Here is a 72,089-nt window from a genome sequence, read left to right on the forward strand (position 1 = left end):
ATTTAAACCCGCAAACCGCCAACCAGAGCGTTGTTTCACCATGTATCAGCATTATCCTTAATTTGTGAACATGAGTTTATGTTAGCTTACTGATTTCCGTATCCTCAAAATTAGCAATTATTCCGATTGCAAAAGTTGCTGAACCTAGTCGCTTTTGGAGATCCAAAATATGATTTTTCCAGCCGGCCGCTGTGACCAAGCGATTCTAGGCGCTTCAGTCCGGAACCGCGCTGCTGCTACAGTCGCAGGTTCGAATCCTGCCTCGGGCATAGATGTATGTGATGTCCTTATGTTAGTTAGGTTTAAGTAGTTCTAAGTCTAGGGGACTGATGACCTCGTATGTTAAGTCCCATAGTGCTTAGAGCCATTTGAACCATTTTAATTTTCCAGTTAAGATTCTCACCTATATGTACACCAAAAAAATTAGTTTGCGTTACCCTGGTTACTGACTTCTGTTGATATGTTATATTTTTTGGATGAGCTATACTCGTTGCAGTAGAAAATTGGATGTACTGTGTATTTTCAAAGTTCAGAGCAAGCCCTTTCGCAGGAAACCAATCAATAACTTTTCCAAAGACATTGTTTGTATCATTTTCTCTTGGAGTTTCTTTTACTGGATTAATAATGATGCTTGTATCATCAGCAAACATTGTCAGTTTAGCTTCTTGTTTCAGATAGAAAGGGAGATCATTCGCATATATCAAGAACAGAAGGGGACCCATGATCGGACCCTGTGGAACACCTAAAGTAATTTCACCCCAGTTAGATGAAGTGGGAAACTTTCTTAAATCGCTTAAACCATATAAAGAAACATTTTTCTTCCTGTTCTGTAGATATGACTTAACCACTCATATACTGTTTCATATATATTGTAGAATTGTAATTTCTGTAACATAATGTCATGGTCCACACAATCAGATGCTTTCGATAACACACAGAAAATTCCTATTAGCGACATTTTACTATTTACAGACTCTATTGTGAGGGCAGTGAAATTGTATATTGCTGTTTCAGTAGAACAGCATTTTTGAAATCCAAACTATGATTTACTAAGCATTCCATTACTGTTGAGAGGATAACCACTCTTGAGTACATTACTTTCTCGACGATTTTTGAAAATGCTGTGAGGAAGGATAGTGGGCGGTGATTATTGACATCTGTGCTGTCCCCTTCCTTATAGAGAGGCTTGACAATGGCATACCTTGAGTTAGTGATGCATTACAGATGTGACTCAGGACATCAGCTGTAACTGCCCCACATTGTTTAAATACCTTATTAGAGATGTCATCTACTCCAACAGAACATTTATTTTTCAATGGTTTTGATGATTTTCCTTATTTCACAGTAGGTTGTTAGATGAAAATTAATCTGACAAGGATTTCTCAAAACTGAGTCTTCCATGTACTGCTTGGCCTTTTTTAAATCTAACTTCTAACATAAGTCATGAGGTAAGTATCGCTTCGTGTGTTCCTAAATTTCTCCGATCCAAAGTGACCTTCCCTGAGGCCCGCTTCTATCAGTTTTTCCATTCTTGTGTAAACAGTTCTTGTTAATGTTTTGCAACCATGACTGATAGTTCGATAATTTTCACAACTGTCAGCAACTATTTTCTTTGGAATAAGGAAGAAAAAATTCCCGTTACTTTTTGACCACATATAACGTTTATTTCAGTGTATCACGAGCGATGCAAATACGACTGGAAAATGTGACCACATCCACTAAAAGATATTTACATGTATACTACTGTATGTCTATGTAGTCAAAACGTTGACATAACATTGAACTTATTTTTGGTCTTCTGCTGCCAGACAGTGCTACAGGCTATCGAAAAGACGTATGAGGCTTGCCCAGAAAGTAATGCACCACATTTTTTTCTTCGGAAATTCTTTATTGAACATAATGAGAATCACACACACGAGAGAATGGTGTTTTATCCACACATCCTATTTTTCCACGTAATCTCCGTCCCTTTCTATGACCTTCCTCCAGCGTGTATGCCCTGTCGGTACCAATCCTTGTCCTGGTGGTGGAGCCAGTGATTCACTTAGTGAATCACCTCCTCATCATCTTCAAAACGTCTTCCACGAGTCTGTCTGTCCTCGCGAATGACGGCGCGAATGACGGTGTGCGGACTTTTGCCACGCTGGACATTTTCCACGATTTTACCTGCTCCGAAGGTTGGGTTCCTTGTCTCCCCCTCCCCCTCCTCCTCCTCCTCACCCGCCACCCGACCGCAGTCAAGGTACTTACTGAGCCTTTCCGCTGGTTTACTTAACATAGGACCAGAATCTCTATGGATTTTCCGTCATATTTCTAGAGAGAATTTCGTTGTGGAAACTATTAAATGCCTCTCGCATTGAAATCCGTACCAAATTTCGAGCCTGACTAAAACTTCGCCAATCTTGAGATTTTGGGTTCGTCGAAATTATACGTGCCTTTTTCGGTGCTCCTGCAGCAGCTTTCTGTCGTGTTTTGTGTACCATTGGGGATCAGTTCCGTCTGTTATAAATTAATTTGGTATGAATCTCTCGAGTGCCTTACATAGTTTGTAAGGATTGGAGACTGTCTCTTAGAAAGACGTCAACCGAATTTTTAGTTGCTTTTATAAATAGATATATTTCGCGTTTAGTTTTAGTGAATTTCTTTGTTACGGAATTGAGCCTCGCTACGACTGTGTGTTCACTAATTCCTGTATCCGTCGTGATGCTCAGGATTATTTGTGGCTAAGAGGTCAAGTGTGTTTTCGTAACCATTTACAATTTGAATGGCCTCCTGAACTAATTGTTCAAAATAATTTTAAATAAAGCATTTAGAACAATTCCGGAAGTTGTTTTCTATCTACAATAGGGTCTGAAAATGTATTTTTGTCAACATACGAAAGGAAGATTTGAAGTCACTGCCAACTGTAATTGTATGAGTAGGGTAGCTATTTGCGATGAGACTAGAGTTTTCTTTGAAATGTTGAGCAACTGTTTCATCTGAGACCAGGTGTCGGTAAAATGAACCAGTTATTAATTTATTCCGGTTGTCGAATATAACCTCCGTCCATACTAAGTCACAGGAACTACCGGCTTCAATGTCGCTTGTGAGCTGGAACACACATTACATTATTTTTCCCAGATCATAACAATTATGGCTTTTCCCTTCAAAACCTAGGATGCTTTCTCTGTAACCCTGCAAATACCAGAGCTAAACAATGTAGAACAACGTACGTTACAAGCATAGCATTCTGCATTACTTCATTTCCTTATTTCTAACATTTTAAAATTGTACGTCGACTTTAGATGACATGTCAACCATAGACGTTCTTATCTCTGTTTATAAAAGTACTTCCCCTCATGTTTTGAACATTGTTCCGTTACACTTTATTAACTAATGTTTCGCCGCAAGGGATATCGGATTTTAGAGAGTAAATTAATATAGAGTATGTCGTTCTTCTTTTCAATCATTCACATACCCACTTATTCTTTCCTTATTGTCTTTTGGGCATGCAGTTGTAGTAATTGAAGTAGGCACAAATGCAGTGATCAAAAAGAAATGATTAGCGTACATTCGCATTCTCTTTACATCGTTCCTTTCTTGTTGCTCCCATGGCGATGGACTGTTTCTATCGCAATCAGTAAGCGTGATAGGAAGCTACCGTACAGATAGAGGGATCTATATTTATACTTGGCAGAACTAATTACATACTGACATAGTCGTCGGAAGTGCTTTCGTTTCCCAACAGTTATAAATATTTCGATTTCAGAAAAGAAGCTCTATATTTCGCCAAGATGTCGAAGAAGAAGGTCCCTTACGTACTGGTTGTATCGAGTAAGATGCGGAGACGGTGGTTTGAAAGCGGACAGAAGAAGTACGAGGAAGGGCGTCCTTTACCTGAGGGATCGCTACTCAAGCTACCTGGCGAAGGGGCAAGTGTGGCAAATGTCCGGCGTGGCAAACGTCCGGCGTGGCAAATGTCCGGCATTCCGAATGACAGCTCGCTGTAACAAGTGAGGTGTGACCGTGGGGCTTCGCCGGACAGCCTTCTGATGACCTCACCCTGCGTGCCCAGCGACTAACTGTACTTCTGTCCACAGCAAATGCTCCATAGACTTTGCACAAGCGTTCGTGGATATTCTCCACAGTTTATCTCTCTGCAGTGAGAAATTCAATGACGGCAAGTTGCTTGTAACGTACGTCACCTACAGACACTATTTTGTAAGTAACTGTCCTGCAGCTAAGTTATCTGTCGGAAGTGACAGAAACTTAGCGCACTCATTCAGAACGCTTCAGATAATACATACGCAACGTTTCACGTTCGTAGCATTGTTTTGGGGTGAGAAAAAGTATGCGGTGCATTACTTTCCGGTTAAACCTCGTATATACGAGACGTGTTTTTGAAGTATGTACCGTTTTGAAATTAAAGAAGGACGTGCTAAGATATCTCAATAATTTTATTTTTACATGAAATCCTGTACCTTAATCTACTTTTCTACATAATTTCCGTCAATATTGAGGCACTTGTCATAACGTTGTACCAGTTTTTTAATACCCTCCTCATAGACGTCTGCCGCCTGACTTGTTAACCACTGCATCACCACTGTATTGACTTCGTCATCGTCTTGAAGACGCTGACCGCCCAGGTGTTTCTTCAAGTGCAGGAACAAATGGTGGTCACTAGGCGCAAGACCGAGGCTGTACGAAAAGATGTGATGAGATCCTTGGTCTGATTCGCCACATGCGGACGGGCATTGTCTTGCAGCAAAACGATGCCCTTGCTCAACTTCCATGGACTGTTGCTTTGATTTTGGTGTGACGTAGGCCACCCATATTTCATCGCCCGTAACAATTTGGCTTAAGAAATCATCACCGTCGTTGTGGTACCGCTCAAGGAAAGTCAATGCACTGTATAAACGTTTGGTTTTGTGCACATCCGTCAACATTTTCGGTACCCAACGTGCGCACAATTTTCGGTAATTCAAGTGCTCGGTCAAAATGACATACAAAACACTACGAGAAACGTTAGGAAAGTCATCCCGCAAGGAGGAAATCATAAAGCGTCTGTTTTCTCTCACCTTGTTGTCCGCTTCCTGCACCAAACTTTCATTAACGACCGAAGGACGCCCACTCCGTTGTTCATGATGCACATTTGTGCGGCCATCTTTAAATGCCCTCATCCACTTACCATTCCATCACTCATAATGTTCTCTCCGTAAACTGCACAGATCTCACGATGAATATCGATCGCTTTTAGGCCTTTAGCACTAAGAAATCTTGTAACAGCCCGTACTTCACAGTCGGCGGGACTCACTATTATCTCAGGCATCTTAAACACTCAGTACACAACGTAAACAAGAAAGAATCAGACTGTAATGGCGTCAGTGCGAAGATTAAAGTACATGCTTTCATGTGAAACTAAAATTATTGAGATATCTTAGCACGTCTTTATTAATTTCAAAACGGTACTTACTTAAAAAACACGCCTCGTACAATACATCGTACCTAGTTGTTGTTGTTGTGTTCTTCAGTCCTGAAGCTGGTATGCTGCAGCTCTCCATGCTATTCTATCCTGTGCAAGCTTCTTTATCTACCAGTACCTACTGCAACCTACATCCTTCTGAATCTGCTTAGTGTATTCATCTCTTGGTCTCCCTCTTCGATTTTTACGCTCCACGCTGCCCTCCAATACTAAATTGGTGATCCCTCGATGTCTCAGAACATGTCCTACCAACCGATCCCTTCTTCTAGTCAAGTTGTGCCACAAGCTCCTCTTCTCCCCAATTCTATTCAATACCTCCTCATTAGTTATGTGATCTACCCATCTAATCTTCAGCATTCTCCTGTAGCACCACATTTAGAAAGCTTCTATTCTCTTCTTGTCTGAACTATTTATCGTCCACGTTTCACTTCCATACATGGCTACACTCCTTACAATTACTTTGGGAAACGAATTCCTGACATTTAAACTTATACTCGATGTTAACAAATTTCTCTTCTTCAGAAACGCTTTCCTTGCCATCGCCAGTCTACATTTTATATCCTCTCTACTTCGACCATCATCAGTTATTTTGCTCACCAAATAGCAAAATTCATTTACTACTTTAAGTGTCTCATTTCCTAATCTAATTCCCTCAGCATCGCCTGACTTCATTCGACTGCATTCCATTATCCTCGTTTGCCTTTTGTTGATGTTCATCTTATATCCTCCCTTCAAGACACTGTCCATTCCGTTCAACTGCTCTTCCAAGTCCTTTGCTGTCTCTGACAGAATTACAATGTAACCGGCGCACCTTAAAGTTTTTATTTCTTCTCCATGGATTTTAATACCTACGCCAAATTTTTCTTTTGCTTCCTTTACTGCTTGCTCAATATACAGGTTGAATAACATCGGGGATAGGCTACAAACCTGTCTCACTCACTTCCCAACCACTGCTTCCCTTTCATGTCCCTCGACTCTTATAACTGCCATCTGTTTTCTGTACAAATTGTAAATAGCCTTTCGCTCCCTGTATTTTACCCCTGCCACCTTCAGAATTTGAACGAGAGTATTCCAGTCAACATTGTCAAAAGCTTTCTCCAAGTCTACAAATGCTAGAAACGTAGGTTTGCCTTTTCTTAATCTAGCTTCTAAGATAAGTCGTAGGGTCAGTATTGCCTCACGTGTTCCCATATTTCTACGGAATCCAAACTGATCTTCCCCAAGGTCGGCTTCTACCAGTTTTTCCATTCGTCTGTAAAGAATTCGTGTTAGTATTTTGCAACTGTGACTTATTAAACTGATAGTTCGGTAATTTTCACATTTGTCAACGCCTGCTTTCTTTGGGATTGGAATTATTATATTCTTCTTGAAGTCTGAGGGTATTTCGCCTGTCACATACATTTTGCTCCCCAGATGGTTGAGTTTTGTCATGACTGGCTCTCCCAAGGCTGTCAGTAGTTCTAACGGAATGTTGTCTACTCCCAGGGCCTTGTTTCGACTTAGGTCTTTCAGTGCTCTATCAAATTCTTCACGCAGTATCATATCTCCCATTTCATCTTCATCCACATCCTCTTCCATTTCCATAATATTGTCCTCAAGAACATCGCCCTTGTATAGTCCCTCTATATACTTCTTCCACCTTTCTGCTTTCCCTTCTTTGCTTATAACTGGGTTTCCATCTGAGCTCTTGATATTCATACAAGTGGTTCTCTTTCCTCCAAAGGTTTCTTTAATTTTCCTGTAGGCAGTATCTATTTTACCCCTAGTGAGATAAGCCTCTACATCCATACATTTGTCCTCTAGCCATGCCTGCTTAGCCATTTTGCACTTCCTGTCGATCTCATTTAGGCAGAACCAGCACTTCTGAAAGAAAGGATATTGCGGAGACATGGCTTAGCCACAGGCTGGGGGATGTTGGTAGAGCACTTGCCCGCGAAAGGCAAAGGTATCGAGTTCGAGTCTCGGTCCGGCACGCAGTTTTAACCTGCCAGGAAGTTTCATATCAGTGCACACTCCACTGCAGAGTGAAAATCTCATTCTGGAAACATTCCCCAGGCTGTGGCTAAGCCATGTCTCCGCAATAACCTTTCTTTCAGGAGTGCTAGTTCTGCAAGGTTAGCAGGAGAGCTTCTGTAAAGTTTGGAAGGTAGGAGACGAGATACTGGCAGAAGCAAAGCTGTCAGGACGGGGCGTGAGTGGTGCTTCGGTAGCTCAGTTGGTAGAGCACTTGCACGCGAAAGGCAAAGGTCCCGAGTTCGAGTTTCAGTCCGGGACACAGTTTTAATCTGCCAGGAAGTTTAAGAAAGAAGTAGACTGTAATGGCGTGAGTGCGCAGATTAAGGTACAGGCATCCGTGTAAAACTAAAATTATTGAGGTATGTTAGCACGTCTTTTTTTAATTTCAAAACGGTACTTACTTAAATAACACGCCTCGTACAATACATCGAACCTAGTTAATTAACGTAAATCCGCATGAGTCCACCGAAACTCATAGTTTAAAGTGTAATAGAATGAATGTGATTGGTTACAGCGTTTTGTATCTTCATTTATTTTGGGATACCAATGTACCTGTCAGAGACAGCAAAGGACTTGGAAGAGCAGTTGAAGGGAATGGACAGTGTCTTGAAAGGAGGGTATAAGATGAACATCAACAAAAGCAAAACGAGGATAATGGAATGTCGTCGAATTAAGTCGGGTGATGCTGAGGGAATTAGATTAGGAAATGAGACACTTAAAGTAGTAAAGGAGTTTTGCTATATGGGGAGCAAAATAACTGATGATGGGCGATGTAGAGAAGATATAAAATGTCGACTGGCAATGGCAAAGAAAGCGTTCCTGAAGAAGAGAAATTTGTTAACATCGAGTATAGATTTAAGTGTCAGGAAGTCGTTTCTCAAAGTATTTGTATGGAGTGTAGCCATGTATGGAAGTGAAACATGGACGATAAATAGTTTAAACAAGAAAAGAATAGAAGCTTTCGAAATGTGGTGCTACAGAAAAATGCTGAAGATTAGATGGGTAGATCACGTAACTAATGAGGAGGTATTGAATAGAATTGGGGAGAAGAGGAGCTTGTGGCACAACTTGACCAGAAGGAGGGATCGGTTGGTAGGACATGTTCTGAGGCATCAAGAGATCACCAATTTAGTACTGGAGGGCAGCGTGGAGGGTAAAAATCGTAGAGGGAGACCAAGAGATGAATACTCTAAGCAGATTAAGAAGGATGTAGGCTGCAGTAGGTACTGGGAGATGAAGAAGCTTGCAGAGGATAGAGTAGCATGGAGAGCTGCTCAAACCAATTTCAGGACTGAAGACCACAATAACAGCATCAATGTACCTCATATCTTCATTCTCGCACAGACTCCAGTTTTTACTGCGGTCAGGAATAACCCCCTTACGAAACGTTTTCGAAGTGATAAAGCACTAAACGAGCGGAAAAAATTTAGATACAGCTGTGTTTCGTGACCTGGAACCGCAGGAGACTTCCGTGGCGTGCTGTATCCGGAGCCTTAGCCGCAGTTCCGGCCATGGCGCTGACCAGGTTGCTGGTCCTGCTGGTGGCTATGGCCGCCACAGCCGACGGCCTCGTGTCCGCGCCGGCGTGGGGCGACCAGCAGAGTGGGCTGCTGGGGCACAGAGAAGAGCAGCAACAGGGGCCGACGCGGCTCTCCCTCCCCATCCCGTCGGCGCACCGTCGAGAGGAGTCATCGCTGGCGGACTACGTCGTCGTCTTACGGAAGGACCGAGGTCGCGAGGCCGCGACTGCCCTGAGTGAGCCGAGGCCTTGGTGGATGGCACCGCAGTTTGTGACTAGTGAGGACTTTCAAAGGCTCGCGCCACAGCGAACTGCCGATCTGAGCTCTCAGTTTCTACAGCTACTGATGCAGGAAGTCAAGCGAATGCAGGGCAAAGCCGAAAATGGTAGGCTGGCTGGAGAGGACCCAGGGCTGACGCGCGGAGTCGTTCGACCGGCAGAGCAGAAGAGTGGCGACCCGCAGTTGGTGGCTTTGCCGGCAGTTCCCATCGCCTTCCGTTCGTTCATCAACTCGCCGGACATCCCTACACTGTGCCCAGACGGCACCAAGGTGGCACACGACAAGTCATGCCGCTCCGTATGGAAGAGAGCCTCCAGGTAACACACACACACACACACATCTACATCTACACCTACATCCATACTCCGCAAGCCACCTGACGGTGTGTGGCGGAGGGTACCTTGAGTAACCCTATCAGTTCTCCCTTCTTTTCCACTCTCGTATAGTTCGGGGAAAGAAAGATTGTCGGTATGCCTCTGTGTGGGCTCTAATCTCTCTGATTTTATCCTCATGGTCTCTTCGCGAGATATACGTAGCAGGGAGCAATATACTGCTTGACTCCTCGGTGAAGGTTTGTTCTCGAAACTTCAACAAAAGCCCGTACCGAGCTACTGAGCGTCTCTCCTGCAGAGTCTTCCACTGGAGTTTATCATTTCCGTAACGCTTTCGCGATTACTAAATGATCCTGTAACCAAGCGCGCTGCTCTCCGTTGGATCTTCTCTATCTCTTCTATCAACCCTATCTGGTACGGACCCCACACTGGTGAGCAGTATTCGAGCAGTGGGCGAACAAGTGAACTGTAACCTACTTCCTTTGTTTTCGGATTGCATTTCCTTAGGATTCTTCCAATGAATCTCAGTCTGGCATCTGCTTTACCGACGATTAATTTTATATGGTCATTCCATTTTAAATTACTCCTAATGCCTACTACCAGATAATTTATGAAATTAACTGCTTCCAGTTGCTCACCTGCTATATTGTCGCTAAATGATAAAGGATCTTTCTTTCTATGTATTCGCATCACATTACACTTGTCTACATTGAGGCCGGCCGCGGTGGCCATGCGGTTCTAGGCGCTGCAGTCCGGAACCGCGGGACTGCTACGGTCGCAGGTTCGAATCCTGCCTCGGGCATGGATGTGTGTGATGTCCTAAGGTTAGTTCGGTTTAAGTAGTTCTAAGTTCTAGGGGACTGATAACCTAAGATGTTAAGTCCCATAGTGCTCAGAGCCATTTGAACCATCTACATTGAGGTTCAAATGCCATTCCCTGCACCATGCGTCAATTCGTTGCAGATCCTCCTGCATTTTAGTACGATACACTATAGTACAGTCACATACACACACCTCACTCCTCCTCTAGAGGAAAATAGTGCGCCCAGGCACAGGTGCTTTATTTCTTCGCTGTATCGTCCCCTCAGACTATGCGTAGGCTGGCAACAGCTTGGTGGCTACTCTTCACGAACACAGATTTTATAAATTAGAGTTTTTAAAAACATTAAATTATTTTAAGGAAAGCAGCAACCAGCTAATTTTTATGTTTTTTTCGGATTCCATAGATAATCGGTAAAAAAAGTTACCCTTATTCGATCACTTTGTTGTGAGTCTGTCTGTTAAAATACACTACTGGCCATTAAAATTGCTACACCACGAAGATGACGTGCTACAGACGCGAAATTTAACCGACAGGCAGAACATGCTGTGATATGCAAATGATTAGTTTTTCAGAGCATTCACACAAGTTTGGCACCGGTGGCGACACCTACAACGTGCTGACGTGAGTAAAGTTTCCAACCTGTTTCTCATTTTTTGCCTGGCGAAACGTTGTTGTGATGCCTCGTGTAAGGAGAAGAAATGCATACCATCACGTTTCCGACTTTGATAAAGGTCGGATTGTAGCCTATCGCGATTGCTCTTTATCCTATCGCGACACTGCTGCTCTCGTTGGTCGAGAACTAATGACTGTTAGCAGAATATGGAATCGATGGGTTCAGGAGGGTAATACGGAATGCCGTGCTGGATCCCAACGGCCTCGTGTCACTAGCAGTCCCGATGACAGGCATCTTATCCGTATGGCTGTAACGGATAGTGCAGCCACGTCTCGATCCATGAGTCAACATATGGGGACGTTTCCAAGACAACAACCATCTGCACGAACAGTTCGACGACGTTTGCAGCAGCATGGACTATCAGCTCGGATACCATGGCTGCGGTTACCCTTGACGCTGCATCACAGACAGGAGCGCCTGCGATGGTGTACCGAACGCCGAACCTGGGTGCACGAATGGCAAAACGTCATTTTTTCGGATGAATCCTGGTTCTGTTTACAGCATCATGATGGTCGCATCCGTGTTTGGCGACATCGCGGTGAACGCACATTGGAAGCGTGTATTCGTCATCGCCATACTGGCGTATCACCCGGCGTGATGGTATGGGGTGCCATTGGTTACACGTCTCGGTCACCTCTGGTTCGCATTGACGGCACTTTGAACAGTGGAGGTTACATTTCAGATGAGTTACGACCCGTGGCTCTACCCTTCATTCGATCCCTGCGAAACCCTACATTTCAGCAGGATAATGCACGACCGCATGTTGCAGGTCCTGTACGGGCCTTTCTGGATACAGAAAATGTTCTATTGCTGCCCCGGCCAGCAGATTCTCCAGATCTCTCACCAATTGAAAACGTCTGGTCAATGGTGGCTGAGCAACTGGCTCGTCACAATACGCCAGTCACTACTCTTCATGAACTGTGGTATCGTGTTGAAGCTGCATGGGCAACTGTACCTGTACACGCCATCCAAGCTCTGTTTGACTCAATGCCCAGGCGTATGAAGGCCGTTATTACGGCCAGAGGTGGTTGTTGTAGGTTCTGATTTCTCAGGATCTATGCACCCAAATTGCGTGAAAATGTAATCACATGTCATTTCTAGTGTAATATATTTGTCCAATCAATACCTGTGTATCATCTGCATTTCTTCTTGGTGTAGCAATTTTAATGGCCAGTAGTGTACTATCTTCCTAAGAAAAGGGTAGACGCATCAAGTAGAAATGAATAGAGCAAGTGGTATAAATACGGAATACCATTTCCTTTTTTGTTCATAAATTTCTCAGTTTTTCACATTAAGCAAACAAAACATGTGCAATACATACAGTGGGATATATTTTAATGCTTCCTATGTTTTCAATACATACTACATTAGGAACATCGTTAAATTCGGCTTAACATAAAGTTTGACATTTTTGGCACTCCAAATTATGGGGTGCAAATATGCAATACTCCATTCGTTTCAAATTGGTTAAAGTTAAAACAAATAATGGAAAATCTAACGATTCATTGTCAATGAAAACACTAGAAAACGTAATAACACAATAGAACAATACATGAAATATACCATTTTCACCTATTAAATTCCTTACTCTAAATAATTTCGCTTGTAGAAGTCACACACGTATCGTCCTTTAACATAACGTACATATTAAGTGTGCTCCCACAATTCGCACATTAGACAGTTTACCCACTCTTCCTCTGCCTTGTGCTGCGAAAATTTACCTGAGCAAAGGAGACAATTGCCATCTTCATTAGTGGGTACACTGTTATCCAGGGTGCACGAATCAACTCACACTAAAAACATCACCCTCAGAAACAGATGATTCCTTGTTCCTAGGCTTTGGTGGTCCCTGCTTCTTTGTCTCCGGTTTATTTGTAGCTGTCGTCGATATTTCAAGAGATCTCTTGTATGGAGACGAGGTTATGACTGCTGAAGGACCTGCTTTTCTTCCGCTAGCGCCTGGCCCCTTCTGTAATTTGTTGAATGGGTGAGATTTGTCAAGGTATAATTTCAGAAGAGGCAGAAAATTTTCCTTTGTCGATTTCAATATTAGCCTTTCCACCTTTAGAAGCCACGGCTCCTGCAGATGGTACATTGACTGGATCATTAGGTAAATCTTTAATTATCCATTCATTCCTGGCAATGAAAACTGCATCCGTGAAAATGTTAGGGTTTAACAGGTGTATTCCTGTCACCCTAAACCCACTGTTTGGCACTTGGGGTAGACCTTCCCATTCAGTTCGGCGATGTCCATGTTTGTTACTGGACGTGCATTTTCCTTCATCCATACGCATATCAGCTGAGAATAATAGGCTTTCAAAGGACTCATGTAAATTCTATCCGGCTGTTGCATCTTGTGGGAGGTATGTGGAGGTAGGCACAAGGTTTTGACATGGTTTCACGTACGAGATTTATAACATCCAGATTTCTGAAGTGACTATTTTATTTTCTGTGACTTTTTAATTGCTATTTGCGTAGCAGACTCATCCCACTGATTTCGAGCTCGTGATGTCATTTCTGAGCCACTTCCTATAAGTGAAACAGCTTGTGAAAGTACGGTACAAATATGGAATATTAGTATTCCATATTAGTGAGACAGCCATCTTGAAATTCAGAAACTCAAATAAAATCGAAAATTAAATTTAAATAGCCAACAAACATGCCATTTTACAGCTTAATGTATTAGCTAAACGTCTGTTTACAAAATACATTAATAATTTATGTATTATGACAAGAATGAAACTGAAAACCAGTAACCTGCAACAATTATGCGTCCTAGTGAATTCGTTAAAACGGCTTCACTCACTCGCAGTGGCTACCAGCTGTAATACGAATGCATCCCAAAGCAGTTTACAGTTGCTGACCGCAGTTTTTAAGCAGATATTAGAAGTACAGCACTTATAAGGCGAGAAATCATAGTATTCCATATTACTACCCCTATTCGGAGTGGCCGCGCGGTTTGAGGCGTCCTGTCACGGACTGCGCGGCCCTTCCCGCCGGAGGTTCGAATCCTCCCTCGGGCATGGGTGTGTGTGTTGTTCTTAGCATAACTTAGTTTAAGTAGTGTGTAAGTCTATGGACCGATGACCTAAGCAATTTGGTCCCTTAGGAATTCACATTACTAGCCCTATTCCATTTTGTATCTCTTCCTGTATCACACACTAAGGTCTACGGTTGCTTGGCAGTGTTAAAAACTGAAGTTTCTAAGTCAATACAATCAATAGATGCGGCCATTTATGTCACATATTTTCGTACTCGTAAACTAACTCATCAAAACGTGTAGTGTACTTTACGTTGACCGAGAATCATGAAATTTGCCACGAAGCAAGGTTTCACAGTACAACAAAATGAGAAAATCGAAATTTGTTAATGTGTAATTACATTACACGAAGAAGTTTCTTGTCATTTGTTACCCGATTTTTCGTCTGTACATCACAGTCATTTATGTCACTCGTCAGAACCTATAGGATATTTCCCGTTGGCCTACAGTAGTGACATCAAGAAGAAAGGCTTCACAGTGCAAATAAATGGAAAATTGCTAGTTTGAAATAATATTACAAAAAAGATTTCCTTTGTTATCGGACTTGAAAATTAAAGTTAAAACATTCTCGAAAGTCTTGGACTTCACAGGACCGGTATCTTTCCAGTATCAATGTCGCTGACAGACAAAAATCAGCGATATTATCGATTCTCGGGATGGATGAACTGTCTACTCGCAGCTCGCCAATTTTTTATTTATGTCAGTCCACATTTATGGCTTTCGCCCATCTTAAATTTGCATAATATGTATTTAAATCTTCAGTTAGCACACCGTTAAAAACATAGATTGCAGTTTGGATGCTGCAGCTGCTCTGCGCAAAATAACAGTTTCGTTCAGCTACTACATTTCACGAGTTGTATGTTTGCAATATGTCACTCGTTAGAAGTACTTATTATCTATTCTGCTTGTTATTTCTCCAAATCGGCATTTATAATCGTGGCACACATACTTTTACATACAGCGCAGTATCCAACGTGTTGTCGACTGACATGATTGCTTGGATCGGAAAATTATATTTATGGTCACAGTTTTGCTTTGTTTGCGGTTACCCGCTAAGGTAACCGCGCGTGGTAACGCCACCGTTCCCGCGACGGAGAGGTATGTCGGCCCCAGATCGAATCAAAAAATGGTTCAAATGGCTCTGAGCACTATGGGACTTAACATCTGAGCTCATCAGTCCACTAGAACTTAGAACTACTTAAACCTAACTAAATAAGGACATCACACACATCCATGCCCGAAGCAGGATTAGAACCTGCGACCGTAGCAGTCGCGCGGTTCCGGACTGAAGGACCTAGAACCGCTCGGTCACACAGGCCGGCACATCGAATCCGCTCGACGTATTAAGGAGCAGGCGTCGGTTTGCCCGCCTTCCTACATGTGGTTTTTAGGCGATTTCCCACATCCCATTAGGTGAATACTGGGTCGGTTTCCCCGTTCCTCCTCAGACATTTAGTTCACTTCCCCACACCTTAGGCCGGCCGGAGTGGCCAAGAGGTTCTTGGCGCTACAGTCTGGATCCACGCGATCGCTACGGTCGCAGGTTCGAATCCTGCCTCGGGCATGGATGCTTGTGACGTCCTTAGGTCAGTTAGGTTTAAGTAGTTCTAAGTTGTAGGGGACTGATGACCTCAGCAGTTAAGTCCCATAGTGCTCAGAGCCATTTGAACCATTTTGAACCACACCTTAGCTGCTGGGTCTCCACAAACACTTACTCAGCTTCAGCAGTTTGCGCTATCTGTAACTACTGCTGAAGGCAGTTGTGAGTATACATTAACTATTTTAAATATAATTTAAGCTTTTTATGACTGAACTTGAAACTGCCTATCAGGAATATACTGATTGCTAAGCAATTTCAGCTCTTCAGTTTCTCTGATATACAATTCAGTTTCTTACTCAGTTTCTTAGACATATATGAGTTAAATTAAATTGAAAATATTTAATCCTATGATGCATGATTTGCTCTGCAGTGGACAGCTTTTTATGGTCACTTCTCTGACATTTACAATCAGTCTTGAAGCTGCAAATGCTTGCAGGACACAACACCGTTAGGCAGTTGTCAGTGAAGTGGGCTGGGTTCATTTTCAGCCTCAGAGCTGATTGAAAACGCCAAAGAAACGAACGTTAACAGTTGTCCACTGTAGTGGACGCTAGGCGCCACAGGATTGAGGTATACACCCATCTGACTTCTGTAGTAGTTACAGAAACTGTAAACAAAAATTACTTTGACCATAGACATATTTTCGGATGTTAACAAATATGTCAGCCGGCAATATGGCGGATACTACGCTGATTTTGTGCAATGCTGCAAAGAAAATGTGTTTGTGGCACAATTATAAATGTTGAAAATGGAAGCAACAAGCAGAATAAAAAATAAATGCATCTAATGAATAATATATTGTAAACATACAATTCGCGATACATAGTAGTTAAATAAAATTGTTATTTTGCTCAGGGCAGTTACAATATTCAAATTTCTGTCAATATTTTTAACGTTGTGGTAACTGAAGATTAAAATACGTATTACGTCATTCTAAGACGAGAGAAAGCCCTGAAGGCGTACTACCGTAAATAAAAATACATAAAAGTATGGCTGGTTGCTGTATTTCTAAAAATAATACAATCCACAGCCACTTATTACGTCTGTGGCCAACTACTAAAATGGACGAACTAATACAACTTTAAGTGATCAAAAGAAATGCAGACGATATGAGACATATTATCTTCACGTGGTTGATTTTTATGTTAATGGTGTTTGGTACGGAGAGAAAGCAATCGTGTGACAAGCCTGAGGGCTATGTGGGTTGATGGATCTTACCGAGGACGAAGAAAGTTAGATTATATGTTGTTGTTGTTCTGGTCTTCAGTCCTGAGACTGGTTAGATGCAGCTCTCCATGCTACCCTATCCTGTGCAAGCTTCTTCATCTCCCAGTACCTACTGCAGCCTACATCCTTCTGAATCTGCTTAGTGTATTCATCTCTTGGTCTCCCTCTACGATTTTTACCCTCCACGCTGCCCTCCAATACTAAATTGGTGATCCCTCGATGTCTCAGAACATGTCCTATCAACCGATCCCTTCTTCTAGTCAAGTTGTGCCACAAGCTCCTCTTCTCCCCAATTCTATTCAATACCTCCTCATTAGTTATGTGATCTACCCATCTAATCTTCAGCATTCTTCTGTAGCACCACATTTCGAAAGCTTCTATTCTCTTCTTGTCTAAACTATTTATCGTCCACGTTTCACTTCCATACGTGGCTACACTCCATACAAATACTTTCAGAAACGACTTCCTGACACTTAAATCTATACTCGATGTTAACAAATTTCTCTTATTCAGAAGCACTTTCCTTGCCATTGCCAGTCTACATTTTATATCCTGTCTACTTCGACCATCGTCAGTTATTTTGCTCCCCAAATAGGAAAACTCCTTTACTACTTTAAGTGTCTCATTTCCTAATCTAATTCCCTCAGCATCACCCGACTTAATTCGACTACATTTCATTATCCTCGTTTTGCTATTGTTGATGTTCATCTTATACCCTCCTTTCAAGACACTGTCCATTCCATTCAGCTGCTCTTCCAAGTCCTTTGTTGTCTCTGACAGAATTACAATGTCATCGGCGAACCTCAAAGTTTTTATTTCTTCTCCATGGATTTTAATACCTACTCCAAACTTTTCTTGTGTTTCCTTTATTGCTTGCTCAATATACAGATTGAATAACATCGGGGATAGGCTACAAACCTGTCTCACTCCCTTCCTAACCACTGCTTCCCTTTCCTACCCCTCGACTCTTATAACTGCCATCTGCTTTCTGTACAAATTGTAAATAGCCTTTCGCTCCCTGTATTTTACCCCTGCCACATTCAGAATTTGAACGAGAGTATTCCAATCAACATTGTCAAAAGCTTTCTCTAAATCTACAAATGCTAGAAACGTAGTTTCCCTTTCCTTAATCTTTCTTGTAAGATAAGTCGTAAGGTCAGTATTGCCTCACGTGTTCCAAAATTTCTACGGAATCCAAACTGATCTTCCCCAAGGTCGGCTTCTATCAGTTTTTCCATTCGTCTGTAAAGAATTTGCGTTAGTATTTTGCAGCTGTGACTTATTAAACTGATAGTTCGGTAATTTTCACATCCGTCAACACCTGCTTTCTTTGGGATTGGAATTATTATATTCTTCTTGAAGTCTGAGAGTGTTTCGCCTGTCTCATACATCTTGCTCACCAGATGGTAGAGTTTTGTCAGGACTGGCTCTCCCAAGGCTTTCAGTAGTTCTAATGGAATGTTGTCTACTCCAGGGGCCTTGTTCCGACTCAGGTCATTCAGTGCTCTGTCAAACTCTTTACGCAGTATCATATTTCCCATTTCATCTTCATCTACATCCTCTTCCATTTCCATAATATTGTCCTCAAGTACGTCGCCCTTGTATAGACCCTCTATATACTCCTTCCACCTTTCTACTTTCCCTTCTTTGCTTAGAACTGGGTTTCCATCTGAGCTCTTGATATTCATACAAGTGGTTCTCCTTTCTCCAAAGGTCTCTTTAATTTTCCTGTTGGCAGTATCTATCTTACCCCTAGTGAGATAAGCCTCTACATCTTACATTTGTCCTCTAGCCATCCCTGCTTAGCCATTTTTCACTTCCTGTCGATCTCATTTTTGAGACGTTTGTATTCCTTTTTGCTTGCTTCATTTACTGCATTTTTATATTTTCTCCTTTCATCAATTAAATTCAATTTTCTTCTGTTACCCAAGGGTTTCTACTAGCCCTCGTCTGTTTACCTATTTGATCCTCTGCTGCCTGCACTATTTCATCCCTCAAAGCTACCCATTCTTATTCTACTGTATTTCTTTCCCCCATTCCTGTCAATTGTTCCCTTATGCTCTCCCTGAAACTCTGTGCAACCTCTGGTTATTTCAGTTTATCCAGGTCCCATCTCCTTAAATTCTCACCTTTTTGCAGTTTCTTCAGTTTTAATCTACAGTTCATAACCAATAGATTTGGTCAGAGTCCACATCTGCCCCTGAAAATGTCTTACAGTTTAAAACCTGGTTCCTAAATCTCTGTCTTACCATTATGTAATCTATCTGATACCTTCTAGTATCTGCATGGTTCTTCCATGTATACAACCTTTTTCCATGATTCTTGAATCAAGTGTTAGCTATGATTAAGTTATGCTCTGCGCAAAATTCTACCAGGCGGCTTCCTCTTTCATTTCTTAGCCCCAATCCATATTCACCTACTATGTTTCCTTCTCTCCCTTTTCCTACTCTCGAATTCCAGTCACCCATGACTATTAAATTTTCGTCTCCCTTCACTACTTGAATAATTTCTTTTATCTCATCATACATTTCATCAATTTCTTCGTCATCTGCAGAGCTAGTTGGCATATAGACTTGTACTACTGTAGTAGGCGTGGGCTTCGTGTCTATCTTGGCCACAATAATGCGTTCACTATGCTGTTTGTAGTAGCTTACCCGTACTCCTACTTTTTTATTCATTATTAAACCTACTCCTGCATTACCCCCATTTGATTTTGTATTTATAACCCTGTACTCACCTGACCAAAAGTGTTGTTCCTCCTGCCACCGAACGTCACTAATTCCCTCTATATCTAACTTTAACCTATCCATTTCCCTTTTTAAATTTTCTAACCTACCTGCCCGATTAAGGGTTCTGACAATCCACGCTCCGATCCGTATAAAGCTAGTTTTCTTTCTTCTGATAACGACGTCCTCTTGAGTAGTCCCCGCCCGGAGATCCGAATGGGGGACTATTTTATCTCAGGAATATTTTACCCAAGAGGACGCCATCATCATTTAATCATACAGTAAAGCTGCATGCCCTCGGGAAAAATTACGGCTGTAGATTCCCCTTGCTTTCAGCCGTTCGCATTACCAGAACAGCAAGGCCATTTTGGTTAGTGTTACAAGGCCAGATCAGTCAATCATCCAGTCTGTTGCCCCTGCAACGACTGAAGAGGCTGCTGCCCCTCTTCAGATTATGTGTAGCAAGATGATTTCTAAGGAAATTAAACGATGAAAGAAATTGCTTCGTGAAATCAGAAGGGTTGGAGTTGAGCTGAAGCGTATGCAATTCATATAGAGAGGATCTGTTGCTACAAGAGGGTATATGCCTGGAAGAGTTAAATCGTAGTTGAGTCTTGACGGTATGCACATAAATTCCTTCAGCAGAACAATTTATACGGAGGTTCTCAAAGCATTCGATCACGTGCACAACGTCGAATCTACTCACCTTTCGGTAACGATGAAGACTTCTCATTAATGTGCATTGTGGCTTTTAGAAATGGGGTAAAAGTCACAAATTATTAATCTTCCATTACTTGCGCAATAATTTTCTTCCTGTACCATGAAGCGGTTACCAGCTTACGATAATGAGACCCATCAGCGTTAGTATTGAGCAGATTCCATGTTCTTTGTTAAGTGGAGTTCACAATCTGAATTGCTCCACATTACTTCAAGCTGAGGATATCTAATAGCGTTCTTCGAATGCCGACATTACGTTACGAAGATTAGTCGACGTACACAAATATATGGAGCTAAGCACTTTATTTGTATGTGCACTGCGTGTTTTAATGGAATGCCAGACAGTTACGATAGCGGACATTTGCGGTCGGCAGGATTTGCCGGACATTTGCAGTCACCCCCTTCGCCAAGTAGTTCGAGCAGCGATCTATCAAGACAAGGGCGGCCCTCCCTTGTATTCGTCGTGTCCGCTTTCACGTCTCCGTCTCCACATCTTACCCGACACAGTCAGTACGTAAGCGGGCCTCCTCCTTCCACATTTCGGCTTCCTGTAATCACATTGCCAAACGCAAATACTGATATAATTACTGAAGATGCTCCACTGCATAGATGTATTTTAGATATAGTAGTTCCACCTAATGCCAAAGTATTTCCAACTACCATTCCATTCTGCCGAAATATAAAACTTCTTTTCAGTATCCAGAAATCGAAATATTTGAAGCTTTTGAGCAACTAAAGCAATACCATCGACTATGTAAATACGTAATGAGTTGTTCCAGGCATAAATATAGCTCCACCCTCCCTCCGTCTGTACTGTTCTCTCTATGCTATAGTCCAGCTTCAAGTATTTCTTCTTTCTCTTCTTTCTTTCAAGATGCATCTCTAACTTCATGTAGATGCGGCTTGTGAGCTCCGCATCCTTCTTCACGCATTCCACCAAACAAGTGAGGGTTTCCAAAAATATTAGTTATTTTATTGCATTATTTTGAACCAATCAAATTATTTACAACTGAAGCGGTTAATCATCTGACTCTAATTTACTTTGCGGTGCAACCCTTCAACGGAATTCGTCGTTCAGTGCCTTTCTACGTAACAGTTCCACATTGTTATTGCGATATCCTCATTCCGTAACCTGTTGTCGACAAAGTAGTCCAAAAATTGGCAGAGCGTTTCGTCATCAGGAACTTGTGCTTATCTCATCCATTACTTGCTTCTCTAGTTTTACACATGCCAGCGCTGCAAACATGCTGACGTGAAAGCTTAAATCTTCTCTCTGTCGGTAGTCCTAGACAGAGATTTTGAAGCCTTCTCTATAAATCTTTTTCACCTGAAAGTAACATCCATTTATTTCTCTTGAGTGGAAAATTTGGCGAAGGACCGATATCGTAGCAGCCTCAAAATTGATGTTCACTTCTCTAGGACACCACTGAGAAAATTCTTGTTTAATCAGACGAAACACGCGAACATATGTGTCTTCCTCCTTATTGGCGTGCAGGGTAAATACAGGAAGAATGTTTATTTCGTCACTCGGGACTCCTATGTCTCTGTGTATGTTATAGAGCTTTGCAAACTGCTTGCTACAGCTCTTAAATGTTCCATCCATAAAAATGGGAAGGCGTTTTAACTGCTGCCATCTCCCATTTTAAGAGATCTTCATGAAGGGCAATTTCGTAAAAGTTCTTGGGCTATTATTTGTTCCCCCGCGGGTGACTTCGCTGACGAGACGTGGTCCTCCTCGTATATTCTGAGTTAGGTATCACTGTAACGAAGTCATAACCTTTATTATTAAGATTTTCCATTTCAGGCATGTATATCTCGGGTAACTGGGTGGTTTCTTCTCCAGCCCATTTCTTCGCCCTCTCCACCTGCTACTTCACTTCGACAGTTGCATCAGGTGGTCCAAAGAGATGATCTGACAAGTTAAAACACTTCCCGGTCCTTCGAATGCGTCCTTCCCTCGCAATGCTCCGATTTTGTTGTAAGCACTCCCTCATAGCGAAACCTGCTTTAAATTCCTTCACTTTACGATACACATAACCACTGTAGTGAGCAGAAGGCCTTGGGGCCTGATTGGGTTGGGAGGAGGGGCGGGAAGAGAAGTGGGCAAGGGTACCCAACTCTTTGGAACTGGTAAAACGCAAATGTCCGGAGTCGCAAGTGTCCTACTACCCTTTCAAGGAATGATGCCTCTATAATCAGATAGAATCGGTAAAAAAACAGCGTGTTATCTTATACACAGGCACCCTTGGATACTCAGAATTCAATCACTGAACCGCCTTGAAGGTGGCTACACGTTTAAAGGCCGGAGTATCGGAAGCTGAAATACTGTCCCTGATGGTCTCCAGAAAGATGATGGGTTATGGTTAATATATTATTAGACATGATAATTGTAACCGTTGCTATGGAGAAGCGATAATCAAAATTTTATCATATGCGTTGCAAATACAGAAATGCATTAGGTTTGGGCTTGACAATCGTTAGACCTAAGCAACAACCAAGTGAGGAGTCATATGACCTATCCCAGGAACGGGACTCAAATCTGGAACTTCGTTTTCTGGTAAGGAGCTTGCCAACTCGAGCCATTCTGGTTTGCTTCACGGCTTATGTCGAAATTCCAGTCTGTCAGCGCCTCTCTGCTGTATTGCGCTACAATACCGAACAATGCAATTTCCTTTCAAACGTTGCTTTTAGGTTTCCATAAAATGATTTTGTTTCGTTCGGTCAGTACGTTATTTGATTTTTTTAGCTAATTATAAAACATTATTAGAGGAAAATTGCACTGGAAATAGTTCTGCAATATGCAAATAAAATTTGAAATTTTTACCACTTGATGCATATAAAACACCGGTAATAAGCATAAAATTGACACTGATTATTCCAAATGGCAACTTCATTCAGGAGACATAAGTACAATTTTGCTTCTTGATAAACGAGCGGTGTAGTACTGACATTAGTTTCTCTGTTGACAGACTAAATCTACAGTTCCCTACTGAAATCTAATGGAACTTTGAAAGCAGATAAAACAGATTATAACTATTGAAACAAATATTTGTCGCGTTACGTCTGAAATTTATTGTGACCGGTACATAACACTATCAGTCATAATGAAAGGGTTAATGCGACTATGGAGTATTAACAACAGATATTCTCGTCGGCTTATAAAAGGGCTGTCGTTCACGGCATGAATCGGTTACGCTCAGATTAGCAAACAGATGGGGCCAGACAGACTGCTAAAATGTTGCATCTGGATGATTGTACGATCTGGCTTTGGACCCGACAAGAATGTTATCGAAGGGTAAAAGCGTTTGTAAATAACAACCTTGATTTGAAGCCCTTCTTATATATCAGTTAAACATTATGTAATACTTACTGCTTATATGCGTCTAAACAAAGCTTATATACAATCTCACTAAGGGTGTTTATCATACTGCGAGACAATGGCTGGCCTGCAAGCAGCTGGAAAAGTGAATTGATTACGAACCAACAAAAATGTAGCTGGTAATAGTTGCGATAGCTGGGGAGCCGAGAATCAGTTTCTTAGAGCTTTTGGACTGCAGAACTAACAACATGATACGGCATAACTACACGAATGGTTTTGAACTGCTAGTTGAGTTTTAACGGCTGAGATGAAGGTATGCATTTTACAAACTGGGTTCACTCCAGCTCTTGCAACATTTCATGCGGTGGTTCCAAACACGAACCTATTCAGACTGACAAAATATTTTACAATTGTTTATATACATCGGCCCATCAGCAAAGAAGCATGTCATTCGGCGGAGCGTGGTCAAAGTTGATATGCAATAAACACGTTTTTACGTGGCTATCTAATACTGCGTGATGGTATAAGCAGTGTAACAAGATGACAATAAGATGAAATTAGATTACGTTTTGGTGTACTTTTCGTTCCAGTTGATCCATAGTTAGAAGATCCTCCAGGACGTAGAACATGTCAGGAAAACAGGAGCACATAATAAATATTTACAATGAAAAACAAACGTCTTAATGTACTTTACACATATCCCAAATGGAAAGACTGTCATGGATGTGGAATAAATACAAACGTTTTAAAATATTTTCATTTATGTGGTAATAAACGCTAAATAGAAAAATCAGTATTACATTAGTTATTTACAATGGTCGCATTACTGCACTGAATTTGTACAGAAGTCCAATTGCACTAATACTCGGATTATTACATACTGATATTGTTAGTAACACACACACACACACACACACACACACACACACACACACACACACACACACACACACACACAAACACAAAAATGGTTCAAATGGCTCTAAGCACTATGGGACTTAACATCTGAGGCCATCAGTCCCCTAGACTTACAACAACTTAAACTTAACTAATCTAAGGACATCACACACCCATGCCCGAGGCAGGATTCGAACCTGCGACCGTAGCAGCAGCGCTGTCCCAGACTGAAGCGCCCCCCCCCCCCCCCCCCCACACACACACACATACACACACACACACACACACACACACACACACACACACACATCAGTTGGTTCTACTAAGAAATTCATCAATGGAGTAGAAGTAGTTGGACACCAATAAATCCTGTAGGATGCTCTTAAACTGAACTTTATTTATAGTTCAACGTTTTATGGCTGCCGCCAAGTTATTGAAAATATTTGTTCCTGAATAATGGATATCTTCTTGGACCAAATAAGTGACTTTAAATCGTTGTGAAGATTCTTCTTGTTTCTAATATTGAACCTATGAACTGAGCTGTTGGTCTGAGAAAGAGACATATTTCTAATGACAAGTTTCATTCAGGAATGAATGTATTGGGAAGAAATAGTTAATGACGCCAGTTTCCTAAACAGATCTCTGCAGCATGCTCTTGAGTTTACACGTATAAAATTAGTACGAAGCTCCTTGGTAGATATGGTTGTATTTGATTATACACAGCCATCAACAGCAATAGACACCAGTAGAATACTAATGATTTTTATTACAGCATTTCTTTTATTATATCTTCCTTCTGTGGAAGGAATAAATGCTCTTAATATTGTGTGCAGTGGGGTCCGTTACTAAATGGATCTAACAGCTAGTATAAAATCTGATTTTTATTTTTCACTTGCTGTTCGCCAGTGTCGTCTGCCAGGCGGCTAGTTGCAGCATATGAGTCACACAAAACCGGACAGAACCTCTTTGAAACTCACGTGTTGAACCATCACTAGCTAAACCCACGTGTTGCTGACGACATAACGCTACCGAACTGCGCGCCTACCACTTGGCTGTCCAATAGGGAGTGTTTGAGGCGGTCACGTGGGGGTGGAACCGCAGCCAGCTGCTGGGAGCGGACACGCCGTGTGCTCTCTTCTGCCGGCAGCTTCCGGCCCTATCAGACGCTCTCCTCTCCTGCTCTCTTGAGCAGCAGAACCATTCAGTTCTCTAGGTCTGCCTTTCCTCTGTACAGCATTAAACAACCATGCACTTAAAATATGTTTTCACCTCAACGGGTGCCCACTGCTTTCCCTTCCTCGCCAATCCTGACACATTAACAGTTGTGTCAAAAACGTTTTAGTTTTGTTGAAAAATCATCGCCATTGGGTTAAAATACGCGTGAACTTGATAATTCATCCATGTTAATGATGATCGAACTCGTGGCCCTGAACTAAAAGTATTTGAAGAAATAAAGCAACCAGTCACTTTTCATATAGCTTTATTCAATCCCGCGTCCGGCCATCCTGATTTAGGTTTTCCGTGATTTCCGTAACCGCTCCAGGCAAATTCCGGGATGGTTCCTTTCAAAGGGCACGGCCGATTTCCTTCCCCGTCCTTCCCTAGTCCGAGGAGACCGATGACCTCGCTGTCTGGTCTCCTTCCCCCAAAAAACAACCAACAACAACATATAGCTTTATGTATGCCAAAACATGTTCCGGATTTTCACCTACAGTACCTCCAATTGGGGAAACCGTTGGAGATGGATCTATATTCATTGACTGCAACAATTCCTGTCGAGTTTGATATCGATTGTCACTAACTTGTTTTTCTCCTTGTCGCTTGGAGTCTGTTTACGACCAATCATCTTACGTGACTGCGGGTGGTACACTATTCCTTGTAGACTCGTTAGGCAGTCAGCCTTGATATACCAAGAAAGCTGCTTGTTTCTGCCATTCTGTGTCAACCCACCGTACTGCGCTGATCCCACGCAACCGATAGGGACTTACACACCACTTCAGTGACACGACTTACTACAGCGGAGGCACCATTTCTACATCACTTACAGCGTTCCAAGGCGATCACTATGGCCTTTTAAAGGGGAGACTAATATTTTCTTCCAAGAGCTTATGTGATTAGTCTGACGTTCCTATAATACCTGAAGAAATGCAATAGACCCGAATCTGACTCATATCTTGACTGGAGAAATTTTTGAAGAAAATAATGTAAGGGTACAATATAATCTGAGTATCGAGTGTGCAAAATTACATGGAAATTACATTTGTTTTTGAATGTACACATTACACTTTCTAACGACTAGTTACAGAGGCACTAATTCCGCATGGTCGCTACTTAATGACAGTGGCTAATCCAGGAACTTTAACAATGAAAGTTCCTCCTGAGGCTGCAGAAACGCTCTGGCTGATGGCTCTTGTTGCAGGCTCATGGAAGCTACTTTGCTTCCTCTGCTGCTGCTGCAGCCCGCTGTTGTCTCCACGTTCAAATGGTTCAAATGGCTCTGAGCACTATGCGACTTAACATCTGAGGTCATCAGTCCCCTAGAACTTCGAATTACTTAAACCTAACTAACCTAAGGACATCACACACATCCATGCCCGAGGCAGGATTCGAACCTGCGACCGTAGCGGCCTCGCGGTTCCAGACTGAAGCGCCTAGAACCATTCGGCCACATTGGCCCGCTGTCTTCACGTATAAACCATAATTGACAGATTCCTGGCTGCCATCAACTTTAGCTAGCGGGTAATATTGCATTTATTGAACATACAGAACAGACGTTCGATGAAATGTTATAAGTAACCGACCTAGAAATATCACCTTTATTGACGTATTGCACTTTGACATAAACCTGTAGGGTACCTAAAGCTGGTAGCGACGTGAAACCAGTCAGTAAAGTTCACTGTTATTCAATTTCCGTAGAGTTAACCAATCCCATCAGCCGCATTGCCAGGAGTCTATTTACACTGCTCATAGAATTCAGCTGGACCTGCTCGTAAGACTTAGAACCCCAGTGTGCTTTCTTGGGGGAATGGGAGACGAGCCAGATTAATGTCTGTTGGTTCTGTACATCTGAAATGTTTCAGGTTGGGTTGGGCTGCGTGGTGGTTTGTTGTACTTCACCTCATGCATCATACACTTAAATTAGTTGCCACCTGAACACTCCTTTTATATATAATGAATGTTGCTTACCTGAATATTCGGTCACTGTTAAGCGTTATCAATCAGGGTCCATCTATCTATGTCCTGAATCCGTGTGCCTTCTTCCTGCAACTTCACCTCATGCATCAAACATTAAATAAGTTGCCACCTGAACACTCCTTTTTAACTAAAACTCTGTAGATGATAAATGAAGACAGCAACCAACTGGCTTACTGCCTCTCTGCACTACATTCATAACAGATCTGATAGTCAACTTGATAATTAACAATTGCAATAGATTTATTGGTGTTGTGGTCTTCAGTCCTGAGACTGGTTTGATGCAGCTCTCCATGCTACTCTATCCTCTGCAAGCTTCTTCATCTCCCAGTACCTACTGAAGCCTACATCCTTCTGAATCTGCTTAGTGTATTCATCTCTTGGTCTCCCTCTACGATATTTACCCTCCACGCTGCCCTCCAATACTAAATTGGTGATCCCTCGATGTCTCAGAACATGTCCTACCAACCGATCCCTTCTTCTAGTCAAGTTGTGCCACAAGCTCCTCTTCTCCCCAATTCTATTCAATACCTCCTCATTAGTTATGTGATCTACCCATCTAATCTTCAGCATTCTTCTGTAGCACCACATTTCGAAAGCTTCTATTCTCTTCTTGTCTAAACTATTTATCGTCCACGTTTCACTTCCATACGTGGCTACACTCCATACAAATACTTTCAGAAACGACTTCCTGACACTTAAATCTATACTCGATGTTAACAAATTTCTCTTCTTCAGAAACGCTTTCCTTGCCATTGCCAGTCTACATTTTACGTCCTCTCTACTTCGACCATCATCAGTTATTTTGCTCCCCAAATAGCAAAACTCCTTTACTACTTTAAGTGTCTCATTTCCTAATCTAATTCCCTCAGCATCACCCGACTTAATTCGACTACATTCCATTATCATCGTTTTGCTTTTGTTGATGTTCATCTTATACCCTCCTTTCAAGACACTGTCCATTCCGTTCAGCTGCTCTTCCAAGTCCTTTGCTGTCTCTGACAGAATTACAATGTCATCGGCGAACCTCAAAGTTTTTATTTCTTCTCCATGGATTTTAATACCTACTCCGAACTTTTCTTTTGTTTCCTTCACTGCTTGCTCAATATACAGATTGAATAACATCGGGGAGAGGCTACAACCCTGTCTCACTCCCTTCCCAACCACTGCTTCCCTTTCGTGCCCCTCGACTCTTTTAACTGCCATCTGGTTTCTGTACAAATTGTAAATAGCCTTTAGCTCCCTGTATTTTACCCCTGCCACCTTCAGAATTTGAAAGAGAGTATTCCACTCAACATTGTCAAAAGCTTTGTATAAGTCTACAAATGCTAGAAACGTAGGTTTGCCTTTCCTTAATCTTTATTATCTTTGATATTCACGTTCTTAGATTCCATGGAGCCCGAAGCACCGTCCGCTTCATGGAACTCATATCTCCATCTCAGCAGGTAGGGTCGTCTGACTACCACGCACTTCCGTACAGTCACTGGATCGTTAGACCAGTGGGGTGTTCACCACTTAGCGACTACTTTCAGTCATGAACATCTTTTCTCTGGCATACGTATTTGAGGAAGTGATACGTCTCATTCAAGGAATGAGAGGTATCACTCACTACACATTTGCCAACCTGATAGAAGTTTTAGTCGTTTACCACGCTCGTTAATGCAAATGTTCGGCTTGCCCCAATCTCTGCCTCAGAAAATACGATACACAACCTGTTAAAATTCGATAACACACAAAACAAAGTTTACATGATCCACAGACAGTTTGTGCACACGACTCCCTTCCCACAGATTTAACTGACGACCATGGCAACAGGAAGGACATCCGATCATAAGGTTAAATTAAAATGAATTTCCCAAATCATAAAAACAATAGAGATCGTTCATTGAGGTAAACACAAGGAAAAAAGTTACGTAATACGTGGTTCTACATTTTGGACAGCATCAAAGGGCTGGCGATCCTGTACAGAAGCTCGAAATTTAGCGCGGAGCTCAATGCGAGACGCCTAAAACAGTTTCCACAACGAAACTTTGTCTCGAAACCTGGCAGAAAATCCTAAGAGTTTCTGGTCGTATGTGAAGTACCGAGTGATCAAAAAGTCAGTATAAAATTGAAAAATGAATAAATCACGGAATAATGTAGATAGAGAGTACAAATTGACACACATGCTTGGAATGACATGGGGTTTTATTAGAACCAAAAAATACAAACGTTCACAAAATGTCCGACAGATGGCACTTCATCTGATCAGAATAGCAATAATTAGCATAACAAAGTAAGACATAGCAAAGATGATGTTCTTTACAGGAAATGCTCAATATGTCCACCATCATTCCTCAACAATAGCTGTAGTCGAGGAATAATGTTGTGAACAGCACTGTAAAGCATGTCCGGAGTTATGGTGAGGCACTGGCGTCGGATGTTGTCTTTCAGCATCCCTAGAGATGCCGGTCGATCACGATACACTTGCGACTTCAGGCAACCCCAAAGCCAATAATCGCACGGACTGAGGTCTGGGGATATGGGAGGCCAAGCATGACGAAAGTGACGGCTGAGCACACGATCATCACCAAACGACGCGCGCAAGAGATCTTTCACGCATCTAGCAATATGGGGTGTTATTTTTTTTGGTTCTAATAAAACCCCAAGTCATTCCAAGCATGTGTGTCAATTTTTACCTCTCTATCTGCATTATTCCGTGGTTTATTAAGTTTTCAAATTTATACTGACTTTTTGATCACCCGGTATGTTACCGGCAAGAAACAATCAATGCCTTCTTTGCGTGATAGCAATGGAGATACTATCGAAGACAGTGCTGCCAAAGCAGAGTTGCTAAACACAGCCTTCCGAAACGCCTTCACAAAAGAAGACGAAGTAAATATTCCAGAATTCGAAACGTGAACAGCTGCCAACATGAGTAACGTAGAAGTAAATATCCTCGGAGTAGTGAAGCAACTCAAATCACTTAATAAAAGCAAGTCTTCAAGTCCAGACTGTATACCAATCAGGTTCCTTTCCGAGTATGCCGATGCATTAACTCCATACTTAACAATCATATACAACAGTTCGCTCGACGAAAGATCCGTATCCAAAGACTGGAAAGTTGCACAGGTCACACCGATATTCACGAAAGGTAGGAGGTGTAATCCACTAAATTACAGGCCCATATCGTTAACGTCGATATGCAGCAGGAGTTTAGAACATAAATTGTGTTAGAACATTATGAATTACCTCGAAGGAAACGGTCTATTGACGCACAGTCAGCATGGGTTTAGAAAACATCGTTCCTGTGAAACACAACTAGCTCTCTATTCACATGAAGTGTTGAGTGCCATTGGCAAGGGATTTCAGATCGATTCCGTATTCCTGGACTTCCGGAAGGCTTTTGACACTGTACCACACAAGCGGCTCATAGTGAAATTGCATGCTTATGAAATATCGTCTCAATTATATGACTGGATTTGCGATTTCCTGTCAGAGAGGTCACAGTTCGTAGTAATTGACGGAAAGTCATCGAGTAAAACAGAAGTGATTTCTGGTGTTCCCCAAGATAGTGTTATAGGCCCTTTGCTGTTCCTTATCTATATAAACGATTTGGGAGACAATCTGAGCAGCCGTCTTCGGTTGTTTGCAGATGACGCTGTGGTTTATCTACTAATAAAGTCACCAGAAGATCAAAACAAACTGCAAAACGATTTAGAAAAAATACCTGAATGGCGCGAGTCATCAGAAGATCAAAACAAACTGCAAAACGATTTAGAAAAAATATCTGAATGGTGCGAAAAGTGGTAGTTGACCCTAAATAACGAAAAGTGTGAGGTCATCCACATGAGTGCTAAAAGGAACTCGTTAAACTTCGGTTACACGATAAATCAGTCTAATCTAAAAGCCGTAAATTCAAGTAAATACTTAGGTATTATAATTACGAACAACTTAAATTGGAAAGAACACATAGAAAATGTTGCGGGGAAGGCTAACCAAAGGCTGTGTCTTATTGGCAGGACACTTAGAAAATGTAACAGACCTACTAAGGAGACTGCCTACACTACGCTTGTCCGTCCTCTTTTAGAATACTGCTGTGCGGTGTGGGATCCTTACCAGATACGACTGACGGAGTACATCGAAAAAGTTCAAAGGAAGGCAGCACCTTTTGTATTATCGCGAAATATGGGAGAGAGCGTCACAGAAATGATACGGGATTTGGGCTGGAAATTATGAAAAGAAAGGCGTTTTTCGTTGCGACGGAATCTTCTCAAGAAATTCCAATCAGCAACTTTCTCCTCCGAATGCGAAAATATTTTGTTGACACCGACCTACATAGGGAGAAACGATCACCACGATAAAATAAGGGGAATCAGAACTCGTACGGAAGTTATGGGTATTCATTCTTTCTGCGCGCTATACGAGATCGGAATAATAGAGAATTGTAAAGGTGGTTCGATGAACCCTCTGCCAGGCACTTAAATGTGATTTGCAGTGTATCCATGTAAATGTAGATGTAGATGGGCTCAGAAACGTTTTAGAAAGTGGACGGTGTCAAAAATTGCTGTCCCACACGTTTTTCCTCACTTGCTACCATGCACAGTTAGCGTGAGGCCGGTGAGGAAATTTCTGACTTAAAGTTTCGTGTGGCATACAACGTTCCGGCGCACTGACAAAAGTAACGTATTAGGGTGCCCACAAAAAGAAAAATTGCCCTCACAGAGATGGTCAGCGTGAGGCAACTTGAAGCAGCGTGAAGAACATCCTCTTGTTATCCAGCATAATGTTACTACACACACTGGCGGCACGACAGCGGCGGCTACGAGCGCACAGGCGGCAACGGGCGCAACGCCCTTTGCTGGCTTCAGTACGGCCGGTGGCCACCTCGCTGTACTGCCGGAACATGCCGGCAGCTGTGAATCTGCATCAAAAAGTTTTTAAAGAAACTATTCGATAAAAAAATTATTTTAGCACTTTATAACCTCCTTTATAAATTCCTTGTAGTTGTGGACAGGTTTACATCGGTACCACAAAGAGAAGTGTGAACACCCGTCTTGTCGAACATAAGAGGAATTGCCGCCTGGGTCACACGGATAAATCGGCCGTAGCGGAACATGTTTACCAGGAAGGTGATCATGAAATAAAATTCAGCGAGACGAGCGTCATATCAAAAAGCTCGCATTATTATGCACGCTTGTATAGAGAGGCTATCGAGATTGATAAACATCGTATTAATTTTAACAGAAAAGACGAAGGTGGTAAACTGGATAAAATTTGGATGTCAACGTTGCACCGCAAGCGTGACGATCGATTACTTTCAATCTAGAATGTTGGCATTACCAGAGACAATCTCATAGCCGACGCCACGTGACAGACAGTGGCGCCCTCTGTACTGCCTATATAATCAGCGCTTCCTCGAGTTCTCTTCGCAGTTCGCCGCTTTACCTCCGAGGATGTCTCCCGCAGTCGGAGACGAAACGTCAGGAGATAGTTTTATACTTCGACCACGGCCTATCAGCCCGGAAGTTTTAAGTGAAGACAATACCGGCTGTGAAAGTTTACATTGTATGATCAACTTTATAACCTCATTCGTGTCCGCCTGCTTAGCAGGTTGGTAACGTGCTCGCCTCCCATGCAAGCGGGCCAGGGTTAGATTCCCGGCCGGGTTGGAGATTTTCTCCGCTCGTGAGCTGGGTGTTGTGTTGTCCTCATCATCATTTCATCCTCATCACTGGCGCGCAAGTCGCCCAATGTGGCGTCGAATGAAATAAGACCTACGGCCGAACTTCCCCGAATAGGGGCCTCCCGACCATTTCCATTTTGCCTCATTCGTGGGCTTCATGGTGAACTGCCTACCTTTTCGTTAGCATTCATAGTGCCTGTGATATTTCGAAATAAACTAACGTTACACACTAAACTCGAATAGTTTGTAACGAAAAGCAGCAGTTGCTACGATTTTACGTATGGCGCAAATTACACTGACGAGCCAAAGAAACTGGTACACCTGCCTAATATCGTGCAGGATCCCCGCAAGCACGCTGAAGTGCCGCAACATGTCGTGGTATGGACTCCACTAATGTCTGAAGCAGTGCTGGATGGAACTGGCACCATGAATCCTGCAGGGCTGTCCATAAATCCGTAACAGCACGAGGGGGTGGAAATCTCCTCTGAACAGCACTTTGCAAGGCATCCCAGATATGCTCAATAATGTTCATGTCTGGGTAGTCTGGCGACTAGCGGAAGTGTTTAAACTCAGAAGAGTGTTCCTGGGGCCACTCTGTAGCAATTCTGGACCTGTGGGGTGTCGTATTGTCCTGCTGGAATTGCTCAAGTCCGTCGGAATGCACAATGGGCATGAATGGATGCAGGTGATCAGACAGGATGCTTACGCACGTGTCACCGCCCAGGTCCACCACCGTTACTGAGCTTCCACCAACTTGAACAGTCCCCTGCTGATGACATGTAGGGTCCATGGATTCATGAAGTTGTCTTCACACCCGTACTTGTCCATCTTCTCTGTACAATTTGAAACAAGGCTCATCCGACCAGGCAACATGTTTCCCGTCATCAACAGTCCCCACTTCGTCACTACCTTAGAAACGCTGTGTCCCATCGCTTGTGCGCCGACTATTAACATCACACTCAAATTCTTTTAAGTCTTGATAACCTGACGTTGTAGCAGCAGTAACCGATCTAACAACTGCGCCAGACACTTGTCCTATACAGGCGCTGCCGACGGCACCGCTGTGTTCTGTCTGTTTACATATCTCTGTTAATGAATACGCATGCCTATACCAGTTTCTTTGGTGCTGCATACGAAATGTAGCTAACGTATTGTTTTTTCTTGTACCTGGGAGGAGATCGGTATCTGACTCTAATCAGGAAAAAGGTGTATTGTATGTAGTGCACTCACTTCCGCCTGTAGTATCTCATAAAAGGTTCAAGATATCGAAACGAGTTTGGCAAATTATAGCACCCAGGAGAAGATTATTTTGTGATACAGTTAATATGCGAAGCTTTCTTACCATTGAATAATGTAATAGTTTTAAGTGCCATCTATGACAGGTAAAATAAGAATTGGTGTGGGTTTGCAACAGCAGAAGTGACGAAAATACACGTTTATCTTTCTACTGAGAATGAACCCTTCCGAAAGTTATTGACTTGTTTTGCCTTCGGTTGGTTAATGACACACTGTCACAGGATTATGTCGCAATTGCCTCTGCATTAGCATGCTAATGAAGTGATGCTTTGCGAGCTGCCGTGTTTTGATACAAGAAGCGGAATTTAACATAGCACCAAGAGAACTGCAGACGTTACTAAATGTAAATTTGTCTCTGATTAATTAAAATGCTATAGTACAATAATGACAGATTTTTTATTCTTTCCATAATTGTCTAGTAGTGGATGGTAAATTAAGAGATAATCATTTTTCGTAATTGATTGTTAACACTGTTTCTAGTGAGAAAAAATTGGGAACTTTTTAAAATTTTCTGTGTCATTCTCACTTTTTTCTTGTTTCAGTTGACAACAGTTTCAGAGATCTGCAACAGAATGCAAGTATGGAACATTCTGAACAGAATGTATTGAGGACGATAAAGAAGCCACAGGGAAACAGTTATTTCACCGCTCTGCAGTCTACAGTTTCGCCACCAACCAATTTGTTCAGATCTCTGTTACGAAGAAAATAAATTTTTAATGTTTTACGGAGTGCAACGATGAAATATCACTTTTGTAATAACAACTGATATGATTACAAATGTTTCTGAAATTAATCCTGTTGTTATTTCACTGAAATGTTTTTCGTACATTTACAAGACTCCCATTTTCAAACTGAATCGTATCTGAAACTTCCTGACAGAAGCTCTCCTGCGAACCTTGCAGAACTAGCACTCCTGAAAGAAAGGAAAGCTTCTGTAAAGTTTGGAAGGTAGGAGACGAGGTACTGGCAGAAGTAAAGCTGTGAGTACCGGGCGTGAGTCGTGCTTCGGTAGCTCAGATGGTAGAGCACTTGCCCGCGAAAGGCAAAGGTCCCGAGTTCGAGTCTCGGTCGGGCACACAGTTTTAATCTGCCAGGAAGTTTCATATCAGCGCACACTCCGCTGCAGAGTGAAAATCTCATTCTGTGAATCGTATCTGTTTATAGGCTCTCAGGGCTGCTCTCTCTCTGTTTAACAAATGCTCCCTTCTCTTTAAACTGGAAGCATCCTTAAGAACGATGCCAGAGCAGGTAAGTAACTGGTCCGAGCGTCTCATTGGCGGCAGGTGTCCGTTATTTTTGAAAAGGGCAATACGTACAATAGGTTTTCCTAAAGTGGGGCTCGAGAGAATATGTAGTCGAGTTCACGCAATGGTGTCAGGATTGCAATGGGCTAGCCCATAGAATAAGCACGTTTCATGTATCTTCGCAACTTTAACTAAAGGCTACGATTTCGATGTGTGACAGGCATCTTTTGTACGATTGAGAAGGATAAGAGCGGCAAAAATTTACTCTGAACTCTGATCTTTGCCGGCCGCGGTGGTCTAGCGGTTCTAGGCGCGCAGGCCGGAACCGCGCGACTGCTACGGTCGCAGGTTCGAATCCTGCCTCGGGCGTGGATGTGTGTGGTGTCCTTAGGTTAATTAGGTTTAAGTAGTTCTAAGTTCTAGGGGACTGATGACCACAGATGTTAAGTCCCATAGTGCTCAGAGCCATTTGAACCATTTGAACCCTGATCTTTACAGAGCCATTTGCAGTAGACGATATGACGTTTACCAACGTTTTTGCAGTAGACGATATGACGTTGTTCTTCTGATTTGTGATAATGTCCTTCTGCTAAACAAAAATCATGACGTTAACTCGAACTTCTGACGGTGGTTGTCACACCAAGACAACAATATTAAACAAGAAATTAATACAAACGTCGTAATTGTTGCTACGAATATTCTCTTGGGTTTACAACAAAACATCAGTTTAGTTCTTTTTTTCTTTTTCTTTTTTTTTACATATTAATCTGAGGTTACTACTCGGATGCCAATACTCTAACACAGTTTGCGTATTCCATTTCTGTAATAATGACTATGTTTACGAGGCGATTCTATGGTGTACAACTAACTCAACACAAATGTATTTCACGATTCATAGCCCCATGACATTACTGAAAACCTCGCTTCATCCTAAACCACAGTATTAATACAGTCTACTAACATCATATACCCTGAAGAGACAAAGAAACTGGTAAACCTATCTAAAATCGTGTAGAGCCCCCGCGAGCACGCACAAAAGCCGCAACTCGACGTGGCATGGACTCGACTAATGTCTGAAGAGGTGCTGGAGGGAACTGACACCATGAATCCCACGTTGCAAGGCATCCTCGATATCTTCAATAATGTTCATGTCTGGGGAGTCTGGCATCCACCGGGAGTGCTTAAACTCAGAAGAGTGTTCCTGGAGCGACTCTGCAGCAATTCTAGACCTGTGGGGTGTCGCATTGTCCTGCTGGAATTGCCCAAGTCCCTCGGAATGCACAATGGACATGAATGGATGCAGGTGATCAGACACGATGCTTACGTACATGTCACCTGTCAGAGTCGTACCTAAACGTACGAGGGGTCCCACATCACTCCAACTACACACACCGTTACTGAGCCTCCACCAGCTTGAACAGTCACCTGCCGATGGCATGGAGGGTCCATGGGATCACGAGGTTGTCTCCATACCAGTACACGTCCATCCGGTCGATACAATTTGAAGCAAGACTCATCCGACCAGACAACATGTTTCCAGTCATCAACAGTCCAATGTCGGTATTCACAGCTCCAGGAGAGGCGTAAGGCTTTGCGTCGTGCAGTCATAAAGGATACACGAGTAGGACTTCGGCTCCGAAAGCGCATATCGATTATGTTTCGTTGAATGGTCCGCGCACTGACACTTGTTGGTGGCCCAGCATTGAAATCTGCAGTAATTTGCTGGAGGGTTGCACTTATGTCACGTTGCGTTGAACGATTCTCTTGAGTCGGCGTTGGTCACGGTCTTGGAGGATCTTTTTCCGGCCGCAGCGATGTCGGAGATTTGATGTTTTACCGGAATGCTGATATTCACGGTACACTTGTGAAATTAATTTTAATTTTAATGATCAACCGCCTCAGTTGCACCGTTTACCTAGAAATTTACCTAGGTTTCAGTCGGGATAACCCAACCTTCTTCAGAGTAACAGTAACTACCGTTTGCCCATAGTGGACATCGTCAAGCTAAAACTACAAATCCATAAATTATCATCAGACTGCAAAATTTATCTGGAACTGCCTCGGCCCCACCTCGTGACCGCGATGCGGCAGCCACGAGTGCTGTACTGTAGCTGCCATAATTTTCGTTTTCTTGCCTTTCAGTATTAGACCAGCCTTGGTCTTTCTTCCTTCACCTTCAGTAGGTTCTTGAGGTCTTGTTCGTTTTCTGTCGTCAGTATGGTATCATCTGGGTATCTAAGATTATTTGTATTTATACGCCGGCCGCGGTGGCCGAGCGGTTCTAGGCGCTTCAGTCCGGAACCGCGCGACTGCTACGGTCGCAGGTTCGATTCCTGCCTCGGGCGTGGATGTGTGTGATGTCCTTAGGTTTAAGTAGTTCTAAGTTCTAGGGGACTGATGACAACAGATGTTAAGTCCCATAGTGCGCAGACCCATTTGAACCATTTTTTGTAATTATACCAGCTATTTTAATTCGGATTTCTTCTTCGTTTAACCCGGCATGTGCTCTGCGTATGGATTGAATAAATAAGGTGTCACTATGCAGCCTTGCCGTGATGTGTTGGCCACAGTATAAATTCTGGAAGACGTAAACGAGGTGATCTGGTGCTCCCATGTTTTTGAGTACTATCCATAATTTATTGTTGTAGACAAAGTCAAAGGATTTATAATAAGCGATAAAGCAGATATGCACATCTTTATGAATGTCTGTTGCCTTCTCCATAATTCATCGGATATTGGCATTTTGATCTCTGGTTCCTCTTCCCCTACGAAATCCAGCTTATTCTTCCGGTAGCTCTCAGTCTATATACTGGCGGAAATCTGTTAAGTAAGATTTTAAGCGTGATTTGCTAGCACGTGAGATGAGTGCGATTGTTCGGTGATCTTAACAGTGTTTAGAAATTACCGCCTTTGGAATAGGGATGAATACTGCGTTTTTCCAGTCTTTTGGCCACTGATGCGTTCTCCATATTTTCTGATATATTGAATGCAACACTTCCACTGCATTATTTCCAATGACTTTGAACAATTCTGCTGGAATTTCATCATGTTCACTAGCCTTGTTTTTAGCAATTTTTTCTAGGACTCATTTGACTACGCTCTCCAGAGTATCTGGCTCTCGTTCTAAACTCACATTATCTTCATCATGATCAAAATGCACATCTTTCTTACACAGATCGTCTATATTTTCTGTCCGTCTTTCCATAATGCCCCCCCCCCCTTCCTTAAATCTTTATTATTTCTGTCTTTTATCATTCCAATTTTCGCCTGGAATTTCCGTTTGTTGTCACTAATTTCTTGTAAAGTTCCCTCATCTTCCCCATTCCTTTGTACAGTTCATTTAACAAGATATTTTTGTCTCTTCTTTCTAATTTCCGAAACTCTGTGTTTAACTTCCACATTGCTGATCCATCGCCTTCGAGTTTTGCTCTCCTTCATTCTACCGCAATTCGTAGCTCCTCAGCTGATAATTATCTGGTCTTCTTGTTATTCTGTTTCTTGAAAAGTGCTTTTTTGACAGAATAAGCCACTTCTGTCGGCAGTTCTTGGGGTTTTTGTCTTCTAGCTGTATTGCATTAATACAATATTGCAGTGCCTGTGCATCGTTCTTCTTAACAACGCAGGCACTGCAGTACCGGTATCGTATTTATCCACCGATACCAGGCAGTGACTTTCAGTCAGGGCTGATAGGGACTAGTTCACCGTTTATCTTGACTGCACACTTCATGGCTCGTAAGGGCACTACTCGGTTCTTCCTCAGCAACTGCAATTCCTTAAAGTTTTCAAAACAGCTCACAATAGGTCTTACCAGGAACTTAACGCTACGAATATGTCCACGTTTTTATTGGTATCTTTGCATAGGAGTAAGAGAATTTTAAAATTTAGGATCTCTTTTTAAGCAAAATTTGTTCCTCTTCAACTGTCATCTACAACATTTCTCATTTTGAGTAGCCGTTTTTGAGTTACAGGCATTGCAAGATGAGGCTAACTCACTTTTCCTCCAAATGGTAAAAACTGCAGATATTTTACGATCATTGTGCTAAACGGCTGAACCGATTGTAACTTTTACGCAGATAATTCTTCGCAAAATTTTAACTTTCCGTAGTATGCATCGTTTACGAGATATAAGCGAAAAACTGAAAAAGTCCAAAACTTCCGTGGTTTTTCGGCCATCAAAAGTCTAGCACAAGCTAGACACAGTTGCAAACTCATATAAGTCTTATTCTGGATGCCTAACGTCAATTAAAGTTATTACCAACTTGTATGTATGTATTGGGCAGCCTACACTAACATTTCTCTTTATAGATTAATGTGACGTGGCATCAAAGAGATGATCGAGACACTGAAAACAAAAATATCGGTCACCGATTAGCGAAGATTTACCAGCTGCGGTCCCAACAATAGCAAGACATGAGCAGGAAAAGAAAAATAAAGTTGAGAATGCACTACAGCTATCGAATAATTGGTGAGGGAAATGTATCGTTAGTCTTTTAAACGTTAGTTCACTACTTCCTGTAAATTCCACGAGTTCATGATTATTATTCGACTGAAGATTACGTGTTCATAGTATTTTCGCGTTCACCAAAGGGACATAATTCACGTCTCCGCTTTTTAAGACAACTGGCAGTCATTACACAAAGCCTTTATTTTACCAAAATTAAACTAGTTACTAGACATGTTTTTCACTACAGCACTTCCTTGTCAATGACTACATTTTGAACATAGCCGGCCGAAGTGGCCGTGCGGTTAAAGGCGCTGCAGTCTGGAACCGCAAGACCGCTACGGTCGCAGGTTCGAATCCTGCCTCGGGCATGGATGTTTGTGATGTCCTTAGGTTAGTTAGGTTTAACTAGTTCTAAGTTCTAGGGGACTAATGACCTCAGCAGTTGAGTCCCATAGTGCTCAGAGCCATTTGAACCATTTTGAACAAATAATACGAAATCGATTGAGATAGTGTGTGGAAATTTCGTAATGTTAATTTTACAGGATCTTAAACTGAGATTTGCTTAGAATATTATAAGTACACGTCCAGATATATTTTCAGTGAGATATTGCCAGGTTTCATGTGTTGGCATTTTTCATATAAGTCGAACAATGAGTGTATTTTAGTTTTACTTAATTCTATTTGCCTATCAATATATATCTTTTCAGTTTTGTGGTTCCCTATTCCTGTGACCTCGACATTTCAGCATTTGATACGTAAGTTATGATTTTGGATTTACAAACGATATTTTATACCCTTTCTCCCGTGATACATATCGAATAGGGATTATGAATCATCCATGAAAGCTTAGGAATTCTTGGACGTGCACAACACACTTCGGTCAGCGACTTCTGCAACATACAGCAGTGGTTATGTAGCGTAGCGTGAGCGCTGAAAGAGAAATCCGTGCGCTGCTTTGCCTGTCCCGCTGCCCATTAACGGCGGCCGTAAACGACTCCGGCAGAGGCTTATCTGCCCGCAGGAACTGCTTGCTGGTTGAGAGCGGAAGCTGGCCGCCGGACGGTCCACTTTACAGAAAACCCCGAAATCAGCGCCATTCCGGAAGAGGGCGCACCGCAGAGATATGCTATTTTCGTGCTGCTTATCTCATTCAGTACTAGGATTTCAGGCAAAGGTCAATACCCCAATTGTGGCGATACATTTCAAGGACTTAAAACAACTGAAAAGAAATCTCTAATCGGCGAGCGACATATACACCAGAAAATACATTTTCAATACGTTTCAAAAATTCAGTCCCATTCTAGATATGCCCTCCAGCACTAAAATAGAAGTCTAAAATAAAAGTTATCGTACTTATGTAACACACAGAATTAAAGGTAAGTAATATATATATATATATATATATATATATATATATATATATATATATATATATATATATATATATACTACGGCGCGGCAGTCATGGACTGTGCGGCTGGTCCCAGCGGAGGTTCGAGTCCTCCCTCGGGCTTGGGTGTGTGTGTTTGTCCTTAGGATAATTTAGGTTAAGTGGTGTGTAAGCCTAGGGACTGATGACCTTAGCAGTTCAGTCCCATAAGATTTCACACACATTTGAACATTTGAACATTTTCATGCAATTTGGGTGCATAGATCCCGAGAAATCAGTACCCACAACAACCACCTCTGCAACGTACAGCCTTGATACGCCTGGGCATTGAGTAAAACAGAGCTTGGATGGCGTGTACAGGTACAGCTGCCCATGCAGCTTCAACACGATACCACAGTTCATCAAGAGTAGTGATTGGCGTATTGTGACGAGTCAGTTGCTCGACCACCATTGACCAGACGTTTTCAATTGGTGAGTGATTCGGAGAATGTGCTGGCCAGGGCAGCAGTCGAACATTTTCTGTATGCAGAAAGGTCCGTACAGGACCTGCAACATACGGTCGTGCATTATCCTGCTGAAATGTAGGGTTTCGCAGGGATCGAATGAAGGGTAGAGCCACGGGTCGTAACACATCTGAAATGTAACGTCCACTGTTCAAAGTGCCGTCAGTGCGAACAAGAGGTGACCGAGACGTGTAACCAAAGGCACCCCATACCATCACGCCGGGTGATACGCCAGTATGGCGATGACGAATACACGCTTCCAAGGTGCGTTCACCACGATGTCACCAAACACGGATGCGACCATCATGATGCTGTAAACAGAACCTGGATTCATCCGAAAAAATGACGTTTTGCCATCCGTGCATCCAGGTTCGTCGTTGAGTACACCATCGCAGGCGCTCCTGTCTGTGATGCAGCGTCAAGGGTAACCGCAGCAATGGTCTCCGCGCTGATAGTCCATGCTGCTGCAAACATCGTCGAACTGTTTGTGCATATGGTTGTTGTCTTGGAAACGTCCCCGTCTGTTGACTCAGGGATCGAGACGTGGCTGCACGATCCGTTACAGCCATGCGGATAAGATGCCTGTCATCTCGACTGCTAGTGATACGAGGCCGCTGGGATCCAGCACGGCGTTCCGTATTACCCTCCTGAACCCACCGATTACATATTCTGCTAACAGTCATTGGATCTCGACCAACGCGAGCAGCAATGTCGCGAAACGATAAACAGCAAACGCGATAGGCTACAGTCCGACCTTTATCAAAGTCGGAAACATGATGGTACGCATTTCTCATCAGTACACGAGGCATCACAACAACGTTTCACCAGGCAACGCCGGTCAACTGCAGTTTTTGTGTGAGAAATCGGTTGGAAACTTTCTCTCATGTCAGCACGTTGTAGGTGTCGCCACCGGCGCCAACCTTGTGTGAATGCCCTGAGAAGCTAATCATTTGCATATGCATCTTCTTCCTGTCGGTTAAATTTCGCTTCTGTAGCACCTTATCTTCGTGGTAGCAATTTTAATGGCCAGTAGTATATATATATATATATATATATATATATATATATATATATATATATATATATATATATATTCACTTGATCATGTCGAAAAGCCCGGAGTCAGAGTTACGAATAAAAACCGAAATATAGTCCACCAAAGCGAATTTTATTGCTAAGGTACATATCCTTCACTCTCTGTCGTGCCACATTAAAGCCGTTACAAAAAAAGTGGAATAGAATCTGAGATGAATCTATAAATTCGATTTTGAAAGTTCAGTTGCGTGTCAAACATATTACAACAATGGCTATTCAAGTGCAAATCATCTCTATACCAGAAGACGTGGCCGGTTAATCGTAGCGTTACTTTAAATTGCTCTAATTTTTGATATTGGCGCGATGGAGGTAGGAAAAGAAGGGGGATGGCGCTGTAGACTTACGCTTAAAATTAAAAATTACAGTGCTTGCATGGGTGACATAGAGACAGGAAGGCAATTTTAAGCAGTTTTTTGTTCTTGAAAGCATATTTTCTGTAGTAATAGGACACATTTGGCCTTGTTAATGTAACTTGTTTTTATTGATGAATTTCGAATAACGAAGTGGAGAAGGATGAGATGTGAAAAGGATGCTTTCGAAATACATTTCACTCCACTTTTGCTGTATTTGTATCGATAGCAAATGCGAGCTGGAACTCTGAAACTAATGCTTGTTTGCTTATTGGAACTGCTCCTTGTTCGTTACATTTCCGGCTTTTAGCTCGTATGCACAACATTCTTAATGTTCATGTTTGCAAAAATCCTACGTGTTCTCTGCTAGCCCATAAACGTATACAATGAGGAAAGAAGCAAGGATGGTATCGTATCTTGTGCAGGTCAACAAAGTGAACGATTACTTACATGTCATAGAAACACAAATGCACAGAGGTATATCTCTATGCAGAATAGAGTTGTTGTTTTATTAGATGAGTTTAACTGTAGCTTACACATCTTTTCACTTTGAAATCTTACGTAAGATGCGTCATTTTGCGAATGACCAACAACAGCAATTTACAGAATAAAAAAAAGATATAATGTCTTAAACATCTTCGAGCTTTGTGGAATGCTATTATATAAGTATGATTAAGGGAATGGTCTCAAAACGCTTAAGGCTCCATAAAGTGGATATTTTGCTTTGACATATATGTAAGTAATTTTCCAGTAATGACTGCCTAACCTGTGTAAGACGTTGACGCGTCTTTTCCCGGAGTATTTCTCGGCAATAACTCTGTCAATTTTTCAGGAATAACCAAACATGGTACAACTGGAATGTACAAATGTACATCTGCTTTGATCATCTGCCTGATTTCACATCTGAATTTCATTTTGAGATTTTCAAAGTATATAAACCTGTACCATGCTTTGTGATATAACAGTAGTTACTTAGTTTCACGTTCCATGTATCATTTGCACGATAAATCGTAATGATGTGGAACGAGTTATTATATATTTACATCAAGTTTTTTTGTAAAATACCTGCTTGCTGAGCATTTATCCTTTTTTTATTTTTTTAATTGAGGACAGATGTTAGTAAGTAATTTCTACTAATCACCATTTACACTTTACAGTAATAGAAATCTTGTGTGGAATAGGAGGTGTTGTCAAAGAGATACATGTTCAGTTTGATTTCAAATTTTACTTTGCTGTCTGTCAGGCATTTTATATCAAAGGATAAGTGATCAAAACTTTTGGTTGTAGCATTGTGAACCACTGTTTGAGCTGTAAACAACCGTAATGTGGCATAATGAATGTCATTTTCTTCTTCTGGTGTTGTAATTATGTACGACATTGGTCCTGTTGAAGTGCAGTGGGTTATTTACAAGCTTCGTGAGGAATTAACATTACTGTGAAATGGATAGATTTCTACTCGCATGCCGAGCAGCTGCTGTTCACAACGCAAAAGTGTTTACATAAGTTTTCAGCCAAAGACTTCTTAAGAAAGGAAGCAAAGCACTCATACACATTCATACAGCTATACCCACAATACTCACGCACTCATGGTCGCTGTCTCTGGCTGTTGTAGCGAGAATCTTTTTTAAAGGTTGACGAATCTTATTTAAAGTGTGAGAGAATGTGAACAATGAATAATTATCGACGGGAGGAATTTAGGACATGAGATGCTGCTCCAACAATCAGCGCGGTTACGTAGCCGTGTGCTGTGCAGGGACGAGACCGTTGAAACAATATGGGTCGGACATTGGAACGTGCGGTAGCGTTCTCGCTTCCCACGCCCGGGTTCCCGGGTTCGATTCCCGGCGGGGTCAGGGATTTTCTCTGCCTCGTGATGGCTGGGTGTTGTGTGATGTCCTTAGGTTAGTTAGGTTTAAGTAGTTCTAAGTTCTAGGGGACTGATGACCATAGATGTTAAGTCCCATAGTGCTCAGAGCCATTTGAACCATTTGACATTGGAACGTTTGCGATTTGGAAGGCAATGAGAAACAGGAAAGAACAGAAATAACGGACACTGAGTACAGTAAGGTAAATCTAGTCAAATGACAGAAATAAAACCACTACGATAAAAGTAAATGGTGCAACCATAATTCATGTATACAAAAGAAAGTCTTGCTGGAACGGCTCCATTTACGCTTTAAACTACGGTCGGATTGATTAGTACATCCTTAAACAACGGAAGCTGACATTTCTGGTGAAACAACTATGTATCCAGACAATCAAACACGGTCGAAACTCTTTTCGGACATGACAGAGTAACGTCACGGGGACGTATCACCGCGGTGAATCACGGAGGTATGAATGCGGCGAAACTAATGCTTTGGCTTCACGTTTGTGACGTAACGACAACTCCCTTCATTTTCTTCCTCCATGGTTGGCGCTCATGCCATATGTCTGTAGTCGTAATGTCACCTAGCATATCTCTCTGAACATTACTATGCCTTAAAATTTTCACTCCTAGTTCTCTTAAGGGCATTTTTGTGACTTTGCTGCTTTTATGTTTGTATCCGGAAAACCGAACTCAATATTACTGTTAATGTGTCACTAGGACTTCCTTATTTCCAATATTGTTCTAAAAATTTCGAAAAAATTATAGTATGGTATCAGTAATGTGGCTCTAATGAATTCGTTTTTGAAATTCCTGACACACGAATGTATTAATAACCTTTACTGCAACAGTTTTCGGTATGTATCATCTTTGCAGTATGTGTATCAACCAAAGAAAGCAAAGACACGTACAGAAATATACGAAAAGAAACATTTACGTATAATCGAATATAAAATAATACTTACAAAAAGATGGTGTTAACCATTAGAACAGCATATACAACAGATCGTCATGTAATACACACTTTTTACAGAATAAGACCTAGGATGTTCATTACAAGAAAAGAGAGAAAGCAAAGATATAACTCATGCTATTTCATATATTCAATATCCCGCAGTTGTTAGGCATTGCACATCATTATTTAAAACGATATATAATTAAAGAAGAAGAACTGTTACAATAAAATTGCAAGTCAGTTGTAAAAATAGTAATAAGGGACAGATAAAGAAAAAAGTAAGGGGAACTAGAATCATCTCAGAATTATACATTTTTTTGAATAAAAACATTTATAGTATGCAAAAATAGGTAGAGATATGAAAATCAGAAAAGTAAACTACCTGACAATAAGAGTAAATGTGACTGCAACCAAGTTACACAGCACTCTGAAACATCATGCAAGGGCACTATATACATTTTCAGTACTTATCTCAACACCACAATACGAATAATAATTTAATATGGATCGTCAATGTAAAACTTGTCCACGCATTATAGAAGCACGTGCTAACAGCTATAAAACCAAAACCACAGTGCTCAAACATAAGGATAAAACGTGAGACAAAACTTCATCTTATGGAAGGCAGGTTACCTTATGAAGTGCAAAAAATAAACCAATAGGTTACTCTCTGTCCAAGAATAAGTAAACATGTCACATCATATGTTACGACTAAAGTTACTGAAATTAACGAAACAATACAGTGAGTTTTTTTAGACCCATGGAAACAATGCACATGTTGACAAATCATTTAAAACTGTATTTAGAAATCTATCAACAGGATGAAATCCCGATGATTGACGAAGCTCTACAAAAACTCTAAATTTAGCGCGAACTTAAATGCGAGATGCATTTGATAGTTTCAGCAACGAAATTCTGTCTCGAAATCTGGCAGAAAATGCAAAGAGATTCTCGTCGTATGTGAAATACACCAGCGGCAAGACCCTGTCAATACCCTCATTATGCGATAACGATGATAATGTTACCGATGACAATGCTACTAAAGCCTAGTTAATAAATACGGATTCCCGGGTTTCCTCACCAAAGACGACGAAGTAAATATTCCAGAACTCGAATCAAGAACTGCTGCCAACTTGAGTAACTTAGATATGGTTATCCTTGATACAGTAAAGCTGTTTAATGTCACGATCCACGCGGCTCTCTCCTTCGGAGGCTCGAGTCCACCCCCGGGCATATGTGTGTGTGTGTTGTCCTTAGCGTAAGTTAGTTTAAGTTAGATTAAGTAGTGCGTAAGCTTAGGAAACGATGACCTCAGCAGTTTGGTCCCATAAGACCTTACCACAAATTTCCAAAATTTCCAAAGCTGTTTAAATCACTTAATAAAAGCAAATCCCCTGGTCCAGAGTATGGTGATACAATAGCTCCGTACTTGACAATCAGATACAACCGCTCGCTCGATAAAGATCCGTACCTAAAGACTGGGAAGTTGCACAGGTCAAACCAGTACTGAATTAAGAAAGGAGGAGTAATCCTATGAATTACAGACCCGTATCCTTTGACGTCGATTTGCGGCAATATTTTGGAACATATACCGCGTCCGAACATTATGAATTACCTCGAAGAAAATTATCTGTTGGCACACAGTCAGCACGGATTCAGAAAATATCATTCTTGTGAAACAGAACTAGTTCTTCATTTTCGCGAAATAAAGAGTGCTATCGACAGAGGATCTCAGATTTATTCCATATTTCTGGATTTCCAAAAGGGTTTTGATACTGTTCCTCAGAAGCGGCCTGTGGGGTATCGTCCTCGTTGTGCGGCTGGAATCATGATTTCCTGGTCACAACTCGTAATAAATGACGGAAAGTCATCGAGTAAAACAAAAGTGATGTTTGGCCTTCCCCAAGGAAGTGTTGTAGGCCCTCTGCTGTTTCTAATCTATATAAATAAGTTAGGAGACAATCTGAGCAGTCGCCTTAGATTATTTGCAGATGATGCTGTCATTTAACAGTCTAGTAAAGTCAACAGAAGGTCGAAACCACTTGTGAAATGATTTAGAGGATACCTGTACGGTCCACAAAGCGGCAACTGACCCTGTATAATGAAACGTGTAAGGTCATTCACACGAATACTAAAAGAAATCCGTAAAATACTTGTGACCCGATAAATTACACAAATCTAAAAGCTGTCTATTCAACAAAATATCTAGGAATTACAATTACGAACAACTCAAATTGGAACGATCACATAGAAAATGTTATGGGGAAGGCAAACGACAAACTGTGTTTTATTGGTAGGACACTTTGAATATGCAACAGATCTACTGAAAAGACTGCCTACACTACGCTTGTCCTACATTCTCCTCCGAATGTGAAAATATTTTGTTGACACCACCTTACATAGGGAGAAATGATCATCGTATTAAAATAAGAGACATCAGCGCTCGCACGGAGAAATGTAAGACTTCGTTTTTCATGCATGCTGTTTAAGAGTGTAACGGTAGAGAAATAGAGTGAAAGCGTTTCGGTTAAGCCTCTGCCGGCCACTAAGTGTGAAATACAGAGTAGTCATGTAGATTTTGATGTAGATAAAAACTATAGAAGATCGACGAAACTGATCATAATGCAAAGAAACTATTGCGAGTGTCAAAGGAACACGTTAAATATTCCTTTAGGTGACTGACAGGCATCCGTATGTTTAAGTTAACATTAAGAGCTGGAATTTGCAACTGACCCATACAATAACGGTTTACCGTGTCACAGGCCCAAGTCCTGCACCAAGGTTGAATACATTAAACCTAGGGCAACCATACAACACAATAAAGGTTTAGAACAACGCAATCAAGCTCTGCGTTAGACCTGAGACCTAATGCCACTGGCACAACAAACACAGCCAGTAACAAAGTAAAATATAATTACCACCACAAATATAAATGCAATGACACACCATTTCTTATAAAAAGTAGGTGATACATTATTCTTAGTTTGAGACAATACAAGTGATCTGGAATTATAAATTATTCATTTGGAATTACGTAACCAAAGTACCAACAGGTTTCGAGGAATTTGAAGGGTAGTAAAAAATGTTATAACATAAAAAGTATTTGTGAACTGTAGATGTGTTAGCGTGCCTTCAAAAAGGGCATTACTTGGGTTTGTCGTTTACTGCAGCTCCAACATAAACGTACCCTTACAGAGGAGGAATGGATACTGCTATAAAGAATACCGCAATAGGCCTTACCGTTGAAGAGAATAAAGTTTTCTAATATAGATAATCACAGAAACTGGGTGAACAAATATCGGCACAAGTAAGATAACTGCTAATAAATCTTGGGTAATAGAAGAAATATTTCAACTGATCGATGAAAGACGTGCAAGAATGTTCAGGCAAAACGGGAATACAGAAATATGTCATTTAGGGTCGAAATAAATAGAAAGCGCAGGAAAGCTAAGACGAAATGGCTGCAGGCACATGAGAAGAAATCGAGAAGGACCGATTCGGCATATAGAAAACTCAAAAGGAACTTCGATGAAATGAAAAGCAAAGGCGTCAAGATTAAGAGTGCAATGGGAATACCACTGTAAAACGCAGAGGAGAGAGCAGATAGGTGGAGACAGTACATCGAAGAAGACAACGAGTGGGAAGATGGGAAGAACTGTATGAAGACGGGACAGAAGAAGAAATGGGAATTTATATGAAAGAAACTGAGGATCCAATATTAGAGTCTGAGTTTACTAGAGCTTTGGAAATAAGGAACAAAGCATACATAACAGTACTTCGAATTTTCTGAAATCATTACGAGAAGTGGAAACCAAATGAGTATTCAAGTCAATTTATAGTATTACGAGTCTCGAGATAGACCATCAGATTTTCGGAAAACATAATCCACACAATCCGAACGATAGTAAGAACAGGTAAGTGCGAGAACTATCACACCATCAGTTTAACAGCTCATGCATCCAAACTGTTGACAGCAGTGCAAACAGAAGAATGGAAAAGATAACTGAGGATCTGTTAGATGACAACCAGTTTTGTTTTAGGAAAGGTAAATGCAGCAGAGTGGCAGGTCAGACGTTACGATTGGTAATGGAAATGAGACTTAAGAAAAATCAAGAAACATTCACAGGATTTGTCGATCTAGTAAAAGGGTTCTACAGCGTAAAATGGTGCAAGACATTTGAAATTGTCAGGAAAATATGTGTAAGCCGTAGGGAACGACGGTTAGTATAGAATATGTACAAAACCCTAGAGCGAAAAAAATGAATAGAAGACCAAGAACTAAGTGCTCGGATTAAAAAGGATGTAAGACAAGGATGTAGGCTGTAATCCATAATGCCCATTCCACAGCATACATCGAAGAAACCATGGTGAAAACTAAAGAAAAATACTAGGCTGGGCTTAAAATTCACGGTGAAAGGGTATCACCGATAAGATTCGCAGATTACGTTGTTATCCTCAGTGAAAATTAGGCAGAATTACGGGACCTGCTGAACTGAATGAACAATCTAAAGAGCAAATGTTATGCGTTGAGAGTAAACTGAAGAAAGACGAAAGTAATGAGGAGTAGGCGAAATGAGATTACCGGTAGACTTAACATCAAAATTGAAGACCACAGAGTGGACGAAGTAAGGAATCCAGCTACCTTGGAAGCAAGGAGGGCGTAAAAGAGGGCAACACAGACAAAAAGAGCATTCCTAGCAAAAATGCGTCTACTAGTAGCAAACAAAGGGAGTAATTTTTGAGAATGCGCACCTGGAACACAGAATTGAATAGAAGTGGATCAAGGGCTGTCGGTCAACTGGAGAAGCGGAGAATCGGAGCGTTTGACATGTTGAAAATTAAGTGGACTAATAAGACAAAAAATGAGAAGGTTCTCCGCATAGCCAGCGACGAGAGGAACTTCTGGGAAACGTTGACAAGAAGAAGGGACGGGATAATACGACATGTGCTACGACATCGAGAAATAACTTCCATGTCACTAGAAGAGGCTATAGAGGATAAAATCTGTGGAAAAAGACAAAGATCGGAGTATGCCGAAAAAATAATTGAGGGCGTTAAGCTCAAATGCTGCTCTCAGATGAAAAGGTAGCCACAGGGGAGGAATTATTGGTAAGTCGCATCAAGCCAGTTAGGGTGAAGCGGAATTCGCGTACTCGGTCTTCGCAGCTCAATTCCTCACAAGCCAGCGATAAAAAAAATGTCTCTCACATAATTTCGTCCGGCTTGTACATCCGGCAGAAAGTGGACGTTAAAGAGTGACAATCTGGCAACACTGTAACCAAATGTATGGTGAGTACCTCAGACAGCAAACATTCCTTGTCCTGAACACTTGGTGCAGTGGGTAGCGCTTTGGGTTAGCATGCAATATGTTCGATGGTTCGATCCTGGGTTGAGGCCTACGATTTTTATTTGGTAAATGTAGTGCAGGTGGTACGGTATCTGGCATCTTAATCGTCAACAGGGATTGCAGCGGCTCGTCTAGGAAACACTTGCACTTACATACTACAATCATAGAAATGGAAGATTGGTCAGCTTTGAAAGAAGTCTTTTTCATATCATGGAATTTCACAATTACCTCATCCACTAGATGAGAAACCTGTTCTCTTTGTACCTTCCTCCAATGATCCCGGAGATTATTAGCAACTATTATTCTTGCCTCGTTCAGGTCCATATATTTCGTTAGGGCCTTACTATACCAATAGGACTACCAATGTGCTTTGTGAATAATGTTCAAACTCAGTTACTATTTGTATGTGTTATCACCATGGTCCCATGCCTTTCAACACTGTGTCTCGTAACTGCATGCTGATTAATACATATTTCAATGCATTATTATTATTATTATTCTATCGATCGGATTGTGGAAACATCACGTCTATTACCGTTAGGCACACAGTATAATTCGAAAGAGAACATTTCACAATTAGCAATGTTGGTATGAATCATCCAGAACAATATCCGTCAGAGGGGTATTGTGTGTTACATGGAACAGGCACATCTTTAGTATCTCGAAATTGATATTGTTTTTGTAGTTATTCTGTCCTATGACAGATCATTTGCTTCAACTGTCTATTTCTTATTTGTCTAACCACGTATCTGTTACGTCCAGAGTTACAAAATGTTGTAAATTTAGGATACATGAAATGTCAGAATGGAATTAGTAAATAAAAAAATGCACCCCAACCCAGGGTCGAATCCACGACCTCCTGCACGCTAACCCAAACCTTTATCCTCTGCAGCAACTGAACAACTCAGATAAGATGTGCTGACAAAGATAGTTACCATACATGTGGTTACATTGTTGCCAGATTGCTACTCCTTAACGTCCAGTTTCTGCCCCGAATGCACTCGCTGGCCAAACTTTTGCTACAGGCATATTTTACCGCTGGCATATGAGGAGCTGCGCAGTGAATCCTGAGTGCGCGAATTTCACTCACCCTATATATATATATATATATATATATATATATATATATATATATATATATATATATATATATATATATATATATATATATACTTGAGTAACTTAGATATGGTTATCCTTGATACAGTAAAGCTGTTTAATGTCACGATCCACGCGGCTCGGAGAGAGCCGCGTGGCACTTCGAAGTAAAGGTTTGTACTGCGGTAAAGTATAAGATGTATGGAAAAAGCAACTCAAAAAGTTTGTTTGTTATGGTGATGTCCAGCTACATGGTTGCCAGACCATAGGAGAAGGCAGTATGCGCAGTTCATGCACCAATTGGAAAAGGACAGTGATAATTTCGTTTGTCAACAGGGTGGTGGTGCACTGTTCTTCCGCAACGATGTTCGTGAATTCTTCGATACTGAGCAACTACGACAGTGGATCAATTGTGATTCAGCTGGCTATCTCCAGTTACTGGTGTGGGCCCCACTTGAAACCGTGTGATTTTTATCTATAGGGTTACGCCGGAGGCACTCCATTCGTACCTCCAGTTCACCACAACATCGCTGATTTAACGAGGACGTAACAGTGCAGCTGTGACTAACATCGATACAGACGCTTTCAGACTGTAGGCTATAATGGACTATAGACTGGACGTGTGCCGTGTTACTAACTGTTCACGCACTGAACATTTTGAACGTGGCACAAAAAATTCTTGAGTTGCTGTTTCCATACATATAATCCTATAGTGCCTAACCTCAATACAAGTGCTTTTTACAATCACTTGAAATGTCTATATCATTTTCAATATCGCTGTATATGTACGAAAAAAGGAAAGAAAGAAAGGAACTGTTAGAGAAGATATGAGCAGGAGTGGGACCGAACATGTAGCACGAGGACTCTGTCGTGAGAAGTGGCAGAATACGTGGCACGACTCCATGTTAACAAGCGACGGGGTAAGCTACGTGTGTGTGGTGGGCATGAGTGTGGCGCCTTCTGAATCGGTGCTGGAATTGGTTCAGATAAGCCTGCGACTATTTCTGCCGGTATGCTCATTAATACGCTGACAAGAGACAGTGTTGATGTACAAGCCACTTGGCCACGTTAGAACTGTACTATCCTGACCACCGTTAAAAACGTATCGTTTCAATAACAAGCTACTTATAAAACTCGTCTTGCAGTATTTTATCGTCGGAACATCGTTATCTTATTCCTGAACAGATGCTGAACGAGTAACTTCATTAACCGTGTTCAGTTGTTAACGGATCCGACATAAATAGTTATCGAGGGGTCCCGTTGATAACTGTCACATGCAGGATTCTCTTCAGGGCAATACTAAACGGAGCTGAATCCCAGCTAGACACACAACTCACAAAGTACCAGGGAGTATTCAGAAAAAGACGCTTTTACACTGAAGAAATAACCTCAGGCTAGTGCTACAACAAGTAAGAATGGCTGGTAAGAAGTATTCGTCGTCCTCGTTGATTTTAAGAAGTTCGATTAACAGACCTCCTCTCATGAAGAGCCTGCAGGAACGGGGACTGGACCAGAAGACCTATAATCTTATTCTACAGTCTAAAAATAACTCCAGATCACGAGTAAAGGTCAGAGAAACACTTTCAAGAAATTTTGAAATCAAGATAACGTCGAGACACGAGATAGTCTCTCCCCTCTCCTCCTTAAATGTGCACTAGAAAAGATAATAAGTTAGGCGAAGGGAAACAGCTACTTTCAGACAGTATCCTTCTGGGGCACACGTGCAATGGGATCAATGTGGATTGCCTGTCATTTGCCCGCTATCTGGCACTTTTATCTAATTCAGTAGAAACTTAAGTGATTCAGCTCGACGTTCTCAGACAAAAAGCAATAAACGTAGCGAAAAATGTGTCGTTTTAAAAAACATAATGAGCATAAATGATTCTCCTTGCACGCAACAGTTGGAGCAGAGAGAAATCAGGAAAACGACTGGTTTAAATACTTGGGAGAACGGCTGGAACACAGTATTTCTGAAAGAATAGCACTATACTCGAGTAAATAAGCTGGAACTGTCATACTAACCGACAAAGAGTTCCTACAAAATGATGTGCCTCTCCCGTAGAATCGAATACAATATTTTGGTCTGGGGGAGAGAGGTAGGGGGCTAAGTTTATAGTAGGGTAAACGAAAGTGTTTACATAACCTGTTATAATATCAACTACAACAGCGAGAAAAATTTCTTAACTATTAAGTCTGAAAGCTGTTTCCGGAGGTGAGCGCACCAGATATCTACGTACAGGTCACACAGTCCCCGTAAATCACGGAACGGTGGTTTTTGGGCGCTAAAGCCGTCGGCACACGGACCGTACTGTCGAACGTTAACGTTGAGCGTGCCAAGTTCAACGTGCTGCTGAACGCTCAGGAACGATGCGACTTGTGCATACGGTACGTGGGACCCAACGTGGTATACGCGATCGCAATGCTCTCCAGCGGCAGTTGAGGGATGTTTCTACTTCATAAATCATACTGTTTACTCAAAGGGCGCGCGTAAATTTCCCACGTTAGCTCTATTAAAACGCACATTTCCTCCATCGTCCACGAAAAGGAAAGTACCATGTCCAATCAATAAGTACACAGGCTTATAAAAGTTCCATTACAAACAGTGCGTTACAAATTTGGGATACTTCTCCGCATAAGATAAACATTATTTCATCATTCACACATTTTAGTAAATCCCCAAGGTCAGTCTTACTTGATCACTGTTCCTACCCAGTAGCGGTATTTTTGCAACATGTGAATTACTTAGTGTTAAAGAAAAAGGAGCAAAATGTCTTTATACAAGTAGCGCAAGCTGTCCTGTAGATTAAGCCAATCGAACAGTCACTCCTCAAAGAAAGGTGAACTTATATTTACATAACATCAAATATTATAGCATATACTTATATTAAACTAATAACAAAATATCAGAACCTTATAAAAACGCGAATGTTAGGAACAAAAATTTAGCAGAGTGAAGACGCGAACCACCACCCAACAATGAACTCAGTAGAGGACAGTGACGCTACTCATTACGCTAAAGCAACATTACACCCCTTGCGTCAAATCATATTATGTTACACCTTGCTGAAAACCTTAATCGTAGATACGTTCACTCACTCACTGGTCATACCGGACTCGAGAGTCCATTACCACAGCAATGTATTTTCTCCACCTGTCCCTGTCTTGGGTTGTTTCCTTCCATCCACCTTCAATACCTAGGCTCCTCAAATCAGCCTTCACATTGTCCTCCCATCTACGCCTCGGTCTCCCCACAGGACGTTTTCCCTCTGAGTGCCCTACCAGTACTCTGCACGCTGCCCTGCCCTCATCCATTCGAGCTACGTGACCCGCACATCGAAGCCTACGTGATTTAATAATACTGATTATGTCAGGGCTTGAATAGAGTTCGTGAACCTCTTCGTTATGCAGTTTTCGCCACTCTCCGCTAATGTCATCCCTTTTTGCTCCGAAAATTTTCCTCAAAATTTTGTTTTCAAATACTCGAAACGGCTTTCATTTTGCACAGTGAGAGACCAAGTCTCACACCCATACAGCAAAACTGGTAGAATAATAGTTTTGTATATTCTAATCTTCAAATTCCTAGGCAATATCCGTGATGAAAGTAATCTATTCAGTGAGAAGTAGCACACATTTCCCGCCCGTAATCTCTTCGTAGATATGTTACTAATTGAAATGACATATTGTACCAAGAACAATGCGTTTTGGGTGGATATTCAGTGTGTTGCTGCCTTCAAATAGCCTACTGTCATAAGACCCAGGTTACAATACTTATTTTGCCACGAATATGATGTTTCTCATTATTTTATTGGAACGAATCACACAGTTAACAACGGGTTTTCCAGTGATTCTCAATTTGCTGGTGCTCAGAAACGGCATATATAAGTAGAGGCTAGAAATGAATGCCAATATGGCGCCTCACAACTCTGTACTGAAGGGAGACGCCGTGCTTGTGACGTAGGTGGCGTTGTGCCATCTCACTGGTCAACGCTCAGACGCACGCTCAGAATATCTGACACGCCAGATATTGCTCTGCACGTTCGGAAAGACTACCGAGCGTGCTATTCCACGCTATGGCGTCAGAAACTCGGCACGCTCAACGCTCAATGTTCGGATGCACGGTCCATGTGCCGACGGCTTAAGCTGGCGCCTGCTAGCGTCCAACATGTGTTCCATGGGGTTGAGATCTGCGGAATGGTGATGATCATAACGTTTGGGTTCATTAGTCTATGTTGCTTCTTTTCTGGTTCCCAGTTTATTTTCTGATTCGTTCCATTTGCTTATAAATTTGCAGTGTCATTCTTCAATAAATTAAAGAGCTTGACAGCATTTAATGTTTCATTGTCATTACATCATTTCTTGTGGTGCTGCTGTTCACTTCTGAACTGTTATTCCGGATGAGAGTGAGGAATTTAAGGAGGTGGCCGATAAATTTCAGTTACGTGCTGTGCAGGAACATTCTTATACTCTTCTTCAGCCTGCTCGTATGTTCGTAAGTGGGGTACTTTTGCACCAATTTGCCATTCAACAACGATAATAGCCTTGAATAAAAGTAATGGGGTAATAACACTACAACCCCAATTTTGATATCAAATTAGTTATGTGATCATTTAATGGGGTGCTCTTTCCAGGAATCTAAACTTCGTCCTTCTGGGCAGAAAGCCCAAGTGCACCAGCTCCCTCCTCACCCCATCATCCTACAAACTGTCCAGCTGCAGGAGAGGAAGCTTAGTTACCGTACTTTATTTATGTTGGGTGGGAAACTGAAGTGAAGATTGGTCCTAATTACATAATTAATCCTAAAGGTCGGTCCTAATTACGCAGCTATATGCATAGCGCTGCACAAGGAGCATCTAAAATCGCAGTGCAGCTCAAAAGTTGACGATGTCATACAACTGAAGAATTCACAACATCACCCGAATCTAATAACCGACATACTCAAAATAAATGGTTCAAATGGCTCTGAGCACTATGGGACTTAACATCTATGGTCATCAGTCCCCTAGAACTTATAACTACTTAAACCTAACTAACCTAAGGACGGCACACAACACCCAGTCATCACGAGGCAGAGAACATCCCTGATCCCGCCGGGAATCGAACCCGGAGACCCGGGCGCGGGAAGCGAGAACGCTACCGCACGACCACGAGCTGCGGGCCCGAAATAAACTCTACATAGGATGATCCCTTCATCTACAAGCTGGCGGGGAAAAGGCTGGAGTGGAAGATACTACGAGGGTTGCCCAGAAAGTGATGCACCGCATGTTTTTTCTTCAACAATTCTTCATTGAACATAATGAGAATTACACACACGAAAGAATGATGTTTTAACTACAGTATTTGTTTTAGAAGTGTCAGTGGAAGCTTATAGGATTCTCTCCTATATGACTTTAGGAGGTTCATGAGGGTTGCGCAGAAAGTAATGCACTGCATTTCTTATCTTCAGCAATTGTTTATTAAACGTAATGCGAGTTACACACACGAAAGAATGGTATCTTATCTACACACACCCTACTTTTCCATGTAATCTCCATCCCGTTCTATGTCCTTCCTCCAGCGTGAAACAAGGACCTTTATACTCTGTCGGTATCAGCCCTTGTCCTGGTGGCAGAGCCAGTGTGTGAATCACCTCCTCATCATCCTCAAAATATCTTCCACGAATGGCATCTTTTAATGGCGAATGACATTAATACATCTGTCAAATGTATCGCTGCAACATGTCAGGTGTGACAGCTATGGATGGTCTCCCCGACCACTACAAATCGTGGAGCTTCACCGAACCGCCTTCTGATGACCTCACACTCTGTGCCCAGCAACTAACTGCACTTCTGTCGATAGCAGATGCTCCATAGACTTTGCACAAGCGTTTTTGAACATTCCCCACAGTTTCTATCTCTGCACTGAGAAATTCAATGACGACACATTGCTTGTAACGTCCATCACCTACAGACGCCATTTTGAAACTGTCCTGCAGCTACGCTATCTGTCGGAAGTGACAGAAACTTCGTGCGCTCACTTAGGAGACTTCAGATAATACATATGTAACGTTTCGCATTAGTAGCATAGTTTTCAGTTGAGAAAAAAAAACGGTGCACTACTTTCTGGGCAGCCCTCGTATTACAAAACATGCACTCACGATTTGTTTTTAGCATATCGTAAAGACCAGCATGTCCGCCCCTCGTGGTCTCGCGGTAGTGTTCTCGCTTCCCGAGCACGGGGTCCCGGGTTCGATTCCCGGCGGGGTCAGGAATTTTTCCTCCCTCGAGATGACTGGGTGTTATTGTGTCGTCTTCATCATCAACATTCATCCCCATTACGGTCGGAGGAAGGCAATGGCAAACCACCTCCACTAGGACCTTGCCTAGTAAGGCGGCGCGGTTCTCCCGCGTCGCTCCCCTACGCTCTGTAAAGAAGTATGGGACTCATCATCATCATCATCAAAGACCAGCATGATATACCAAGTTCGTCCGGCTAGCCGCGCCGTTTAGCGATCTGCTTCCCGAGCGGGGAGGCGTGCCGGTCCCCAGCACGAATCCACCCGGCGGATTAGTGTCGAGGTCCGGTGTGCTGGGCAGCCTGTGGATGGTTTTTAAGGCGGTTTTACACATGCCTCGACGAATGCGGACTGGTTCCTCTTATTCCGCCTCAGTTACACAACGTCGGCGATTGTTGTGCGCTGGCCGGAGTGGCCGAGCGGCTCTAGGCGCTTCAGTCTGGAACCGTGCGACTGCTACGGTCACAGGTTCGAATCCTGCCTCGGGCATGAATGTGTGTGATGTCCTTAGCTTAGTTAGGTTTAAGTAGTTCTAAGTTCTAGGGGACTGATGACCTCAGCTGCTAAGTCCCATAGTGCTGAGAGCCATTTGAAACATTTGATTGCTGTGCAAACACAGTTTCCACGTATGCGTACACCGTCATTACTCTACCACGTAAACATTTGGGGTTACACTCGACTGCATGAAACGTTCGCTGGTGGACGGGGGAGGAGGGGGGGGGGGGGAGGAGTCCACTGAGGACCAAACCGCACAATAACCCTGGGTTCGGTGTGGGGAGGCTGCGGGGTGGGTGGACTGCTATGACCTGCTGTGGGGTTTTGAACCAGTGAGGGCTACGGCGGGACAAAGCCTCTCCGTCGTTTCTAGGTCCCCAGTGCACTACACAAGACACACGCAATGATATGCCATAGCACTGGTAAAACAGGGCCCGTCATATTTTACAAAACAACAATATCCTCTTCAATTATAGCTTGTTGTTTCTTAATGTAAAATGTTTTTTTTTCCGGCATTTGAACAGATGACGTAAACGCCTGTGCTCTGTAATCTCGTTTCACGCGTTTGAAATGTTTGGGATATCCGTGTGCATGAGAATTTATTTGCAGACACTGATTTGAACACCAGAGACACTCACAAAGCACGTAATTTTGTCCGTAAAAATGAATGAAATCGCTTAACACAGATATTTCCTTAGATTTTATGTTTTTTCTTTAAAGTTTAAATTCTCGCTTTTTCTTTACTCTGACGAAAATTTCGAGATAACAGTGATTTGTAGTTTTCGCAGCAAAACAGTGCAACTTTTTTCGATTTTATGCAGGGTGGACATGTATAGGAGATGTGAGACAAGTTAATACATCTGTCAAATGTATCGCTATAGAGCTCCTTCCTCTGTAGTTTGGTCATCTGTAATTGGCGGTAGCGCTGTATTTTCTTTTTTTCGTGTCATTGAATGTCACAAAATAACGGGAGGAGGGGGGAGGAGAAAAGAGAGAGAGAGAGAGAGAGAGAGAGAGAGAGAGATATGATTTGTATCCTGAAGGCGAACATAGAAGACTGACTGTACAGATGCCATTCTATCTCGATAGTTCAATCATTTGAACAGAATGTAGTAATGTCCTCATGCACCACAATTTATATTTTGAACGCAAGGAATGCTCTCAAGCTATACTGACTTTGCTCTTAAAACTAAAAGAAAATAGACTGTGTCTATTTACATGGAAATAAGAAATGTTGTTTTACTTTCACGAATGTTTTTTTAATAGATGTTCGCTTGTAAGATGTGCGTTGACATTAAATACAACTGTTACACTGAAATGTCTCTCGCAGAATGGTGCATGCCAGTGGAAGCAATCGGTCACGGTAGGGGGAGTGCTGCCCCAACTGCATTATTAGGCAAACAACACACAGTCGGGATAGTCGATCTCGATTTGTTCTGTGGCCTGCTGACTGCCCCTGAACACATGCTCTGCTTGAGGCTGCTCTGAAAGTTCTGCTTGCTGGGGTGGGTTGTGCATTGGTGGGCTGAAGATTGTACTCTCAGTTAGAGCAGTTGGTGACAAGTGGTGGATGGCAGTGGCAGATGGCTTTAGATGTTAGGAAAAACATTCTGGAGAGTTCTTTGGAATTTCGTTGTTGTTCCAGGGGGTCCACCCTCCTCAAGAAATACGTTCAACAGCTTGCAGAAAGCGTCCTGTTCTTGAGTCTATTGTCCATGCGTGACTGATTTCCGCAGACTAGTCACAGTATATCACTGCCATCTGTTGGATCTCTATGTGGAACATCAGTGACAGGATAGAACAGGCCTGTATCCCTACCTATGGTGAGGAGAGGGAGGGATGAGGGGTCGTAGGGGTAGGTAAGACTGATTTTGCGTTGGTTAATCCGTGACTGCACATCAGTGTGAACACACATGCAGCTGCCACCTCACTGTCCTGTGTAGGGGTGGGTGCACTTGGGCTTTCTGCCCAGAAGGAAGAGCATTAGAGTCCCGAAAAGTCCAATTCCCGGGTGGGGTGAAACATCAACGCAATCTTGGGCAAAGATATTCCTACCACTTTTGAACTTACCACCATTTTTTAAAATCCCTTTCAAAATTCGAAATTCCCACGAATATGGACACTGTAGGCGAGGGGAAGGGGAAGGGATGGGTAGGAGAGGGCGTGGAACGGGGCGGGGACCAACGTGACGGCTGGGGAAAACCCATGACATCCTCTGGTGGTGAGGGTGGGGAATGGAGGTAATTAATTGATCAGTTAATTAATTTGATATCGGGGTCAGAGCACCACTATTCAATTACTAATAAGCAAATAACCGAGGTATACTGGATTATGATTAACCATTGACAACCACTGACCTTATACACTGAAGAGCCAAAGAAACTGCTACACCTGCCAAATATCGTGCAGGGCCCCCGAGAGCATGCAGAAATGCCGCAACATGACATGGCATGGACACGACTAATGTCTGAAGTAATGCTGGGGGGAATTGACACCATGAATCCTGCAGGACTATCCATAAATCCGTAGGAGTACGAGCGGGTGGAGATCTCTTCCAAGCAGCATGTTGCAAGGCTTCCCAGATATGCTCAATGCTACTCATGTTTGGTGAGCGTGGTAGCCAGAAGAAGTGTTTAAACTCAGAAGAGCGTTCCTGAAGCCACTCTGTAGCAATTCTGGACGTTCTGGGTGTCGCATTGACTTGCTGGAATTGTTTTAGTCCGTCGGAATACATAATGGAGACGAATGGATGCAAGTGATCAGACAGGATGCTTACATACGTGTCATCTGTCAGGGTCGTATCTAGACGTATCAGGGGTCCCATACAATTGCACACGTCCCACACCATTACAGAGCTTCTACTAGTTTGAGCAGTCCCGTGCTGACATGCAGGGTCCATGGATTCATAAAGTTATCTCCACACCCATACAAGTCCATCTGCTCGATACAATTTGAAACGAGACTCGTACGACCAGGCAACATGTTTGCAGTCATTAACAATCCAATGTCAGTGTTGAAGGGCCTAGGTGAGGCGTAAAGCTTTGTGTAGTGCAGTCGTCAAGGGTACACGAGTCGGCCCTCGGCACCGAAAGCCAATATCGATGATGTTTGGTTGAATGGTTCGCACGCTGACCCTTGTTGATCTCCCAGCATTGAAATCTGAAGGAATTTGCGGAAGTGTCGCACTTCTGTCACGTTGAACGATTCTCTTCAGTCGTCGTCGGTCTCGGTCTAGCAGGGCCATAGCGATGTCGAAGATTTGACATCTTACCGGATTCCTGATATTTACGATATACTCGTGAAATGTTCGTATGGAAAAGTCCCCATTTCATCGCTACCTCGGAGATATTGTGTCCCATCGCTCGTGCGGCGACAGTAACACCACATTCGAACTCAGTTAAATCTTGATAACCTGCCATTGTAGCAACAGTAACCGATCTAACAACTGCGCCAGACACTTCTTGTCTTATATGGGTATTGCTGACCGCAGTGGCGTATTCCGCTTGTTTACATATCTCTGTATTTGAATACAGATGACTCTACCAGTTTCTTTGAGGCTTCAGTGTAAATTTATTTACGTATGCATGTCTATGACTTGGCTAAATTAAGGTCTTTGGAACTCTCTTGCATCTAACCAGACATTCTTAAGGGGTCAACATTACAATTTGTGTTGTACATGAGCTATATAGAATGATAATGTTAATTTCAAGTAGTAATACTAGCAGTGACAACATGTATAGTAATGAATATACGGAATCTAAGAAATGTTAGTATTATTAATAGTGTGTTGAGCAGAACTCTTCATTACGTCCTTATCGCATCTGAGTAATGACACCTGAAAGAAACATATGACAGCAATACAGCAGGAACCAAAGTGGAGAAGAAGATGACTGGTCAGAGGAAGAACTAGAAACAATAGTGTATGACTAGCAAGTGAGGTGATAAGAACAAAACAGAAATAGAAAGGATTGAGAAAAGCGTAGATAGTTCGCAGAATAATTGAGATACTGGTCTCTTGCTGGACAGAAAGAAAACAGCTGAGGTATACCAAGAGGGAAGTTACGAGGATGATAATTGAAAAATTTTTCAAATAGTTCAAATGGCTCTGAGCACTATGGGACTTAACTTCTGAGGTCATCAGTCCCCGAGAACTTAGAACTACTTAAACCTAACTAACCTAAGGACATCACACACATCCATGCCCGAGGCCGGAATCGAACCTGCGACCGCAGCGGTCGCGCGGTTCCAGACTGTAGCGCCTAGAACCGCTCGGCCACTCCGGCCGGCTCAGAGTGGTTCGTTTACAGTCATACGTCTGTAAAAGGGAAGGAGATAAAGAAAGATCTAGTTCTACATTTACGCTGAGACAAGATGCTGGACTTATACGATCTGGTATTACACTTACGGAATGTTGTAGAATTGTGGAACATGTTTTATGCTCACCTGTTATGACGCTTTTGGAGAACTAAAATCTCCTTCATAAGAAACACAGACTCCGCAAACAGGAATCTTGCGGAATTCAGTTCGCTCTATTCATCCACGAGATCCACAGTGCTGTAAATAGCTGGTCAGGTTGATACCGTGTTCCTAGGCACATGATACGTCCCGCACAGTCCTTTAGTGAAAATAAAATGCGAGAGTACCGAGTATAGGACCAGATTTGCCATTGGTTTCAAGATTTCCTTTCAGAGAGAACAGAGCACGTCGCTCTTAACGGAATAAAATCGACAGATATAAAGATAATTCGAAGAGTATCCCAAGGAAGTGTGATAGGACAGTTACGGTTTACAGTGAATTCAAATGATCTAGTAGAAAATATCGAAAGATGCATAAAGCTATTCTCAGATGACGCTGTTGTCTGCATGAAGGTAGCAACGCCAGAAGACAATTACAACTTCCAAAAGGATCTACAATGGATTCATGAATATGTAAATAAAAGTAATATACTGAGCATAAATAGTAGAAGAAATGCACTACTGTACAACTACGCCATTGGTCACAAATTGCCGGAAACACTAACTACAGTCGAAGGGTACAACCTAAGAGTAATCATACAGGGCGACCTTAAGAGAATGACCACATAAAGCTAATAGTAGGAAAACCAGAATGAGATTCATAGGAAGAATCTTAAGGAAATGTAACTCATCTACTAAAGAAACGCCTTGCAAAACACTTGTTCGACTGTTTCTTGTGTATTGCTCATCACTCTGGGACCCATACCAGGTAGGACTACTTGAATAGAGAGAGTTCTAAAGAAGAAGAATGCTATTCGTAATAGGGTCATTTAGTTGGCGCGAAGACATTACAGTAATACTCAACACACTGCAGTGGCAGACGAGGATCTGGATGGACCACACAGTGATTTACAACTGAAATTCCGAGACAGTATATTCTGGGAATAATTGGACAACATATTACTTCTTACCATCTATTTGTCGCGAAATGACCACAATGAGAAAATTCCAATACAATGGTTTACCGACACTCATTCTTCCTACGTGCTATTCGCTAAGGCAACAGGCAAGTGGGGAGTAGGTAGTGGTATCAGGCGTATCCTCCGCCATACACTGGCAGGTGGTCTGGAGAGTGTTGATGTAGATGTATTTCTAGGCGCTAGGTACTTGCTATGCGAGGAGAGCTTTCGAGGGCACCAGTGACAGGGCGTGTGGAAATCACGCCGCCTAACTGGTCGCATCCAGCATACGATGGATTGATGTGATCAAAAAACCAAATTTTTCGCATACAGGGTGTTTCAAAATTACACAGACAAATTTCGAATGTATGTAAAAGATGTCTTGAGGAACAAGATGAGGATAGGAACCCGTGGCCGGGAAAGTCATCCAACGACGCCACAGAGCGTCGAAGTTATATGATTGTACGCGAACAGCCTGCGGGCAGGATGTCTCGCTAAGTACCTGACAGCAGTCTGGACGTTAGATGGCGGTGAACGCGGCCACGCCTGTTACACCAACACCGTGGCGACTGCTAACAGCAGAGTGAAACGAAAAATACATGCAGTAGAAAGACAGCACTCACAAGGGAACCTCCCCATCGCACCCCCCCCCCCCCCCCCTCAGATTTAGTTATAAGTTGGCACAGTGAATAGGCTTTGAAAAACTGAACACAGATCAATCGAGAAAACAGGAAGAAGTTGTGTAGAACTATGAAAAAAAAATAAGCAAAATATACAAACTGAGTAGTCCATGCGCAAGATATGCAACATCAAGGATAGTGAGAACTCAGAAGCGCCGTGGTTAGTGTCAGCAGCTGCCGAATGAGAGATCCTTGGTTCAAGTCTTCCCTCGAGCTAAAAGTTTAATTTTTTATTTTCATCGCTTTTTGGGAGTGATTATCACATCCACAAGAAAACCTAAATCGGGCAAGGTAGAAGAATCTTTTTACCCATTCGCCAAGTGTACAAGTTAGGTGGGTCGACAACATATTCCTGTCATGTGACGCACATGCCGTCACCAGTGTAGTACAGAATATATCAGACGTGTTTTCCTGTGGAGGAATCTGTTGACCTATGACCTTGCGATCAAATGTTTTCGGTTCCCATTGGAGAGGCACGTCCTTTCGTCTACTAATCGCACGGTTTTGCGGTGCGGTCGCAAAACACAGACACTAAACTTATTACAGTGAACAGAGACATCAATGAACGAACGGACAGATCATAACTTTGCGAAAATAAAGAAAGTAAACTTTTCACTCGAGGGAAGACTTGAAGCAAGGACCTCTTGTTCCGCAGCTGCTCACGCTAACCACGAGACCACAGCGCTCTTGAGCTCAAATTCTCCTTGATGTTGCCTATCTTGCGTATGGACTACTCAGTTTGTATATTTTTTTCATAGTTCCATACAACTTCTTCCTGTTTTCTCGATTGACCTGTGTTCAATTTTCAAGGCCTATCCACTGTGCCAACGTATAACTAAATGTGAGGGGTTTGCGATGGGGAGGTTCCCTTGTCAGTCATAGTTTGTCGACAGCTGGTCTGCCGCTTCATGGAGTCTTGCAGATAGGCCGAGCAGCGCAACACGTACAGAGTCCGGCAGAAAGACCTCCCATATTTCAACAGGTCGACAAACAAAGAAAGAAAGATACGTAGAAAATAGTTTTATTTGTGAACAACTAATACTACGTCAATTTACCTTATCTGGTTTCAAAAATTGTGTCCGGCAAAAGCTTTCTCCATTGTTGAGTCATTGGCAAAGCTTTTCCATGAAATTTTTCGAAGTTCTTCGTGTAATTTCCAGTGAAATGACAGCCACTTCCTGGATGATTGCATCGTTAAGTGACTGCGAGGTTGTGGGGCGATATTTGTACCCATAATTGTTCCCAAAGGAAAAAATCACAAGTTGATTAATCGGGTGCCCTTGATGGCCAGGCGATTTCTCCTCGCGCAGAGAGAAGACGTCCAGGAAACAACTTTCTGAAAATTTCTAGAGAACGTCTAGAGGTGTGAGCTGTTGCTCCGTCTGGTTGGAATCAGACTTCTCTCTCTTTATGGTCCGCAACGAACTGGTTTAACTTAGGTCGCAAAAAGGTCTCTGTCATGTGATAGCAACGATCTGAATTAACCATTACGCCATTTTCTTCGAAAAAATACGGGCTCTGCACTAAAAATTCAGCAACGATGCACAAAACAGTCACACAATGGCAATGAAGAGCTCGGAAGTGAAGTTTCTGAGGGTTTTCTGCTGCCCGATAGCAGAAATTTTGTTTAGTTACTGTACCTGACAAGTGGAAGTGGGCGTCATGAGAAGACATCAAAACTTGACCGGGGGGAATTTCCTGAGGAATTTCTTCACATGCAACTCTGCTCATTTTAACATCCCTGATACTTAATTCTTGGGTAACTATCATTTTGTAGGGGAGCATGTGAAGAGCCCTGTGCAGGATTCTTCGTACGCTCCAGTCAGACTGTACCAGGACAACTGTATTTTTAAGTTCAAAAATGTGTCTGAGTTCCTAAGGGACCAAACTGCTGAGGTCATCCGTCCCCAGACTTACACACCACTTAAACTGACTTATGCTAGGAACAACACATACACCCATGCCCGAGGGAGTATTCGAACCTCCGGCGGGAGGAGCCGCACAATCCGTGACATGGCGCCCGTAACCGCGCGGCCACTCCGCGTGGCCATTTTTAAGTGCTGAATGCTTTGGAGAGTGGTGGACGGACGCTATCGCACGTGCCACATTTTCCTGCGTTGTTACAGTCCGAGGTCGACCAGCAGATTTTCTTCCCAGTGCAGAATCTGATGATGTAAAGTCTGATACCCACAATCGAATAGTTTTTCTATCAGGAACATAACGATGACGGTCAAGTTCGAACACAAAGCAAACTGCTCGCTGAATAGTGTTTACAGAACCACCACCAATATACTATTCCACACGCTCAGATAGCTAAGCCACAGTGCCTACTGAAATGGCACGTACACCGCTATCGCTCGATACCTCCCTCACATCAGTATCCTTACCACAACTTACACAGAGCCTCCTTCAAGTACGAGAAGTCTTTTTGCCGGACCTTGTACAGGGTGTTTCAAAAATGACCGGTATATTTGAAACGGCAATAAAAACTAAACGAGCAGCGATAGAAATACACCGTTTGTTGCAATATGCTTGGGACAACAGTACATTTTCAGGCAGACAAACTTTCGAAATTACAGTAGTTACAATTTTCAACAACAGATGGCGCGGCGGTCTGGGAAACTCTATAGTACGATATTTTCCACATATCCACCATGCGTAGCAATAATATGGCGTAGTCTCTGAATGAAATTACCCGAAACCTTTGACAACGTGTCTGGCGGAATGGCTTCACATGCAGATGAGATGTACTGCTTCAGCTGTTCAATTGTTTCTGGATTCTAGCGGTACACCTGGTCTTTCAAGTGTCCCCACAGAAAGAAGTCACAGGGGTTCATGTCTGGCGAATAGGGAGGCCAATCCACGCCGCCTCCTGTATGTTTCGGATAGCCCAAAGCAATCACACGATCATCGAAATATTCATTCAGGAAATTAAAGACGTCGGCCGTGCGATGTGGCCGGGCACCATCTTGCATAAACCACGAGGTGTTCGCAGTGTCGTCTAAGGCAGTTCGTACCGGCACAAATTCACGAAGAATGTCCAGATAGCGTGATGCAGTAATAGTTTCGGATCTGAAAAATGGGCCAATGATTCCTTTGGAAGAAATGGCGGCCCAGACCAGTACTTTTTGAGGATGCAGGGACGATGGGACTGCAACATGGGGCTTTTCGGTTCCCCATATGCGCCAGTTCTGTTTATTGACGAAGCCGTCCAGGTAAAAATAAGCTTCGTCAGTAAACCAAATGCTGCCCACATGCATATCGCCGTCATCAATCCTGTGCACTATATCGTTAGCGAATGTCTCTCGTGCAGCAATGGTAGCGGCGCTGAGGGGTTGCCGCGTTTGAATATTGTATGGATAGAGGTGTAAACTCTGGCGCATGAGACGAAACGTGGACGTTGGCGTCATTTGGACCGCAGCTGCAACACGGCGAACGGAAATCCGAGGCCGCTGTTGGATCACCTGCTGCACTAGCTGCGCGTTGCCCTCTGTGGTTGCCGTACGCGGTCGCCCTACCTTTCCAGCACGTTCATCCGTCACGTTCCCAGTCCGTTGAAATTTTTCAAACAGATCCTTCATTGTATCGCTTTTCGGTCCTTTGGTTACATTAAACCTCCGTTGAAAACTTCGTCTTGTTGCAACAACACTGTGTTCTAGGCGGTGGAATTCCAACACCAGAAAAATTCTCTGTTCTAAGGAATAAACCATGTTGTCTACAGCACACTTGCACGTTGTGAACAGCACACGCTTACAGCAGAAAGACGACGTACAGAATGGCGCACCCACAGACTGCGTTGTCTTCTATATCTTTCACATCACTTGCAGCGCCATCTGTTGTTGAAAATTGTAACTACTGTAATTTCGAAAGTTTGTCCGCCTGAAAATGTACTGTTGTCCCAAGCATATTTCAACAAACGGTGTATTTCTATCGCTGCTCGTTTAGTTTTTATTGCCGTTTCAAATATACCGGTCATTTTTGAAACACCCTGTATTTCACGCATTGTGATTCGAGAGGCAGCGGGCAAGCAGCGTTTCGCATCTATGGGCAACGATATCCCAATAGACGTCAGCCACATCACTCCTCGTTTGCCGTCCATCCATCGGAGTCTGGGTGAAACGAATGACTTCGCTGGCCATTGACATGACAGAGACTGGGCGCGAAGCGTACGCACGCCACGATTTGTGGAGGACGTACTAGAGAGGCTGGACGCAGACCGAGCCGTAAGCGTCCGCGCCGTGGCACACGCTTTGCTAAGTCCCACTCAGCGGATGCTGCCTGAGGGGGAAAGGTATTCATTCCATCTGCTCAAGACATAGGTGGTACTGACCCACGGTTTTGCTCCGCCTGTGGAGTCCGGGCAGTGCTTCCTGCGGCGTTGCTCCAGTCGTACGAGGTGTGGCTAGAAAAAAACCGGACTAGTACTGGTGAAACAATAAAACGAATGCAATAAGGCTGAAAGTCGCGTGGCCTGTCACGTGACTCTCGCTCCGCCTACTGCTCGAGTTTCATCTGCCTCCTGCACTCAGTCTGCCCGTGGCGTCTGTTTTAATTAGTTGACGTTTTGTCTGTGCGTCGGAAAATGTTGAGTGTACAGAAAGAACAGCGTGTTAACATCAAATTTTGTTTCAAACTAGGAAAATCTGCAAGTGAAACGTTTGTAATGTTACAACAAGTGTACGGCGATGATTGTTTATCGCGAACACATGTGTTTGAGTGGTTTAAACGATTTAAAGATAGCCGCGAAGACTCCAGTGATGACACTCGCACTGGCAGACCATAGTCAGCAAAAACTGATGCAAACATTGAAAAAATCGGTAAACTTGTTAGACAAGATCGCCGTTTAACAATCAGAGCAGTGTCTGAGTTAACAGGAGTTGACAAGGAAAGTGTTAGGCAGATTCTTCATGAAAGTTTCAACATGAACAAAGTGTGTTCAAAAATGGTTCCAAAGTGTCTCACAATTGAACAGAAGGAACGCCGAAGAATGATTTGTTCTGACATCCTGGAAAACATTGAAAGTGATCCCACCTTCTTACAAAATGTTATTACTTGCGATGAATCGTGGTTTTTTACTTACGATCCCGAAACCAAACGCCAATCGATGCATTGGAAAACTCCTGGTTCTCCACGACAAAAAAAAAGCACGAATGTCAAAATCGAAATTCAAGGCAATGATGATTGTTTTTTTTTTTTTTTGACATCAAAGGGGTTGTGCACATTGATTGGGTACCAGAGGGACAAACAGTGAATCAGCATTACTACATTAGCGTCCTGGCTACCCTACGTGAGCGAGTACGGAGAAAACGGAACGATTTGTGGAGAAAAAAGTCATGGATCCTTCACCAAGACAATGCCCCAGCTCACAGTGCGTTGTCAGTGAAGACGTTTTTGGCAAAACACAACATTCCCATCTTAGATCATCCACCCTACTCACCTGATTTGGCCCCCTGTGACTTTTTTCTTTTCCCTAAAGTCAAGTCAGCTTTGAAAGGAACTAGATTTGGGACTGTTGAAGCAGTAAAAGAAAAAGCGACGGAAGTAATGTATGGACTTACCGAAAATGATCTGCAGCATTGCTATGAACAGTGGAAAATTCGTATGGAGCGGTGTAGAGACCGAGGAGGAGAGTACATTGAAGGAGATAACATGAAATTGTAAATAATTGTAAATAAATGTTTTTTCCAGCATCAGTCCGGTTTTTTTCTAGCCGCACCTCGTATTGCTCTGTGTACGTGTTGTTCACAGACGATGCCCCCTTCACCCGTAAGAACCTGTTCAATGCAGGCAACTGCCAAGTGTGGTCCTAGGCGAACCCCCAGGCTACCACGAACGAGGTCGGCGGGAAAACTTTGTCCGCAGCTCGTGGTCTAGTGGCTAGCGTTGCTGCCTCTGGGTCACAGGGTCCCGGATTCGATTCCCGGCCGGGCTGGGGACTTTCTCTGCCCGGGGATTGGGTGTTTGTGCTGTTCTCATCATTTCAGCATCAACATCATTCGTGACAGTGGCTAGATTGGACTGTTTAAAAATTGAACTGTGTAAAAGTTGGGACTTTGTACGGGCGCTGAAGACCGCGCAGTTGTGCGCCCCACAAACCAAACATCATCATCATCATCATCATCATCATCAGGGACAGTCTACAATAAAAGTATGG

General features: G+C 42.5%; 1 protein-coding gene across 1 annotated transcript; it reads left to right on the forward strand.

Moving 5' to 3' along the window:
* The first annotated feature begins 8,961 nt into the window (after window positions 1-8,961).
* Window positions 8,962-35,576, forward strand: LOC126237443 (uncharacterized). Its single transcript, XM_049947565.1, has 2 exons — window positions 8,962-9,593; window positions 35,326-35,576. The coding sequence occupies exons 1-2, from the start codon at window positions 8,989-8,991 to the stop codon at window positions 35,327-35,329; spliced, it is 609 nt and encodes a 202-aa protein (XP_049803522.1). The 5' UTR covers window positions 8,962-8,988; the 3' UTR covers window positions 35,330-35,576.
* Window positions 35,577-72,089: the final 36,513 nt, after the last annotated feature.

This window comes from Schistocerca nitens, chromosome 1 (genome assembly GCF_023898315.1).
Source record: "Schistocerca nitens isolate TAMUIC-IGC-003100 chromosome 1, iqSchNite1.1, whole genome shotgun sequence".
NCBI lineage: Eukaryota > Metazoa > Arthropoda > Insecta > Orthoptera > Acrididae > Schistocerca > Schistocerca nitens.

Bases quoted from the DNA above. Each gene is read 5' to 3' on its own strand.
- LOC126237443 (XM_049947565.1), top strand. From the start codon at position 8,989: ATGGCGCTGACCAGGTTGCTGGTCCTGCTGGTGGCTATGGCCGCCACA.